The 68,434-nt window shown below is 59.7% G+C and overlaps 4 protein-coding genes across 5 annotated transcripts; 1 reads left to right on the top strand and 3 right to left on the bottom strand.

Annotated features, from left to right (window-relative positions):
* Positions 1 to 16,249: 16,249 nt before the first annotated feature.
* On the bottom strand, positions 16,250 to 39,128 carry SMUG1 (single-strand-selective monofunctional uracil-DNA glycosylase 1). The gene is made up of 5 exons (XM_071581771.1): positions 39,068 to 39,128; positions 38,613 to 38,939; positions 36,463 to 37,008; positions 34,960 to 35,269; positions 16,250 to 16,437 (listed from the first exon to the last, which is right to left on the bottom strand). The coding sequence occupies exons 2-5, from the start codon at positions 38,928 to 38,930 to the stop codon at positions 16,250 to 16,252; spliced, it is 1,362 nt and encodes a 453-aa protein (XP_071437872.1). The 5' UTR covers positions 38,931 to 38,939; positions 39,068 to 39,128.
* A 1,013-nt stretch (positions 39,129 to 40,141) lies between these two features.
* Positions 40,142 to 48,408, bottom strand: CBX5 (chromobox 5). 2 transcript variants are annotated; one of them, XM_071581808.1, is made up of 5 exons: positions 48,270 to 48,408; positions 44,751 to 44,906; positions 42,839 to 43,034; positions 42,186 to 42,283; positions 40,142 to 41,484 (listed from the first exon to the last, which is right to left on the bottom strand). In XM_071581808.1, exons 2-5 carry the CDS (start codon positions 44,885 to 44,887, stop codon positions 41,334 to 41,336), a joined length of 582 nt encoding a protein of 193 aa, XP_071437909.1. In that variant the 5' UTR covers positions 44,888 to 44,906; positions 48,270 to 48,408; the 3' UTR covers positions 40,142 to 41,333. The 2 variants fall into 2 exon arrangements, with proteins under 2 accessions (XP_071437909.1, XP_071437910.1); XM_071581809.1 differs by lacking the exon at positions 48,270 to 48,408 and adding an exon at positions 48,079 to 48,224.
* A 397-nt stretch (positions 48,409 to 48,805) lies between these two features.
* HNRNPA1 (heterogeneous nuclear ribonucleoprotein A1) lies at positions 48,806 to 58,322 on the top strand. Its single transcript, XM_071581793.1, has 10 exons — positions 48,806 to 48,907; positions 50,324 to 50,440; positions 52,600 to 52,746; positions 53,789 to 53,999; positions 54,712 to 54,804; positions 54,920 to 55,012; positions 55,778 to 55,951; positions 56,713 to 56,835; positions 57,484 to 57,543; positions 58,236 to 58,322. The coding sequence occupies exons 1-9, from the start codon at positions 48,893 to 48,895 to the stop codon at positions 57,534 to 57,536; spliced, it is 1,026 nt and encodes a 341-aa protein (XP_071437894.1). The 5' UTR covers positions 48,806 to 48,892; the 3' UTR covers positions 57,537 to 57,543; positions 58,236 to 58,322.
* Positions 58,217 to 65,414, bottom strand: NFE2 (nuclear factor, erythroid 2). The gene is made up of 6 exons (XM_071581770.1): positions 65,335 to 65,414; positions 63,341 to 63,378; positions 62,555 to 62,644; positions 60,416 to 61,738; positions 59,761 to 59,872; positions 58,217 to 58,527 (listed from the first exon to the last, which is right to left on the bottom strand). Exons 2-6 carry the CDS (start codon positions 63,353 to 63,355, stop codon positions 58,217 to 58,219), a joined length of 1,851 nt encoding a protein of 616 aa, XP_071437871.1. The 5' UTR covers positions 63,356 to 63,378; positions 65,335 to 65,414.
* Positions 65,415 to 68,434: the final 3,020 nt, after the last annotated feature.

Raw genomic sequence — 68,434 nt, 5'->3', positions numbered from 1 at the left:
TTTTTGCAGGTCTGGGGAGGGTTGAGGATGATCTGAGGCACTTCTGAGGAGGTCTGAGCAGGTTTGGGGATGGTTAGGGTTGATCTGAGGGGGGTTTGCAGGTCTGGGGAGGGTTGAGGATGATCTGAGGGGTTTTTAAGGAGGCCTGGGCAGGTTTGGGGATGGTTAGGGGAGATCTGAGGGTTTTTTCGGAGGTCTGGGGAGGGTTGAGGATGATCTGAGGGTTTTTTTGCAGGTCTGGGGAGGGTTGAGGATGATCTGAGGGGGGTTTGCAGGTCTGGGGAGGGTTGAGGATGATCTGAGGGGTTTTTAGGAGGTCTGGGGAGGGTTGAGGATGATCTGAGGGTTTTTTAGGTCTGGGGAGGGTTGAGGATGATCTGAGGGTTTTTGAGGAGGTCTGGGGAGGATTGAGGATGATCTGAGGGGTTTTTTGCAGGTCTGGGGAGGGTTGAGGATGATCTGAGGGGTTTTTCAGGAGATCTGGGGAGGGTTGAGGATGATCTGAGCGTTTTTGAGGAGGTCTAGGGAGGGTTGAGGATGATCTGAGGGTTTTTGAGGAGGTCTGGGGAGGGTTGAGGATGATCTGAGGGGTTTTTTGCAGGTCTGGGGAGGGTTGAGGATGATCTGAGGGGTTTTTGAGGAGGTCTGGGCAGGTTTGGGGCTCAGGCTGCAGCTCCAGCCCAGGTAACCATGGCAATGCAGGGCTGGAGCATCCCAAGCTCCGTCTCCTCGTTAGCAGGACCCGCCACGCTCCTGCCATGCAAACCATATTTATCTTGATTAGCCCAAGCTGCTCACCTGCCACATTCTGCTGCTGCTGCTGCACCAGAGGAGCAGCTCCGGGCTCTGCTTTTCTCCCCAGCCCTGGAAACAACTCCAGGGGGAGGAAATTCCTTCCCATCTCCCCCCCACCCCGAGCATCCCTGCACCCCGAGGTGACCCCCAGACCTCCTGGGAAGGGCCGTTCATGAGTGGATGCTCTTTCATTATGGATTTTATTTCTTTTGCCCCAGACCTAAAATGGGCCAACAATGGGAAAATTTGGGGTTCTGCACCACAGAGACACCGAGTTTTGATAAAACACCCACATTTCGGGGGGAAATAAAGCAGAAAAGACAATTTCTGGGAGGATTTCACTCCCGTGGAGACCTCAGACTATGGAGACGTCCAGTCTTCCCCCACCTTGGCTGCTGCCTCGGGGACTGTGGAGTGGAAAGGTGATTTTTTGGGGCCACTTGATCCCTCTGTCACCTGTTCCAGAAGAAGTGGAAGGAACAGGACCCACAGTTTGCTTTGATTATCTCCCTAATTGGCTTTGGGGGTGTCATGGGGTCCGGTGGGAGGGAGCAGAGACCTCCCGTTTGGGGATCAGGGTCCGGTGGGAGGGAGCAGAGCCTCCCTGGATTGGGGTTGGGGGTCGGGGTTTGGGGAGTGGAGGGGACAGAGACCTCCCATTTGGGGATCAGGGTCCGGTGGGAGGGCGCAGAGCCCCCCTGGATTGGGGTTGGGAGTTGGGGAGTGGGAGGGAACAGAGACCCCCCATTTGGGGGTCAGGGTTTGGGGGGTGCACAAAGCACCCCTGATTGGGGGCTCGAGGTTTGGGGGGGGGCAGAGAGCCCTAGTTGGGTGTTGGGGTTTGAAGCTGGGGAGTCAGAGACCCTGGGTGGGGTCGGGGTTTGGGCTGCTCAAAGTATTGCAGAGCCCAGGGGGACACTCAGAGTGTGTGTGATACCCGGGCACACCCCTGGGCACACACCTGGGCACACACCCGGGCACACCCCTGGGCACACACCCGGGCACACACCCGGGCACACACCCGGGCACACCCCTGGGCACACACCTGGGCACACACCTGGGCACGTGTGTTGCCCTTCACGTGTGTAACACTGGGGTGTGCCATACCTGGACGTGGGTGTGCCTCGGGCTTGTGACACCTTCACACACGTGTGTTTGCACATGGGAGTGCAACACCTGCGTGTGTCTGTGTGTGTTTTCACACCGGGGTGTGACACGTCTGTGCACGTGTGTTTGTGAGTACCAGGACACCTCCACACGCGTGTGTTCCCCAGAGGATGTGACAGCCCTTCACGTGTGTGTCACTGGGGTGTGATACCTGGGTGTGGGTGTGCCACGGTTGTGACACCTTCACACACACGTGTGTGTGTTAACATAGAGAACTGTGACACCTTCACACACGTGTGTTTGCACACAGGAGTGAGATATTTGTATGTACCTGTGTGTGTTTGCACATGTGATACCTCCACATGTGTGTGTGTTTGCAGAGAGAACCGTGACACCTTTACACGTGTGTGTTTCACAGGGATGTGACACCTTTACACACGTGTGTGCAATATCTGTGTGTATCTGTGTGTGTTTGCACACAGGGGTGTGACACCTTCATACAGGTGTTTGTGTGTTAACAGAGAGAACCCTGACACTTCCCACACGTGTGTTTCCCAGGATGTGACACTTCCCACACGTGTGTTTCCCAGGGATGGGACACTTTCCACACGTGTGTTTCCCAGACATGGGACACTTCCCACACGTGTGTTTCCCAGCCATGGGACACTTCCCACACGTGTGTTTCCCAGGATGTGACACTTCCCACACGTGTGTTTACCAGACATGTGACACTTCCCACACGTGTGTTTCCCAGGGATGGGACACTTCCCACACGTGTGTTTCCCAGGATGGGACACTTTCCACACGTGTGTTTCCCAGCCATGTGACACTTTCCACACGTGTGTTTCCCAGGGATGGGACACTTCCCACACGTGTGTTTCAAAGGATGTGACACTTTCCACACGTGTGTTTCCCAGGATGTGACACTTCCCACACGTGTGTTTCCCAGGATGTGACACTTCCCACACGTGTGTTTCCCAGGGATGGGACACTTCCCACACGTGTGTTTCCCAGGGATGGGACACTTCCCACACGTGTGTTTCCCAGGATGTGACACTTCCCACACGTGTGTTTCCCAGCCATGGGACACTTCCCACACGTGTGTTTCCCAGACATGTGACACTTTCCACACGTGTGTTTCCCAGCCATGGGACACTTTCCACACGTGTGTTTCCCAGGATGTGACACTTCCCACACGTGTGTTTCCCAGGATGGGACACTTCCCACACGTGTGTTTCCCAGGATGTGACACTTTGCACACGTGTGTTTCCCAGACATGGGACACTTTCCACACGTGTGTTTCCCAGGATGTGACACTTCCCACACGTGTGTTTCCCAGGATGTGACACTTTCCACACGTGTGTTTCCCAGGATGTGACACTTTCCACACGTGTGTTTCCCAGGGATGGGACACTTCCCACACGTGTGTTTCCCAGCCATGGGACACTTTCCACACGTGTGTTTCCCAGCCATGTGACACTTTCCACACGTGTGTTTCCCAGCCATGTGACACTTCCCACACGTGTGTTTCCCAGGATGTGACACTTTCCACACGTGTGTTTCCCAGGGATGGGACACTTCCCACACGTGTGTTTCCCAGGATGTGACACTTCCCACACGTGTGTTTCCCAGGGATGTGACACTTTCCACACGTGTGTTTCCCAGGATGTGACACTTCCCACACGTGTGTTTCCCAGGGATGTGACACTTTCCACACGTGTGTTTCCCAGGATGTGACACTTTCCACACGTGTGTTTCACAGGGATGTGACACTTCCCACACGTGTGTTTCACAGGATGTGACACTTTCCACACGTGTGTTTCCCAGGATGTGACACTTCCCACACGTGTGTTTCCCAGGGATGGGACACTTTCCACACGTGTGTTTCCCAGGGATGTGACACTTTCCACACGTGTGTTTCCCAGGGATGGGACACTTCCCACACGTGTGTTTCCCAGGGATGGGACACTTTCCACACGTGTGTTTCACGGGGATGTGACACTTCCCACACGTGTGTTTCCCAGCCATGTGACACTTTCCACACGTGTGTTTCCCAGACATGTGACACTTCCCACACGTGTGTTCCCAGGGATGTGACACTTCCCACACGTGTGTTTCCCAGGATGTGACACTTTCCACACGTGTGTTTCCCAGGGATGTGACACTTCCCACACGTGTGTTTCCCAGGATGTGACACTTTCCACACGTGTGTTTCCCAGCCATGGGACACTTTCCACACGTGTGTTTCCCAGGATGTGACACTTTCCACACGTGTGTTTCCCAGCCATGGGACACTTTCCACACGTGTGTTTCCCAGCCATGGGACACTTCCCACACGTGTGTTTCCCAGCCATGTGACACTTCCCACACGTGTGTTTCCCAGCCATGGGACACTTTCCACACGTGTGTTTCCCAGGATGTGACACTTCCCACACGTGTGTTTCCCAGGGATGGGACACTTCCCACACGTGTGTTTCCCAGGGATGGGACACTTTCCACACGTGTGTTTCCCAGGGATGGGACACTTTCCACACGTGTGTTTCCCAGGATGTGACACTTCCCACACGTGTGTTTCCCAGCCATGGGACACTTCCCACACGTGTGTTTCCCAGGGATGGGACACTTCCCACACGTGTGTTTCCCAGGATGTGACACTTCCCACACGTGTGTTTCACAGGATGTGACACTTCCCACACGTGTGTTTCTCAGGGATGTGACACTTCCCACACGTGTGTTTCACAGGATGTGACACTTCCCACACGTGTGTTTCCCAGGGATGGGACACTTCCCACACGTGTGTTTCCCAGGATGTGACACTTCCCACACGTGTGTTTCACAGGATGTGACACTTCCCACACGTGTGTTTCCCAGGGATGGGACACTTCCCACACGTGTGTTTCCCAGGGATGGGACACTTTCCACACGTGTGTTTCCCAGGGATGGGACACTTTCCACACGTGTGTTTCCCAGGATGTGACACTTCCCACACGTGTGTTTCCCAGCCATGGGACACTTCCCACACGTGTGTTTCACAGGATGTGACACTTTCCACACGTGTGTTTCCCAGGATGTGACACTTTCCACACGTGTGTTTCACAGGATGTGACACTTTCCACACGTGTGTTTGCACACGGGAGTGCAGTGTCTGTGTGTACCTGTGTGTGTTTGCACACAGGGGTGTGACACCTTCACACGTGTGTGTGTGTTTGGGGACACGCCTGTGCACACCTGGCACACGTGTGTGTGCCCATGTTACCTGCACACACACACACATGTCCGGTGCCCCCAGGTGTGGCACGGGGCAATGCCACATGCCTGGCACACACGTGCACACGCGTGTGGAGTGGTGTGGGTGACGCTGAACTGCCCCAGGTGCCCCCCGGGGGTTCCACCAGTGCCAGTCTGGGCTCGGGGAGGGCACGGAGGGGGCACAACCCCCGGGTTGAACCCCCGGGGAGGGCACCAAAGTGGGCAATGCTCCACCCTGGACCCTTCCTGTCCTCCAGAGTCCCAAACTGGAGTGATTTGCTGGGGAAAATAATCAAAGAAGCTGCGAGATTTTGCTTGGAGGAGACAATGAGGAGAATAATTATATTAATATATAGATTAAAAAATAAAATATATAATTTGTATTAATAAAATTTAATAATAACAAGAATCGTACCGAGTATTTATAAGGAAATTATAAGGGAAGAATAATAATATCAGTATTAGTAATAATAGTTATAATAGTAATAATAGTGATAACAGCAATAATAGCTAATAATAATATCAATAATAGTAGCAATAATCACGATAGGATGAATATTATCAATAATCATAGTCAATAATAATAATAATAATAAATAACAATGGCAATAATAGCTGCAATAAGATAATAAAACAGTGAAATCAAATAGAAAATTACAATAAAACGAAAGAAACGAAATAGTGAAATATTTAAAATAAAAAGGAATAAAAATTAGCAATATTAATATGTGGAAGGAAATAATAAAACAGTGAAAAAATAGAGTGATAGTGAAATAAATGATGGAAAGAGTACATGATAAATTAAATAATAATAACTAAACAAAACCGGAATTTAAATTAATAAATTAGATAATGGTAAAATAATAGATCAGTAAAATAACAAGATAAAATAATATAATAAAATAATATAATAAAATAATATGATAATAAAATAATATGAAAATAAAATAATATGATAATATAATAACATGAAAATAAAATAATATGATAATAAAATAAAATGTTAATAAAATAACATATCTAATAATATATAATAATTAAATTATACGTAATATTATAATATATAATAACCCCAATACCTAATAAAATAATACGCAGCCACAAAACAACACATAATAATCAAATAATCTCCCAGAATTAAAAGCGGGCCGAGGACAGGGGGGGTTCCTTTGGGGCACCCCCTGCCCTCGGGGCGGGCACGGCCCAGCCCGGCTCGGCCCGGCCCGGGATGACGTTGCGGGGCGCGGGGGGGTCCGAGCGGGGCCGAGGATATTTAAGGAGCTCGGGCGGTTCCTCTCTGAGTTCCGACATTCCCGGGCAGGGCAGGCGCTCCCAGGCCCAGCAGGGCTCATTAATCGCCGCTAATTCCGAATTATCCCCGCACTAAACGAGCGCAGCTCTGGCTTTGCCTCTCGGTGTTCGATGAATCTCAGAGCGCGCCTTGGAAGCGGCCCCGACCCCGCGTTCCCTCCTCGCTGGTTATTCCCTAAATCCCTGATTTTCTCCCTAAATATTGCCCGCAAAGGCACTTTGGGAGCACCCAAAGGGCACCGGGATCGGGGGGAGGCGCGTCCTGCACATCCCAAAAATGCCGCCTGGGCCGGGGATGCTCCGCGTGGGAAGCGCCGCAGCTTCCCCGGCCCTTTTAAACTAAATATTAACCAGGAGCGTCCCGGGCTTTGCTGCCAACCCCGGGCCCGACAGAGGGTAAAAAACGCCACTCCCCGCCTCTCCTCGGAGTGTTTTGGGTGAGTTTTGGGTTGGATTTTGTGCCTCGATGAAGAGCGAGGAGGTTTTGATTTATATATTCATCTCTCCGTTTGTTTATTTTTTATCGTTTTAAAAAAATCGTGGTGTGTGTATAGAAAATATTGAAATGCATATTGTGTTATATATTATATATTAGGTGAATATATAATATATATTATATTTAATTTATATTATTTATAATTTATTTATATTATATATTATATATTTATATTATATATTATATTATATATTATATAATATATTATATACTATATTATGTATAATATAGTATATAAAATATAATATATAAATATAATTATTATATATTATATAGTATATATTATATTAGACAATATATTATATAATATATAATATATAATTACTATATATTATATTATACAATATCTATCATATAATATATAATATACGATATATAATAGATAATAGATAGAATATATAATAGATATATAATAGAAATAATATATAATATGTCTATAATATAAAGAGATAAGATAGAAGATAAAAATCTAGATAAGATTTAAGGTATGAGATATACTCGGCAATACAATATATAGCAGATAATAAAATATATAAGAAACAAGACAATAAATAATAAACTAAAGAATAAATAGAATATAAACTGGATAAATCGATGTATTAGAGAGAATATAAAAGATAATAAAATATAATAAAAAAATAACATACCGAGGAATTCCTGCACATCCCGCTCCCAAAAACTACTTCCCGAAATTCCCCGAGAACCCAAACTCTACCCAGAAATTTCACTTTATCCCAGAAAAAAAACCCCAAACAATAACAGGTATAATAAAACCAAATAGAAACTTCACTGAGGTTTAAACTCCTCCTTTAGTTTGGGTTTTTTCCCCCTGTAGGAGATTTTCGGGCCTCGCGGAGCCCCAGAACCCCCGGCCACGAGCGCAGTTTTCACCTACCAGCCCGCAAAGCTGAAAATAAACAATTTTTAGCTCAGCAAACTCTTCCCAAATCTCTGCGATTTGCACCCAAACTCCGCCGTCTTCCCTCTGCTCCTGTGGCTCCAAAGGCGGCAGTTCCAGCGCCGAAAGTTTTCCCCCAAATTGCTCTTTTTTTTTTTGGCCGCATTTCGCATTTCTTTGCGAGTTTCTCTTTCTTCTAATTTCTTTTTTTTTTTCCCTTTTTTTTTTTTTTTAAGCTGGGATTTCTTCCGGGGGCAGCGGGAGCGGGACCCCCCTCACCGCCCACTCCTTGCGCTCTAAAAATACAGATAACAACAAGAAATTATTAAAAATCCCCCCCAGCGCTGCCCCCTCCGCGTGTCCCCCCACCCCGAGCCCTCCCCCTGCCCTTCCCCATCCTCATCCCGCGTGGAAAGAACCCCCAAATCCACCGGGAATTCTCTTCCCCATCCTCATCCCGCGTGGAAAGAACCCCCAAATCCACCGGGAATTCTCTTCCCCATCCTCATCCCGCGTGGAAAGAACCCCCAAATCCACCGGGAATTCTCTTCCCCATCCTCATCCCGCGTGGAAAGAACCCCCCAAATCCACCGGGAATTCTCTTCCCCATCCTCATCCCGCGTGGAAAGAACCCCCAAATCCACCGGGAATTCTCTTCCCCATCCTCATCCCGCGTGGAAAGAACCCCCAAATCCACCGGGAATTCTCTTCCCCACCCTCATCCTGCGTGGAAAGAACCCCCAAATCCACCGGGAATTCTCTTCCCCACCCTCCTCACCCAGCGCAGAAAATCTAAAAAAAAAACCAAAAAAACAAGAAAAAATTCAACCCGCGCGAGTTTTGCGCCTCGTGGGTGTTTTCAGGCTCCTCCAGGTGCAGGCGGGGAGCGGACTGGGGGGTTTGGGGCTTTTTTTCCGCCTTGTTTACAGCTCCAGAAGGCAAAGGAGCCATAAATCTTGGGGCACCCCCAGCCAGGGCCATTTGTATGCAGCGCTCGGAGCCGCTCCCGCCGCAGCCCATTAAGCGAGAGCGGCAGGGCCGGAGCTTCCGGTGCGCATTAACTTCCCGTTAAATTCTGCGGGAAAAGGGCACTGGAATTACCATAAACTGGATCCATCATATTGTTTGTCAGCTCGGATTAGCCCCGGGAAAAGGGGATGCGGGTGGGGGGACGCTCCCCGCCAGCCTCCCGTGTGCGCCCAGGCAGGGCTTTCATTTTAATTTTAATTTTTTCTGGGTTTTTTTCCCCCCCCGCCCACGTGCCCGAAGGATGTGCAGGATGAGGAGGTTTTGTGGAGGGGTTAAATAAAAATGACCCTGAGAGTGGAGAGGGGAATGGGGTGTTGGGGTGGGCCATGGGCAGGTACAGGCAGCCCTAGGGATGTGTCCTGTTCCTGGGGCTGTGTCCTGTCCCTGTGGCTTTGTCCTGTCCCTGGCAGTGAGTCCTGCCCGGTGGCTTTGTGCTGTCCCTATGGATGTGTCCTGTCCCTGGCAATGTGTCCTGACCCTCTGGATGTGTCCTGTCCCTCTGGATGTGTCCTGTCCCTATGGATGTGTCCTGTCCCTGGCAATGTGTCCTGTCCCTGGCGATGTGTCCTGACCCTTGGGATGTGTCCTGACCCTTGCGATGTGTCCTGACCCTTGGGATATGTCCTGTCCCTGTGGCTTTGTCCTGTCCCTGGCAATGTGTCCTGTCCCTGGCGATGTGTCCTGACGCTTGGGATGTGTCCTGACGCTTGGGATGTGTCCTGTCCCTATGGATGTGTCCTGTCCCTGGCAATGTGTCCTGTCCCTTGGGATGTGTCCTGACGCTTGGGATGTGTCCTGTCCCTCTGGATGTGTCCTGTCCCTATGGATGTGTCCTGTCCCTCTGGATGTGTCCTGTCCCTTGCAATGTGTCCTGTCCCTCTGGATGTGTCCTGTCCCTATGGATGTATTCATCCCTATGGATGTGTTCTGTCCCTTGCAATGTGTCCTGTTCCTATGGATGTGTCCTGTCCCCCTGGGTGTATCCATCTCCTCTGGATGTGTCCTGTCTCTCTGGGTGTATCCATCCCCTCTGGATGTGTCCTGTCCCCCTGGGTGTATCCATCTCCTCTGGATGTGTCCTGTCTCTCTGGGTGTATCCATCCCCTCTGGATGTGTCCTGTCCCCCTGGGTGTATCCACCCCCTCTGGGTGTATCCATCCCCTCTGGATGGCTCCTGCCCCTCTGGATGTGTCCAGCCCATATGGATGCAGTGCACACTCTCCACTCTTTCTTAATAGGCTTTTTATATATATTTTTCCCTCGCTCCCATTTTCTCTCTCCCATTAGCGGATCGATGGCTCCTCTCCCTCCCCCAGATCCATTACGGCAGCTATTTCCTTTCACTAATCAATGCTTTTTCTCCTCTATCTCCCCTTCCACCCTTTTCCTTCCTCCTCCCTCTGCAGTCTCCTCATCTTCACGCTCTTTTCCTTCACTGCCCCCTCCTCCTTTGCTGCTCAGCACCCCAAAAACCCCCAATCCTTCGATGGGGATAAAGACCCTTCATTCCACCCTAGGAAGGCACCAACATCCCGCTCCCTCCTCATCCTCACGCCCCTACGCTCTGGCAGCGCGGAGATAATGCGAATTTTTCAGATTTTTTTTTTTTTGCTTTAATATATTTTATTTTTTGGCCATTTCCCCCCTCTCCTTCTCTTCCTCCTTCGCCCGTGAAAGCGTTAAAGGCAGGAGCGCGGCACCCGCATCCAGCAGCAGCTTTTGTAGGGCTGATTTATGACTTCAATCTTGGTTCACCCAGAGTTCACGGGGATTTGCTGTTCCTGAGGGCTAAAAGATGGTCTCACTTGACAAGTGTGACTATTGGAAATGCCTCTCCCGCTCCCTCGCGCTCTCAACCGCTGCCTTTCCAGAGAGTAAAAGGTTTTCTAATTGAGAATGAGATTCGGGGGCTGCCCCCCTCCTCCCCTCTTTCCCTGCTTCGTTTTCAAGCCTCAGGTATCGACTGGAGGTGAAAAGGGGGAGCCGGAGGGGCTCAGCCCCCCAAAAATCCGCTGCTTTCCCCCGATGGGGAGACGGTCAGCGGCGGCTCCAGGGACGCGCCGGTCCCTCCCCAGCTCGAATTCCCCAGAGAAACACAAACAATCCCCCCCAGCTCGCCGCCCCCCAGATTCCTTTCCAGCCACCGCGGGTTTTAAACAAGTAAAATAGTTTATGGAAGGCATCGAGGTCTTAAACTCCCGCAGAAACATCGCCCATAAATTACCCGACGTGACTCGCTTCTCAAAGCTCCCGGCCCCGCATCTCCCACCGCCTCCTCCCGCTCCCCCCCCGCCGCCCCCTTCGCCCTTCCTCCCCCTCCCAGCGCCCTCCTCATCCTCCTCCCGCACCCCAAATCTCGGAGCTTGATTTTTTTTCTCCTGCGCTCAACGCACGGAGCATCCGCCCGCCCTCGGCTGTGAAATAACCCTTGTGGGAATGTTAATGAGATGCAAATTCGAGCGGCGGCTCATCGCTTTCTGGGCCAGCGCCCGCGCGCGTGTGTGTGCTGCGTGCTGTACACACGTGTGTGCTGTACACACGTGTGTGTGTGCTGGGTGTGTGTGCTGGGTGTGTGTGTTCATACGTGTGTGCTGTACACACGTGTGCGTGTGCTGGGTGTGTGTGCTGGGTGTGTGTGTTCATACGTGTGTGCTGTACACACGTGTGCGTGTGCTGGGTGTGTGTGCTGGGTGTGTGTTCATACGTGTGTGCTGTACACACGTGTGCGTGTGCTGGGTGTGTGTGCTGGGTGTGTGTGCTGGGTGTGTGTGTTCATACGTGTGTGCTGTACACACGTGTGCGTGTGTGTGCTGGGTGTGTGTGTTCATACGTGTGTGTGTGCTGTACACACGTGTGTGTGTGTGCTGGGTGCGTGTGTTCATACGTGTGTGTGTGCTCTACACACACGTGTGTGTGTGTGTTCATACGTGTGTGTGCTGTACACACGTGTGTGTGTGCTGGGCACGTGTGTTCATACATGTGTGTGTGTGCTGTACACACGTGTGTGTGTGTTGGGTGTGTGTTCATAAGTGTGTGTGCTGTACACACGTGTGTGTGTGTGTGTGTTGGGTGTGTGTTCATACGTGTGTGTGTGTGCTGTACACACGTGTGTGTGTGTGTGTGTTGGGTGTGTGTTGGGTGTGTGTTCATATGTGTGTGTGCTGTACACACGTGTGTGTGTGTGTGTGTTGGGTGTGTGTTCATACGTGTGTGTGTGTGCTGTACACACGTGTGTGTGTGTGTGTGTTGGGTGTGTGTTGGGTGTGTGTTCATATGTGTGTGTGCTGTACACACGTGTGTGTGTGCTGGGTGTGTGTTCACACGTGTGTGTGCTTGATGCGTGTGTTCATATATGTGTGTGCGTGTGTGCTCTGTGTGTGTGTGTGCGTGCCTGTGTGCCTGTGTGTGTGTGTGCACGTGCCTAATTAGCGCTCCGAGGTAACGAAGCAGCAGAACCGTGCAGGGTGTGGCCCCGCTCCTGCCTGGGCACCTCGTGCCCCGCACAGCTGGATCTGCCCCAGCCTCTGCCTATTCGTGTTTCTGTAGGTACCTGTAGGGTTGTCTGTAGCCCTGGGGCTCGCCAAAGGTACCCGGGGGTGTCCTGTGAGTGCTCAAAGCCCCCCCAGTGGGTGCTCAAAGCCCCCCCAGTGGGTGCCGCGGCCCCGTGTTGTGCTGTTGGCCTCTCCCTGCTGTAACACAAGGATGGGCTTTATGTGTGAGGTGGTGTCAGAGTGTTCTGATACACGTCAGGTTTGGGCAGAGCTCTGGAGGGGGAATTGGGTGAGAGCTTCGGGTGGGGTTGTAGGAACGTGGTGTGGGGCTGTTTGTCCCCATTTCCTCGTGTCTGTGGGGCTGTATCTCCATTTCCACGTGTCTGTGGGGCTGTAGGTTCCTGTTTCCATATGTCTGCAAATTCTATACATCCTCCTTTCCATGTCCCTGGAGTTCTCTATGGCCCCTTTTCCCCGTGTCTGTGGGGCTGTATCCCCATTTCCACGTGTTCCTGGAGCTGTGCATGTTGATTTTCACAGGTCTGAAGTTCCATACGCCCCCCTTTCCATGTCCCTGTCATTCTGCATGTCCCTGTTTCCATGTCTGCAGTTCCATAGGTCCCCCTTCCCGTGTCTCTGCAGTTCCACGGTCCCTGTTTCCATCCATGGATCTCTTTTCCCTGGCAAGCCTGGCCGTGCACTGGGGCTCGGGGGGTCCCTCAGCTGTGCCAGCTCAGGGGGCTGTGACCCCCCAAAGGCACCCGCAGGAGGGTCCCCAACTCTCCCCCTCAGGGGGGAAGGACCCCCCCAAAGGGAAATGTCGGGGCAGAGCAGGGGGTGCCCCGCAGAGACCCCCACACACACTCACAGCTTCCTCTGCCTCTTTCCCCCCACCCCGGGGTGGCTCAAGGTGACTCTTCCTCTTCCAGTTTGAGGGTTTCTTCTCCCAAAATCTGGTGGGCAGGAACACATCCCGATGGACACCTCGGGATAAGCTGCATCCCGACCCCTCCTGCTGTTCCGCGTTTCCCAGAGCTCTTCTCCCTTCCTTTCGGGAGCTCTGGGAATGTGGCACCGCTTTCCCAGCAGAGCCGCAGCTCCCAAGGACGCCTGGACCGGGAGAGAATCTCCGGCCGAGCGGCGCCTCCAGACCCCTCCCAAACCCCACCAGCCCCTGCCACCCACCTTTACCAAAACCTGCAATTACTGCTTCCATTCCAGTGCCTCACGCGGCTTTTTTACCCTCAATTAATTTCCTTAAAATGCCGATTCTTGTGGAAATGAGCTTTAGTCCCGCTCCCGCTGCAATTCCTCCGTCGCGACCTGGGCTGTGACAGACGTTGTGTTTTGCTGTCACTTGGGTTCCCTCCGTGTCCACGACGGAACGGGGGGACAGAGAGAGGGGATGTGGCTGGAAAGGATGTCAAAAGGAAGGAAGGAAAGATGGGAGGTGAGAGACACAGCCCTGGTCGGGATTTGGGATCCCTCAGGACCCTCCAGCCCTGCGTGGTCCCCAGGACTGAACCACAATCCCCGTGCCCGCGATGGGAGGGGTTGCGAGGATTTGGGAAGGCCGCGGGAATCGGGTGGGGAAAATTCCTCTCGATCTCTCATTAAAAACCTCCAGCGAGGGGTTTTCCTGCATTCATCCCTCTGCTCCGGCCGCTCTTGCTCCCTGAGGAGAAAACCAGGGAGAGACGCGGCCCAGAGGGTGTTGATGCCGCTCCCCACCTCTCTCCATCCCTTTGGGAGCGGTTTTGGGGTTCCCATCCCCGGCAGCGCCCCCCGGTCCTGCCCCGAGGATGGAGAATCGCGGCGAGGAGAGGCTGGAGGTGAAGGAAGCGAAACCTGCGGGATTTCGGTGTGTTCCAAACACGCTCCATCGGCTCTCAGGGCTTTTGTTCCGGACTGGGGGGGTCCCCTCGTACCAGTCCCCCCAAAACCCACCGTGCCCCAGCCCTGCCAGCACCTCCCCTTCTTCCTCCCCGGGGTTATTGTTTTCTAAGCAAATAGAGATGTAAATCCGCGGCTGCTCCCGAGCGGCTTCTCCCTGCAATTCTCGCAGCCATTTACACGTCCTCGTCGCACTTATTTATTTTTTATTAAAATAGTTTAAGCCCTCCCACTCCCCCCAAACCGGTCAGGAAAAAAAGCAACAACCCCAAGGCCCAGGGCGAGGAGGAGCGGACCCCTCGGGCTGCCGCCAGTAACGTGTGTTTTCTTTTTTGCAGGAGGCTTCAGGGCGAACACTGCGCTCTTGTTCTTCGGATCACTTTGCCATCTTGTGGCTCGGGGGAAGGAGGGGCCTCACCCTGCGCTCACCCCCATTAATCACCCCGACAGCCCTCGCTTGCCGAGGCCTCTCACCCTTTTCATCTCCCGCTTTGGGAGCAGCCGCGCAGCGCTGCCCGCTCAGGCCCCGCACAATGATGTCGCCGCTGTCGCCGCTGTCGCCGCCGCCGGGGCATCCCCTCCCCTCCCCTGCCCTCCCCTCCGCGGCGTCCCCTTCCCGGCACTCGGGTGGGGACCCTTCCCCCGTGCCAGGGATGCTGAGCCGACCCCCCCCCCGAGCTGTTTTATTACCCCTTCAAAACGAGTCAATCTATTGCAATCAGCTAATTAGTGTTTGGGGGGGACCTGAACCGCGAGGTGCGTTTGGAGGGACCCGCCATAAACAAAACCAAACAGGGAGGGGGGAAATGAGGAGAAAAAGCACAAATTTGCTCTGGTTGCGTTTTATCTCTCCCCTTTGGCGGCACGAACGGGATCGTTGGGGGGTTCTGGGTGCCCCAGTTGGGCAATTACACCCTCACCAGTGTGCCCAGAGCAGTGCAAGGTGGTTTGGCCCCAGAGCAGGAGGATTTTCCACCATAATTTGCTTTTAAACCCCTGCCCTGGTGCGGCAAGAGCTGCCCGGGCCGGAGCATCCCAACTCAGCGGCTCCAAATCCCGACAGCTGCTGGAAAATGGCTGCTGGGAGCGAATTCCAGCTCCATCCCGGGAATTAAATCACAGCTCGGCGCTAACTCGATTGCACCTCGTACGGCGGAAAGGTCAAAGGGACTCGCGTTCGTTCCTCAGAGCTGAGTGACAGCAACGAACCCTCCGGGGCGGCCTCTCTGAAGAGCCTGAGGAGAGGGAGGGTCTGCAGGGCATCATCTCAGTCCCAGCCCTACCACGGCCCTGGATTTGCCCCTTCCCTGGGCTGGATTTGCACCCTCGTGCCCAGCAGTGCAAATCCTGTGGCCACGGGAAGGGGCAGAAACACGGGAAGGGGCACACGTGTCCTTGGGGACAGGGACAGGGCAAAGGCCACGTGGCTTTGTGTGGATTGAGCAGGGCCAGGGGGTGCAGGAGTGTCCACCCCGAATCATCCCCCCCATCTCCTCTCCCAACCGCCCCCAAAGGCACCCAAAGGTGCGTGGGGTCACATCAGGGTGGGGCGGGATGGACCCCAATTTCCCCTTCCAGAGGGTGACTGAAACTGCCGGGGGGTGTCCAAAGCACATCCCCATTTCCAGCCCATGGAATATCCGTGGCGTGTTGTCCAAAATCCAGGAAAATGGCCCAAACACGTCCCCAGGTGTGAGGACCCGCATGGCCAGGGATGAACACACAGATGAGGGGCAGCTCCCCCGAGTTCACGTTTCCCTTCCTTATTAATTCAACTGGAAACACCTCAGGGAGAGTCTCGGCGCTGGGAATTCGGGAATCTCCGCGCTCCAACCCCCTCGTTCCTCTGTGCCGTCACACTCCATCCCTTTACCTGCCTTTCCCGACTCTGCCGCTCCAGCGAGCGAACAATGGGCTGTAAATAAACAACCCTGCGATTTTTAATTTTTTTTTTTTGCCCGTTTTTTTCTGGGCGCCGCATTAGCATTCGAGGCGCGGGGAGCGCGGCGTGACCTCTCCTTGCACCCGCACCGGGCGGAGCTGGCGCGGCGGCTGCGCCGGGGCTCGCCAGGCACATTCTAATTCGGCGATTACTGTCACAGGCTCGTTTGTCACCAGCTCCGGGGAGACTCGGCGGACGTCAGCCCCGCGATGCTCCTTATTGCTGCCTTAATCTTTACAGATTGAATTAAGATTGGGGCGACTTTATCAGCGGATGGAGCGGGGTGAAGGGTTACGAGCGGGTTCCATTTGTTCGCCGGCGCAGGGACGGAGGTTCCCACCCCTTGAAGAAAATCAAAATAACCCCCTCCCTAAAAGACGCCCAGCGACCCCCAAACTCCACCTATTACCCTGTAATCAAATCGCCTTTGAGATGCTCTTCGGAAGAAAGCAAGATGGATGGGGCAGCCTTTCCCCCAGCCCGCCGAGCAGGGGCGATTGCCCTCCATCCCGATATTAATTCTCCGATTAAATTAAATAACGCGAAGGGTTGTGCTGCTTTCATTAAGCGTCGTGGGCGAACGAGCTCCCTGCAGCCTCCCGTCCTCCGTGTGCTAATTAGCAACAGGCAGGAGCCACCCCCCCCCCCCCCCTCCCCTTTTTCCTTGATTATTAATCGTAAATAGACTTCGGGGGGCTTGAGATGGGGACGTGGGTGCACCCACTGCCAGCCCCTGCCCTGGGCTGGGACAGCCCTGCTGAGGAGTCAGGGAGGAAGAGGAGGGTGGGGGTCATCCCCTCCTCCTGCTCTTGAGGGGGGAAATAATCAGCATCCTGAGGAGATGAATGTGTCCTGCTGACGGGGTCGGGATTGCAATAACCCCCGCTTGGGGTAGAATCTCCTGATAAATCCCGGGTTGTGTCGCGGCCAGAGGGATGTTTTGGGATGCTGATGTAAAAAAAAAAAGTGGGAAATTTGATCCTGGCCTTGGCGGAGAAGGTTAATTCTCTTTGGGATATCAGTCCCTCGTCGTGGCTGGTCCAGGCTCCCTCTGGAGTCAGTGGAGAGAATCGGCACAAATCGGGTGATTACAGGAAAACAACCCCAAACAATCCAATCCCTCCGTGTTCGGGGACTTGGCCTAACTCTGTGCTAAGTCAAGCTGGAAGGGAAAGGCAAGGCTTAACCACAAGGGGAGGATTATCCCCACCATCCCCGTCCCTGCCCCTAAATCCCAACTGGGAGGGAGTGGCCCTGTCGGGCTCCATCCTTGGGAACCGCTGGTTGTTCCTCATCCCTCCACCTTTGCCGGGAAGAGACTCATTCAAACTCTGGAGCTCAGAGCCGAAACTCCTTCCTGAAAATCCTCCCTCAAACCCCTCCTTGCTGCTCGTTACCTTAATTAGTTTTGCTCACTGCATTTTCAAGCCCCCAGCGGCTCCTTCGAGGGCTGGGAGGGCTCAAGGATTATTGAGTTTCACGCTGAACTTCACGTGAAATGTGCTGGGGTTTAGGAGAGCTCAAGTATTTTCCACCCTTTTTCTCACCCTGGCAACTCCGGAGTTTTGGTTACATCACCACAGGGAGCATCTTCCTCCTGCTGATTTACCCCTCACGCCCCATTTTGGCTCATTTTTTTTAAAGCCTCCTGGCTTTGCGCATCAGCACCGGGGCTTTGCCGGAATATTTGGGATGCTCCCGCAGTATTCCCGGCTTTTCCCTTCAAACGACTCAATTTCCCTTGAAAATCCCTAATAAAAAGACAGGAAGAGGCATTTTCACCCCCAATTTGCTACGAAAACATCCCTGAGCTGGGGGATTTCAGCTCATTCCAAGGTTTAAGAATAGAACCTGCTTCGAGCTCGGCTCTTTGGGTTTAAAAGCCTGGACTTTGGCACTCAGCCCTTGCCTTTAATGGTCCTCAGCGCCTCGGGCTGACCTTTATTTTGCAAGGAGATGCTTCACGGCTCCGGGGGAGCTCCTCGGAGCCGCCTGGTCGGGGCTCTCGGCTCCCCGGGAAGATTCATGAGATCCATAAAACCTTCAGCTTTCTTTTCTAAACAAGGCTGTTGCTGGTCGCTCGCGGGGGAGAAGCTGCAGGAAGGGAGGGAGGGATGGAGGGAGCAGGAGGTGCATTTTTTCCGAGATGTTGAGTTGATTTTGTTGCTGTAAATAAAGGCCGTGGGTCAGGGGCAGAGGCTCAGCCACCCCCTGCCTGTGCCAGCAGCTCGTCACCCACGTGGGGACACGGAGGTGGCCTTGGAGAAGGTTCTGGGAGGGGAAACTCTGACCCTCCACCCCCTGTCCATCCACAGGGATGAGGTGGCCTTGGAGAAGGTTCTGGGAGGGAAAGCTCTGCCCTGACACCTCCTGGTTGTCCACAGGGATGAGGTGGCCTTGGAGGAGGTTCTGGTAGAGGATGCTCTGCCTCTCCATCCCCTGCCCATCCCACAGGGATTAGGTGGCCTTGGAGAAGGTTCTGGCAGAGGATGCTCTGCCTCTCCATCCCCTGCCCATCCCACAGGGATTAGGTGACCTTGGAGAAGGTTCTGGGAGGGGAAACTCTGCCCTGACACCTCCTGGTTGTCCACAGGGATGAGGTGGCCTTGGAGGAGGTTCTGGGAGGGGAAACTCTGACCCTCCACCCCCTGTCCATCCACAGGGATGAGGTGGCCTTGGAGAAGGTTCTGGGAGGGAAAGCTCTGCCCTGACACCTCCTGGTTGTCCACAGGGATGAGATGGCCTTGGAGAAGGTTCTGGGAGGGAAAGCTCTGCCCCTGACACCTCCTGCCCATCCACAGGGATGAGGTGACCCTGGAGAAGGTTCTGGGAGGGAAAGCTCTGCCCTGACACCTCCTGGTTGTCCACAGGGATGAGATGGCCTTGGAGGAGGTTCTGGTAGAGGATGCTCTGCCTCTCCATCCCCTGCCCATCCCACAGGGATTAGGTGGCCTTGGAGAAGGTTCTGGCAGAGGATGCTCTGCCTCTCCATCCCCTGCCCATCCCACAGGGATTAGGTGGCCTTGGAGAAGGTTCTGGCAGAGGATGCTCTGCCTCTCCATCCCCTGCCCATCCCACAGGGATTAGGTGACCTTGGAGAAGGTTCTGGGAGGGGAAACTCTGCCCTGGCACCTCCTGGTTGTCCACAGGGATGAGGTGGCCTTGGAGAAGGTTCTGGGAGGGGAAGCTCTGCCCTGACACCTCCTGCCCATCCACAGGGATGAGGTGACCCTGTAGAAGGTTCTGGGAGGGGAAACTCTGACTCTCCACCCCCTGACCATCCCACAGGGATTAGGTGGCCTTGGAGAAGGTTCTGGGAGGGAAAGCTCTGCCCTGGCACCTCCTGATTGTCCACAGGGATGAGGTGACCCTGGAGAAGGTTCTGGCAGGGGAAGCTCTGCCCCTGCTCCTCCTGCCCATCCACAGGGATGAGGTTCCATAGGATGAGTCCCAGAGCGTGGTTGTCCTTCACGTTCACCTTCCCAAGAGATGGATCTCCTTTTCCTCACCATGGAAGTCAAGTGGGAGATGTGGGACATCTCCCAGGGATTATTTCCACATGGAAAACAACCAGCCTGAGGGTGGGATGGGATTCCCCCCAGCGCTCTGCCCTGCGAGGGGCTGTCCCTCCTCTTCCCAACTGCAGCGGGGGAGGAGGGAGCGCTGGGAAGGGAGGAGCTGCATCCCGTAAGCTGCATTTCAAGGCAGGGAACTGGCCCTGCCCGGGGAGAGGCTCCTCAGGAGGGGCCGAGCTGAGAAACTCATCTTTGCTAATGAACCCGAGGGCGTCTCCGGTAAGAGGAGCCGAATCCCGCCCGGAACGCCGCGGGGGAAGGGCAGTAAATCACCTGCCAGTGACGGGGCAGCACTTCCATTTGCACCAAAGTGCACTTTGCATGCATTTTGCATGCTCTTTAAATGCACTTTAAATTAATGTGCCTTAAACTCGAAGCCTCAGTTAATTAAGATTCGCCTACCTGAGCCTTCCCTCGCAGGCACATTCCCCTTGCACAGCCCAACCCAACGCCCTCTGGAGCTGCAGAAGGACCTCCAGGTTGGCTTCACCTCGTGTCCCATCATCAAAAACACAGAGTTGGGTCCAAGTTCCTCCTTTTATCCCTGGGAATACACCCAGGAACCCACACCAGGGGAGGGGCAGGATGGGAGAGATGACCCACATCTCCTGCTCCATCTTCCTCCACTGGCCATGGAAGGAGCTGAGAAAACCTTCCCAGGCCAACATTTCACACTTAAATCAGCTGAGCTTTATGAAAGGAACTCTCCAACCGTCTCCAGGCCCTCCTTTGCTCCAAGGAGTGAAATGGAGCCTTGTGAGGCTCTGCAGGAGATCAGGGGGATGGAGAAGTTCCAGCAAACCCCCTGATGGGATGAGGATTTGCTGAGGTCATTTTTATCCAAGAAAGGAGAAGAACACCCAATCCTTTTACCCTGTAGCCAAGGCCACAGGATGCAAACTGTCCTTGCTGGCCCTGCTCTCATCTTGGGTTGGGAAAGGGTGATTTGATGACATGAATCACTCCTGTGGGGTTTGGGTAATGTTGATAATGTAAGAGCTGTGCCTAAATGAGGAGATTCACACCCAAACTCCTCCAGAGTCAACACAGAGAGACCAAACCCCTCAGGCCTTGAGGAAGGGGGAAAATCCAGGTGCTCACTGCAAACCCACCAGGATTGTCCCCAAAATAGGCCCAAAATGACTGGACAAAGATCACTCAGCTCAACCCAGTGCTGGTTGGTTGGCCAAGCAGGACAACTCCTGCCCTTCAACAAGGTGGCCCCATCCCAGGCTCAGCATCCCCTGGAAGGATGGGAGGGCTCAGATCTTGGAGCAGCTCCATCAGGGAGGAGCTGGGAGGCTGTAAATCCTCACTGAGCAGTGTTGGCAGAGCCCAACAGATCTGCAAGGGCACATCCATCAGCATTAATCCAAATCAACCCCTAAAGTGAATTAACTGGAGCACATGGAGCCCTTTTTCTGGACACTTATTCAGAATTACAGTTGGTTTAATTCAGTTTAGTTTAATTCACGGAGCTAAACCGAGTTAAGCCCAACTGCCTTTGGAAGGGGAAGGTCCAAACGTGGGTTCAACACAATTTAATCCATCCTGCTCTAAATTCACACCCTCAGCTGATGTGTTTGCCCCCAGGGAGGCAGCTTGGCAGGGAACCTGGAGGGAACAGTTGTGGGTCTGGGTGTAGTTTGGGCTTGGCTGAGGCTGCTCTGGGCAAGTCGGACTCACAGAGTCTGAGCTGGAAGGGACCCCCAAAGATCATCCAGTTCTTGCACAGGACCATGCCCAGAGTGCCACCCTGTGCCCCAGGGCATCATCCAAACCCTCCTGGAGCTGTGACAGCCTCGGGGCTGTGCCCACTGCCCTGGGGAGCCTGGTCAGTGCCCACCACCCTCTGGGGGAAGGACCTTTCCCTGAGATCCAACCTGACCCTGCCCTGGCACAGCTCCAGCCATTCCCTGTGCCCTGTCCCTGCCCTGACACAGCTCCAGCCATTCCCTGTGCCCTGGCACAGCTCCAGCCATTCCCTGTGCCCTGCCCCTGCCCTGGCACAGCTCCAGCCATTCCCTGTGCCCTGTCCCTGCCCTGGCACAGCCCCAGCCCTTCCCTGGGTGCTGTCCCTGCCCTGGCACAGCTCCAGCCATTCCCTGTGCCCTGTCCCTGCCCTGGCACAGCTCCAGCCATTCCCTGGGTGCTGTCCCTGCCCTGGCACAGCTCCAGCCATTCCCTGGGTGCTGTCCCTGGTGCCCACAGAGCAGAGATGTCAGTGATGTTGCTGCTCTCCAGGCAGAGCAACCTGGACAATCCCTTCTCAGAGCATCCCTTTGTCTCTGGTGGAACTGAGACCAACACACACTCCCTGCATGGAGGGAAGAGGGTCCTGTGGGTGGGAAATGGGATTCTGAGGGGCCTTTGGTCTGTCAGAGAGAGGCAAACTGGAAAGCAAATCCCCTGGGGAGAGGTTTGGAGGGGTTGGGTTGGTGGGACACCCACCCCTGGGCAGGGCAGAGCAGAGGAGGCAGCAGCCCTGGAGGGGTCCAAGGTATCTGCCCCCTCTCTGCTGGCACTGACCAACCCCCAGGGCCTTTCCAGAGGTCACACCCTGATTTCCTCAGGTTTCCTCAGCAGCCACCTGGTCCCGGTACCCCCAGGGACCCCCAGACATCCCACCAGGGCCATCACACGCTGGGTCGGGCTGGAGGGACAGGACTTTCCCAGTCTGGGTGACTCCTGCAGCCACCAAAACGTGGCCAAGGTGGGGGAATTTGGCCCACAGGAGGCCAGAGGCAGGATGGGACCCTGCAGGCCCCCAAGGAATGGGATCTGCTGCAGAGATCACGCTGGAATTCGGCTGTAAATGACCCATCAGGCCTGGCAGCAGGAGGGGAAATGCCTCCACCGAGGCTTTGAGGAGGTTTCTTGTCTTCTCCTTATTAATCACAGCAAAGAAAGCAGGTCCCTTCCCCTCCCATAAATCTTGTTGTGGCATCAGCCCCGTTTGCCCAACCCTGGGCTCACAGGCAGCCCCAGTGCTGCTCCCACCATGGGCAAACTGGGCAGGAGAAGGCTCTGGCAGTCCCAGTTCTGCTCCCATGATGGGCAAACTGGGCAGGAGAAGGCTCTGCCAGCCCCAGTTCTGCTCCCACCATGGGCAAACTGGGCAGGAGAAGGCTCTGGCAGTCCCAGTTCTGCTCCCATGATGGGCAAACTGGGCAGGAGAAGGTTCTGCCAGCCCCAGTTCTGCTCCCATGATGGGCAAACTGGGCAGGAGAAGGCTCTGGCAGTCCCAGTTCTGCTCCCATGATGGGCAAACTGGGCAGGAGAAGGTTCTGCCAGCCCCAGTTCTGCTCCCATGATGGGCAAACTGGGCAGGAGAAGGCTCTGGCAGTCCCAGTTCTGCTCCCACCATGGGCAAAGGGGGCAGGAGAAGGCTCTGGCAGTCCCAGTTCTGCTCCCATGATGGGCAAACTGGGCAGGAGAAGCCTCTGGCAGCCCCAGTTCTGCTCCCATGATGGGCAAACTGGGCAGGAGAAGGTTCTGCCAGCCCCAGTTCTGCTCCCATGATGGGCAAACTGGGCAGGAGAAGGCTCTGCCAGCCCCAGTTCTGCTCCCATGATGGGCAAACTGGGCAGGAGAAGCCTCTGGCAGCCCCAGTTCTGCTCCCATGATGGGCAAACTGGGCAGGAGAAGGCTCTGCCAGCCCCAGTTCTGCTCCCACCATGGGCAAACTGGGCAGGAGAAGGTTCTGCCAGCCCCAGTTCTGCTCCCACCATGGGCAAACTGGGCAGGAGAAGCCTCTGGCAGCCCCAGTTCTGCTCCCATGATGGGCAAACTGGGCAGGAGAAGCCTCTGCCAGCCCCAGTTCTGCTCCCATGATGGGCAAACTGGGCAGGAGAAGCCTCTGGCAGCTCCAGGATCCTGTGGGGGTTGAGCAGTGCTTAAAGTTAAGCAAACGTTTCCCTGCTCTGCTGAGCCCAGACATTTAAAGCCTGAGGTTTGCTTTAAATTCCTGGGATGAATTTCCAGCCGTCTCTGGAGGGTCTTTGCCTCTTCCATTTTAGAGCAAGTTTTGCTGTAGATGAGAAGAGGAGAAACTTTATCTTTCCAGGGGAAATTGAGGCTCCTCTCCTGCATCTAAAGCAGGACTTGGGGGCCTTTATCACAAAGAAGCCTCAAAATACTGAACTTGAGGGAATTATGAATGTTTTAATATTCACCTAAAAGCTAATTATGTCTTCACTAATTTGGACTGACCATCACCAGGTGCTCTGATGTTTTGGGGTGTGGGTGGGATGGTCCTGGGGCTGCTCCAGTTTCTCTGCTGCAGAGCTCAGAGGAAGGAAAAAAACCAGCAACCCCCCCACTCTTTTTGGTGACTTTCTGTGTTATAAGGAGGGGACTTTGCTGTGAGAACAACCCGAGGGGTTGGGATCTGTCCTGGGGGCAGGGCAGGGTTGGGGCCAGGCTGAAGTGGGGGCTCCTTCCCTTTGTCCTTAGTCCAACCACCACCTGGAGGTCCTTTTGGCTGCCAAAAGGTGGAATCAGCCACTCCCAGACCCCAAAGGCAGCAGAGGGAGTTTGGCACCTGCAGAGCCCAAGACCTTCCACCAGGGAACGGTGTCTGAGCCCTTGGAAGCTGAACTTCAGCTGGAGCCTTCTCACCTCCCTGGGACTGTGCAGGCGCCACCAGCTGCTCTCAGCTGGTCCCCAAACCTGCCTTGGTGGCCAAGGAGGAGACCTGGGAGCCTCCCCTGGGGTGGGGGCTCATCCTTGGGGTGTCATTGGAATGTTCCTTCCCAGCAGCAGCATCTCCCTTGTGAAGTCCAAGCCCCACCAGCCAAAGAGAGTTGACCAAACTCCACCCAACCCCAGCTTGTTTTCCCCCAGAATGGCCAAGCCAAGGACCAGGGTGGTCCCACCCCAGCAAGGGCTTGAGCAGACCCTCTTTGTGTCCCCCCTGAATGAGGCAGGACCAGCAATGTGGGGCCAGGGATGACCCCTTGGCTGAGGACTGGACTTTGGAGGAGGTTTGGAGATGTCCACACTCATCCTGGAGGTCCCCCAAGGCTCATCCCCTCCTTTCCACAGGACATTTCACATTCCAGAACTCCCTCCAACCACGATAACCCGGAGCCTCAGTGGAAATCCTGGCTGAGTTCAGGATTCCAGGGAAAAAAGGAGGGGAAAAGTCTCAAAGAACCCCAAAAAAAAAAAAAAAAGGAAAAGAAAAGAAAAGAAAAACCCTCCCTGACTTCCAGGGAGAGCAAGAAAGATTGGAAACAAGTAGAGAGCATCATGCAAAGCCTTGGACACCTTTAATTCCATTGGCAAAATTCCAACGTGGGGAGTTGAGCGCCGAAAATTCGCCGGTTAATAAGAGAAGTAAAAAAGTTGTTAATCAGCCACGTGACCCTCTAAAATAAAGGGAATAATTGAAAAGATCTCTAATTTCTCCACGAGATGCCTCCAACGCTCCCTTTATCATGGAGATGGACAGAATATAATTGGTGTGGTGAAAGCCATCCATCTTGGGAAGTGGGTTTTCCGTACAAGATACAACTATTACTGTCAGATTATGACACCATAATATCAAGATCAATGACATTTTAAATGCGCCCCAGTTATGGGCAATTGGTGACAATAAAAACAGTGACAAATTGATGAAACAAGCGCCAAATGATCTGGTGTCTAAAATAAACCATAAATAATCTTCTTTAAAAAAAAAAATTATAAAGAGAGGGAGGGGGAAACCGGAGGGATCTGCTGAACTCGGGGGGGTTTGGGGTGTCTCCAACAGATCCTTTTTGGGCAGGGGTGGGATGAGCTGATTTGCACAATGGAGGGACTTTCTGGGTTGATTTAAGGGTTGTTCTCGTGCAGTTTAATAATGTTCTCGTTAACATAATTGTTGCCATAAAAAAACAAGGATCTCTCCGTGCTCTGGAAGTCGCTCCCAGTGAAGAGTCAACGCTGGGAAGGCTGAGGGCATTTCATGCATATTTTGGCTCCGTTCCCTCCTGCAGTCCATGGCCCTTAAATAAAAGTGAGCTCAGCAGCAGTGGAAGTGTCTGGGTGGTTACGGAGCACTTGGCTGCATTCCTGGGATGGCAGGGACAGGAGGATTTCCTGGGAAAACCAGGGGGAAATCCTGCTTTTTCCCCTCTCCTGGGAGTTCCATCAGACTCCAGACTCCAACTGTTGGCACCTCCCTGGGTGGGGGGAAAAAGAGACCCCTGAGGACAAGCAGGGGAAGGGGGAATAGATCCTGTGGGAATGCACACGATGGGAATGGATCCTGGAGGAGCAAATCCTATAGGAATGGATCACCTAGGAAGAGATCCCATAAGAATGGATCCCAGGGAAGAGCATCCTGGAGGAGCAGCTCCCACTGAAAGGGATCCTTTAGGAACAGATCCAATGGGAATGTGTCCTGTAGGAGCAGATCCCACAGGAATGGATCCTCAGGGAGAAATGGATACCACGGGAAAGGCAGAGGCTTAAATTTAAACCTGGAGGTTTAAAGGGGTTTCCCTTGGCTGGAGGAAAGGCTGGAGATGTTTGGAGCAGGGAAGATTCATCCCCATCCAGGTCATTTGGGATCAAAAGGGAAGGGAAGGGAAGGGAAGGGAAGGGAAGGGAAGGGAAGGGAAGGGAAGGGAAGGGAAGGGAAGGGAAGGGAAGGGAAGGGAAGGGAAGGGAAGGGAAGGGAAGGGAAGGGAAGGGAAGGGAAGGGAAGGGAAGGGAAGGGAAGGGAAGGGAAGGGAAGGGAAGGGAAGGGAAGGGAAGGGAAGGGAAGGGAAGGGAAAGGGAGAATCTTTTAGGTCCTTCCAGCCCAAACCATTCTGTTCTTTTCTGTTCCATGAAATCCCAAGATTCATCCATGGGGATGATGCCTCAGGATGGAACAGGGGAGTGTCCAGGACTGTGAGAGCTGTGGAAGTTTCCCGGGAAACCTCCAAGAACCTTCTCCCCTCACCTCCCACCTCACCCACCGCCTTCCTGGAGGGCCCTGAAGAGCAGCCACTCCCTGTGGGACATCAGGGGGACAGGTGGGAATGGGCTCTGCTGCTCTGGGAAGAGTTTGGCTTAACTCTGTTCAAAGCAGAGCAGATCCAGTGGACAACAAAATAACGACATTAAGCTCTTGGAGAGTGTCCAAAGGAGGGCAGGGAAGGTGGGGAAGGGTCTGGAGGGGCACTGAGGGCACTGAAGGCATTTGGTGTGTGAGGCTGAGGGGAAACCACAGTGCAGGGAGGGGCAGAGGAGGGGCTGGCACTGAGCTCTGCCCTGTGGGCACCAGGGACAGCACCCAGGGAATGGCTGGAGCTGTGCCAGGGCAGGGACAGCACCCAGGGAATGGCTGGAGCTGTGCCAGGGCAGGGACAGCACCCAGGGAATGGCTGGAGCTGTGCCAGGGCAGGGTCAGGTTGGATCTCAGGGAAAGGTCCTTCCCCCAGAGGGTGGTGGGCACTGACCAGGCTCCCCAGGGCAGTGGGCACAGCCCTGACCCTGCCAGAGCTCCAGGAGGGTTTGGATGATCCTCTGGGGCACAGGGTGGCACTCTGGGCATGGTCCTGTGCAGGGCTGAGGGTTGGACTCCATAGTCCCTGTGGGTCCCTTCCAGCTCAGAATATCCTGTGATTCCATGGCCTGGATCTGAATCCCTCGGCTCTGGGAAGGTCCATCCCCCACTGGAATCTGCCCTGACCATCCCTCATGTCTGAGTGTGGGTGATCATTGAATTCCAGGTGAGGTCGGAGCCCCCAGGACCCAGATCCTCTAACCCTGAAACATCTGCCAGGGAGGGGAAGGTGCCCAACATCTGGAGGGGAAGGGACTCAACACCTGGAGGGGAAGGGACCCAACACCTGGAGGGGAAGGTGCCCAACACCTGGAGGGGAAGAGACCCAACATCTGGAGGGGAAGGGACCCAACACCTGGAGGGGAAGGGACCCAACACCTGGAGGGGAAGGCGCCCAACATCTGGAGGGGAAGGGACCCAACACCTGGAGGGGAAGGTGCCCAACACCTGGAGGGGAAGAGACCCAACATCTGGAGGGGAAGGGACCCAACACCTGGAGGGGAAGGGACCCAACCTGCAGGTTGATGGAGGACACAGTGAGTGACCCACAGTGACAGGAGGTCACTGCAGCCTCGGGGCAGTCTCGGGGCAATCAGGAGCTCCATCCATCGGCGTGGGCGTCGCTCCAGCCCCACTCGCTCCAGCAGCACAATCCCAGCCTGGGTGGTTTATGGCACCAGCTCTGGGGGAGCAGCAGCTCTGTCATATTTAGATTTCTAATTATATTTCTTGCTGCTCCAGTGGCTCTCCCTGAGAGCGATGAGGGGGATGGAGACACGCAGCAACCCAGTCGTGAGCCATAAAAGAGAGAGAGGACAAGGTATCAGCGCCTGGAAAAGAGCAAGATGTTCCAGGATGGCATTAATATGCCAGGAGTCACTCAGGGCACGGGTGGGTGAGCAGCCTGGGCTTTGGGGCTGCTCTGCAATTTGCAGGAGCCCAGTGGAGCGTTGGCCTGTGCAGGGGAACGTCCTTCCCTGCCCGGCACAGCCTGGATGCCACTGCCTGTCCTTGGGATTGCTCCTGGGGCACAGGGAGGAGGGGGCACCTGGGAGTCTCCTGGGTGGGAGTGGGAGGCTGGGAGTTGGGGGAGAGGGACCCCAATTCTCTCCATTCATGGAGAACCCCTGGGGCTTCTTGCAAGAGGATGGAGCTCAAGGGTTGATGAGATGGCAAGGGAAGGGTTGATGGCACCATGGGGAGGAGGGAGAATGGTGAATGGTGTCTTCTCCATCCCTCCCTCCATCCCTCCCTCCCTTCCTCAATCCATCTCTCTGTCCCTCCATTCCTCCATCCATCCCTCCATCCCTCCCTCCATCCATCCCTCCATCCATCCCTCCATCCATCTCTCTGTCCCTCCATTCCTCCATCCATCCCTCCATCCCTCCCTCCATCCATCCATCCCTCCATCCATCCCTCCATCCATCTCTCTATCTCTCCATCCCTCCATCCTTCCCTCCCTCCCTCCCTCTCTCTGTTCTTCCCTCCCTCCCCACCTCCCCCTGCCCACACACCATTCACGGCTCTCAGGGATCTGGAACTCTCCTCCCTCCCACCCGCAGCCCCCCCAGCCCTGTGGGGCCGGGAGCTGCTGTGGGGCAGTCCCAGCTCTGCCCTGGGCAGTGATTTCCTGCCGCTGCCACCTCCTGGCTCTTCCCATGTCTCTGCCTTGGCAAGGGCTGGGCACTCCCGGAGGGGAGAGGGACATAAATCCCGAGGTCAGAGCTAATTCCCATTAACGAGCGACGCCACTTGTAGGTGATTGCCGGGACCGGCCGCGCGGCGGCCGCAGATGGATGGACCCCCCTGGGCCGTAAATACAGCGAGAGATCCACAGGGAGCTGCTCCCGGGGCTGCCTCCGGGTGCCCGCGGCGTTCCCGCCTGGATGGGCCCGGGAGTCACAGACACCGACCCACAGACCCACAGAGACACCGACCCACAGAGACACTGACCCACCGACCCACAGAGACACAGAAACACCGACCCACGGAGACACCGACCCACAGAGACACTGACCCACCGACCCACAGAGACACAGAAACACCGACCCACGGAGACACAGAGACACTGAGACACCGACCCACAGAGACACAGAGACACTGACCCACAGAGACACCGACCCACAGAGACACTGAGACACTGACCCACAGAGACACCGACCCACCGACCCACAGAGACACTGACCCACAGAGACACCGACCCACCGACCCACAGAGACACTGACCCACAGAGACACTGACCCACCGACCCACAGAGACACAGAAACACCAACCCACGGAGACACAGAGACACCGACCCACAGAGACACAGAGACACAGAGACACAGAGACACTGAGACACCGACCCACAGAGACACAGAGACACCGACCCACAGAGACACCGACCCACTGACCCACAGAGATACAGAGACACCGACCCACAGAGACACTGACCCACAGAGACACCGACCCACAGAGACACTGACCCACCGACCCACAGAGACACCGACCCACAGAGACACAGACCCACTGACCCACAGAGACACCGACCCACAGACCCAAAGGATGTGCTGATGTGGAAGGGACCCACAGGGACCATCGAGTCCAACCCTCAGCCCTGCACAGGACCATGCCCAGAGTGCCACCCTGTGCCCTCCTGGAGCTCTGGCAGGGTCAGGGCTGTGCCCACTGCCCTGGGGAGCCTGGTCAGTGCCCACCACCCTCTGCGGGAAGGACCTTTCCCTGAGATCCAACCTGACCCTGCCCTGGCACAGCTCCAGCCATTCCCTGGGCCCTGTCCCTGCCCTGGCACAGCTCCAGCCATTCCCTGGGTGCTGTCCCTGCCCTGGCACAGCTCCAGCCATTCCCTGTGCCCTGTCCCTGCCCTGGCACAGCTCCAGCCATTCCCTGGGCCCTGTCCCTGCCCTGGCACAGCCCCAGCCATTCCCTGGGTGCTGTCCCTGCCCTGGCACAGCTCCAGCCATTCCCTGTGCCCTGTCCCTGCCCTGGCACAGCTCCAGCCATTCCCTGGGCCCTGTCCCTGCCCTGGCACAGCCCCAGCCATTCCCTGGGTGCTGTCCCTGCCCTGGCACAGCTCCAGCCATTCCCTGTGCCCTGTCCCTGCCCTGACACAGCTCCAGCCATTCCCTGGGTGCTGTCCCTGCCCTGGCACAGCCCCAGCCATTCCCTGGGTGCTGTCCCTGCCCTGGCACAGCTCCAGCCATTCCCTGTGCCCTGTCCCTGCCCTGGCACAGCCCCAGCCATTCCCTGTGCCCTGTCCCTGCCCTGGCACAGCTCCAGCCATTCCCTGTGCCCTGTCCCTGCCCTGGCACAGCTCCAGCCCTTTCCTGTGCCCTGTCCCTGCCCTGGCACAGCTCCAGCCCTTTCCTGGGTGCTGTCCCTGCCCTGGCACAGCCCCAGCCATTCCCTGGGCCCTGTCCCTGCCCTGGCACAGCTCCAACCCGGAAAGTCGTTACACTCATTTAACGCCCGGGAATTCATTACACTAATTAAGGCCCGGGAGCAGCAGCGCTGATGCTGCAGGGGGGACACTTGAAGGCTCATGAGCCGAGACGGGAGGGCCGAGCAGAGCCCGAGAGGGGCTCGGGGAGGGCCCGGCGGGGGAACCGCCCCTGGATGGGGCTGGTTTGGGGGCGATGGAGCCTCAAAGCCCCCAAAGATCCCCCTTGGGACGAGGGAGCACCTGGGGGGGGGGGGGGGGATGTTGTTCCATCCCAAAACTCATCAATTATGGGGGAAAATAACGATTTGCAAGAGATTTTTTTGGGGGGAGTGGGATGTATTTATTATGTGTAAAATATATAATATACTATATACATATAATGCATTTATTACATATAAACATTATATATTAGTTATATATTCTTCTATTGATATAGTTATTACATTATTATATAAAATAGATAATGTATATTATTATATAAAATAGATAACATATATCATTATATAAAATAGATAATAAATTATCTATATTTTATACTCCTATTATTAGTTTATACCTACTAAATACTGTATAATAAATATTAGATAATCTATTTTATCCATATTATAAACTCCTATTATTAATTTCTCTCTATATTACACACTATATCCTGCATAATAGATATTAGATAATTTATTTTATCCATATTATAAACTCCGGCTCGGAGCGAACCCCCCCCCCCCAACACCTCCCAAAAAACACCAACCCCTGAACCCAAAACTCCCAATCCACGGGGAGGGGGGGGAACCCAACAAACCCTTTTCCCATTTTTTCCCGTCTTTCCCCTCCCGGCCCGGCCCCATCTGCCCCCGGAGGGAACTGCAGGCGCCGCAGCCCTGGAAATATTAATCAAATCCCGGTTTTTTTGCAGTGTTTGGCTCGGCGGGACGCGAACAGATGGAAGGCGAGGGCGCCTTTCCCCGCCGGGGCGCGGGGGGAGCTGCAGCCTAATGAATTCCAGAGGCTTTTCCATGAAATCCAGAGCGGCAGCCGAGGGGGAAAAGGATTCCCTGGGGGGTGGGAGTGGGGAGGAGAAGCCTCGAGGATGAGCGAAGGGGGGGGTGTTTTCCCGGGAAAAATCGGTGGAAAGGAGGGAAAAAGGGAGAGGGAAGGAAAAGGGGGATTCGGGAAGTTGTTGGGAATTCCCACGGGTGGTTTTGGGGCAGCCCCGAAATTCAATGAACTCGGAGCTGATTGAATGGTAATAAACGGAAATGAAATATTTTAGTGCCAATGAACTCGTGGCTGCCCCTTATTAACAGGAATTGTGATGGATATTCCCGGGAAATGGGAATGCCAAGCTCGGGGTTACAGGAGGCAAATCCCGACCTTTATTTATTGATTTGATTTGGGTTTTTTTAGCTGAATTCTCACTTTTGCAACCCAAAATTGGGGCGGAGGCTCTTCCTGGGAGGGGCAAAAGGGGATCCTTGGGAAGTGTCCCATAAAAATCAGATTTTCTGGCAGCTCTGGGAGGGAGGAGAAGGGGGAAAAACCCCAAAATAGAGTTTTTCCAACTGTTTTCCAGAGGAGTGGGATGGGCTGAGGGGGAGGGAGAGGGAGGGGAGAAAAGAGGAGGAAAAGAAATGGAGAGGAAGGAAGAGGGAGAGGAAAAGTAGGAAGAAAAGGGGGAGAAAAGGGAAAATAAGGGGGAGGAAAAGGGGGAAAAAGGAAAAGGATAAAAGGAAAGAAAAGGAAAAAGTGAGAAAAGGAAGAGACGGGAGGAAAAAAGAGAAGGAAAGAACAGGAAAGTAAAAGGGAAGGGAAAGGGAAATGAGGGTAAAAAAGGAGAGATTAAAAGAAGGGAAAGAAAAAAGGTAAAAAAGGAAGAAAAAGAAAAGGACAGAAAGGAAGAAAAAGAGGGAGGAAATAAAATAAGGGGAAGAAAAGGGGCTCAAACCTCCAAATTCGCTCCCCAACCCCCAAATTTCCTCCCCAAATCCCCAAACTCCCTCCTCAAACCCCCAAATTTCCTCCCCAACCCCAAAATTTCCTTCTCAACCCCCAAATTTCCTTCCCAAACCCCCAAATTTCTCCCCAAACCCCCAAATTCCCTTCCCAAACCCCCAAATTTCTTTCCCAAACCCCCAAATTCCCTCCCCAAACCCCCAAATTTCCTCCCCAAACCCCCAAATTCCCTCCCCAAACCCCCAAATTCCCTCCCCAAACCCCAAATTCCCTCCCCAAACCCCCAAATTCTCTTCCCAAACCCCCAAATCCCCTCCCCCAGACCCATTCCCTCCTCTAGCCCCAAATTCCTTTCCCCAATTCCACGTTTCTCTTCCCAGCCCCAAATCCCTTCTTTCCCCCCCCCCAAAGGACATTTATTCCCCTCCAAAAAGGATTTTTCCCCCTAAAAGGGATTTTCCTCCTCAGAAGGACCTTTTTTTTCACCTAAAATGGCTTTTTTCCCCCCCCTCTCAAAGGGCCTTTTCCCTCTTTCTTTCCTCCTTCCTCCCCTCCTCCTGCTCTTCCTCATCCTCAGGGCCTTTCCTGGGCCAGGGACAATCCAAGATCACACAAAACAGGGAGTAAAAAAACAGGGACGTTTTTCCTGAGGGAAAAAAAAAAAGACATTTTTATTGTCTCTTTTACTGTACCAGTTTGTAGCTTTTTTTTTTTTTTATTTTTCCTCCCACCCAAGGGCTTTTATTTCCCAATTCCAGCTTTTTCCAGCCAGGAAAAGCAGCAAAATTATTTCTCCAAGACGCTTTTCAGATGTTTGTTTGTTTGTTTGTTTGTTTGTTTGTTTGTTTATTCCCCCTCCTTTTTATCTCCATTAGGAAATGAAAGGAGCAGCTGGAATGTCAGCACCAGAGAGGTGGGAATTGGGCCTGGAGAAGGGAAAGGAGGAGGGGAAAGAGCAATAAAAAAGAAAAGGATCCAATAAAGATTAATTATCTAATTAAGAGAGACATAAAATGGAGGGATAAATCAGACTCTTGGTCAAATCTGGGGAGGGGTCGTGGCTGGGATGGGGGAGGATCCCGGGAAGGGGGGGAATTGTGGCCTGATCCCACATCCCAGTCCCCACATCCCATTCCAGCACATCCCAGTCCCACATCCCAGTCCCCACGTCTCAGTTCCACCCATGCCAGTCCCCAATTCCAGCACATCCCAGTCCCCACATCCCATTCCAGCACATCCCAGTCCCACATTCCAGTTCCACCCATGCCAGTCCCCATTTCCAGCACATCCCAGTTCACACCCCAATTTCTACATCCCATTCCTGAAAATCCCAATCCCCACATCCCATTCCAGCACATCCCAGTTCCCACATCCCAGTCCTTCACATTCCAATCCTCACATCCCATTCCAGCACATCCCAGTCCCCACATCTCAGTCCCCACATCCCACTTCCCACATCCCAGTCCTTCACATTCCAATCCCCACATTCCATTCCAGCACATCCCAGTTCCCACACCCCAGTTCCTACATCCCCTTCCTGAAAATCCCAATCCCCATATCCCAATCCTGCACATCCCAATCCAGCCCATCCCAGTCCTCCCTTCCCATCCCAGGACATCCCAATCCTTCACATCCCATTCCAGCACATCTCAGTCCCCATATCCCAATTTCTACATCCCATTCCTGAAAATCCTGATCCCCATATCCCATTCCAGCCCATCCCAGTCCCCACATCCCAGTTCCCATATCCCATTCCAGCACAACCCAGTCCCCACATCCCAGTTCCCATATCCCATTCCAGCCCATCCCAGTCCCCACATCCCAGTTCCCATATCCCATTCCAGCACAACCCAGTCCCCACATCCCAGTTCCCATATCCCATTCCAGCACAACCCAGTCCCCACATCCCAGTTCCCATATCCCATTCCAGCCCATCCCAGTCCCCACATCCCAGTTCCCACACCCCATTCCAGCACATCCCAGTCCCGCAGCAAAGCCCCAGCTCTGGGGATGCTCTGGGGCAGTGCCCGGTCCAGGTCTGGGTCTGGATGTGGGTCTGGGGCCGGGTCTGGGTGCGGGGCCGGGTCTGGGTGTGGGTCTGGATGTGGGGCCAGGTTTGGGTGTGGGGCCAGGTCTGGGTGCGGGTCCGGGTCTGGGTGCGGGGCCGGGTCTGGGGTCGGATCTGGGTGCGGGGCCAGGTCTGGGTGCGGGTCCGGGTCTGAGTGCGGGGCCAGGTTTGGATGCGGGTCCGGGTCCGGATGCGGATCTGGGTGCGGGGCCGGGTCTGGGTGCAGGTTTGGGTGCGGAGCCGGGTCTGGATGCGGATCTGGGTGCGGGGCCGGATCTGGGTGCGGGTCCGGGTCTGGGTGCGGGGCCGTGTCTGGATGCGGATCTGGGTGCGGGGCCAGGTTTGGGTGCGGGTCCGGGTCCGGATCTGGATGCGGATCTGGGTGCGGGGCCGTGTCTGGGTGCGGATCTGGGTGCGGGTCCGGGTCTGGGTGCGGGGCCGGGTCTGGATGCGGATCTGGGTGCGGGGCCGTGTCTGGATGCGGATCTGAGTGCGGGGCCGGCCCGTCCCGCAGCTCTCTGTCTCTCTCTAGCGGCTCCTCCCCGCAGAGCCGCACCCGCCGCTCCCGCAACGCGCACGGGCAGCCCAGTGAGTCCCAGTACAGCCCAGTGAGTCCCAGTACAGCCCAGAAACACCCAGTACAGCCTCAGAGACACCCAGCAGAGCTCAGTGACACCAGCACAGTCCAATTCTTGCCTTTATTCCACACAAGCCACGGCCCCCTCCTCATTCCCACCTGGGGAATGCAGGGCAGGGACCCTGCCCCTCCTCCTAAAGGATTCCCCCAAACCCCGTCCCGGGGGGAGAAACTGAGGCAGGGACCCCCCAACCCCCCGTGCCCCAGTTCCCAAATCCCGTCCTGAGTGGGGAAACTGAGGCAGGGACTCCTCCCCTGCCTTGTAGTGGTGCCCTAAACCCCCTCCCGAGTGGGCAAATTGAGGCAGGGACCCCTCAGTCGTGTTATCCCCAGTGCCCACCCTGGCAAACTGCGGGCAGGACCCCTCCTGCCCCTCGGAGTGTCCCCCCAAAGCCCCTCCCAGCTGTGAAACCCCAACCCCCTCCCGGTGTCCCCCCCAAAGCCCCTCCCAACTGTGGAACCCCAACCCCAGCCCCCTCATCCCCCTCCCCGTGTCCCCCCAAAGCCCCTCCCAGCTGTGGAACCCCAACCCCCTCCCGGTGTCCCCCCAAACCCCCTCCCAGCTGTGGAACCCCATTCCCAGTCCCCTCCCCGTGTCCCCCCAGACCCTCCCCCAGCTGCCCACCCCCCGTCCCCTCCCCGTGTCCCCCCAAACCCCCTCCCAGCTGTGGAACCCCATTCCCAGCCCCCTCCCCGTGTCCCCCCAGACCCTCCCCCAGCTGCCCACCCCCCGTCCCCTCCCCGTGTCCCCCCAAACCCCCTCCCAGCTGTGGAACCCCATTCCCAGCCCCCTCCCCGTGTCCCCCCAGACCCTCCCCCAGCTGCCCACCCCCCGTCCCCTCCCCGTGTCCCCCCAAACCCCCTCCCAGCTGTGGAACCCCATTCCCAGCCCCCTCCCCGTGTCCCCCCAGACCCTCCCCCAGCTGCCCACCCCCCCGTCCCCTCCCCGTGTCCCCCCAAACCCCCTCCCAGCCATGAAACCCCCATTCCCAGCCCCCTCCCCGTGTCCCCCCAGACCCCCCCCCAGCTGCCCACCCCTCGCCCCCTCCTCTCCCCCCTCGCTGACCCCCAAGAGCCGCAGCACCCCCAGCTCGCCCAGCCTCGCCCTGGCCGCCCCTTCCCAGCCGCGGTTGGCGCGGGGGTTGCGGGGCGAGGGATGCGGGATCGCCCGCACCTCCACGTCCAGCCCCGCGCTGGCCAAAGCCCGGCGCGCCCTCAGCTCGGCCACTCGCCCCAGGGCCACCACGAGCCGCACCCCGAGCAGCGCCACCACCGCGGCCAGCGCGTCCCCGCACGGGCGGAGCAGCCGCTCCCGCTGCGGCCCCGCCAGCTCCGGGGGGGGCACGTTGCGGCCGCTGGGGGCGAGGAAGAGGAGGGGGCACAGGTTGTGCACGAAGCAGTGGCGGAAGAAGGTGCGGGGGTCCGGGCAGAGGGTCCGGATGAGCCCCCAAAAGCGGGCACCGCTCACCTCGGCCCGAGGGCAGCGCAAACCCAGCACGGGCCGCTTGGGATGCTCCAGGGGCGGCTTGCGGACCTCGCCCCGCACCCGCAGCCACTCCCGCACGTGCCACGCCTCGCCGAAGGGCACCTGCGGGTCATGGGGGGGGCGGGCATGGAGGGGGGGACCCGACTAGGGACCCCCACCCACCCCGGGCATCCCTCCTGGCAGCGGTTTGGGTACCAAGGGATGGATTGGAATCCCCCCCGGGCATCAGTTTGGGTACCAAGGGATGGATTGGAATCCCCCCCCTCCCCGGCATCGCTCCTGGCATCGGTTTGGGTACCAAGGGATGGATTGGAATCCCCCCCCCTCCCCGGCATCGCTCCTGGCATCGGTTTGGGTACCAAGGGATGGATTGGAATCCCCCCCCCCCCCCCCCGGCATCGCTCCTGGCATCGGTTTGGGTACCAAGGGATGGATTGGAATCCTCCCCGGGCATCAGTTTGGGTACTAAAGGATGGATTGGAATCCACCACCCCCCGCCCCAGGCACCCCCTGCAAACCACCCCTGTGCTTCAGCGTGCCCCACCTGAGACCCCCATGGGCTGGACTGGGACCCCCGGACACCCTGAAATCCCCCTGGACACCCTGAAAACCCCCCCGGACACCCTGAACCCCCCCCGACACCCTGAGACCCCCCCGGACACCCTGAACCCCCCCCCCCGACACCCTGAGACCCCCCCCGGACACCCTGAAATCCCCCTGGACACCCTGAAAACCCCCCCGGACACCCTGAGACCCCCCCCGGACACCCTGAGACCCCCTCAGACACCCTGAAACACCCCCGGACACCCTGAAACCCTCCCCGGACACCCTGAGACCCCCCCCGGACACCCTGAACCCCCCTGGACACACTGAGACCCCCTCAGACACCCTGAAACCCCCCCCGGACACTCTGAGACCCCCTCAGACACCCTGAAACACCCCCGGACACCCTGAGACCCCCCCCGGACACCCTGAACCCCCCTGGACACACTGAGACCCCCTCAGACACCCTGAAACCCTCCCCGGACACCCTGAGACCCCCCCCGGACACCCTGAAATCCCCCCGGACACCCTGAAACCCCCCCCGGACACCCTGAAACCCCCTCAGACACCCTGAAACCCCCCTGGACACCCTGAAACCCTCCCCGGACACCCTGAGACCCCACCCGGACAACCTGAGATCCCCCTGGACACCCTGAACCCCCCCCCCGGACACCCTGAGACCCCCCTGGACACTCTGAAACCCCCACGGACACCCTGAGACCCCCCAGACACCCTGAAACCCCCCTGAACACCCTGAAACCCCCCTCGGACACCCTGAAACCCCCCCAGTGCCCCAGTTCTTTTTCTCTGAGATCCCAAGGGATGGATTGGGACACTCAGACACCCTGAAAACCCTCCCAGTGCCTCAGTTTTCCTCCTTTGGGACCCCCTGGGATGGGTTGAGACTTCCTGAGACCCCCTGGGATGGGTTGAGACTTCCTGAGACCCCCTGGGATGGGTTGGGATTTCCTGGGACCCCCAGGGATGGGTTGGGGCTTCCTGAGACCCCCAGGGATGGGTTGGGACTTCCTGAGACCCCCAGGGATGGGTTGGGACCCTCTGGCCATGCCCCAGGCCTCAGTTTGCCTCCTCTGAGACTTGTCAGGCTGAGCCAAGCCCCCGAGCCCCCCACCCCGTGCCCCCCGTGCCCCCAGCCCACCCACCCCGGTCTGGGCCATGCCGAAGGGCCCCGGGTTCATGCCCAGGAACAGGACTCGTTTCGGGGAGCGCAGGAAGCGCCGCACGAAGTCGCCGTGGGGGTCCCCGGCGTAGTCCAGGGGGTCGTACACGTGGCTCACGGGGGGCCCGGGGGGCAGCAGCGCCCTCAGCCCCTCGCTCAGCGCCCGCTCCAGCGCCAGGAACCGCCCGGCCAGGCCTTCATCGGCCTCCTCCTCCTCGGCATCACCATCACCATCATCATCATCACCACCCTCCTCCTGCTGCTCCGAGCGCGCCCCGAGCTCGGGCCGCGGCCCCTCCATCGGTCCCTCCTGGGGACACGGCGGGGACAGCGTCACACGGGGGGGGGGGGGGACGGGGGACCCTCCCTGTCCTCCCGCACACCCCCGTGACGTCACTCGGGCTCGCGTGACGTCACCGCGGCCGCCCCGGGGCCCACCTGAGCGCGCGCCCCGCCGGTGTCACCGCCGCGCGCGGAGAGGCCACGCCCCGCGACCCCCAAACCCCGCCCACTGTCCCCCAAACCCCGCCCACTGCCCCCTCAAGCCCCGCCCATCGCCCCGCAGCCCATTCATAAATTGCGGGCGTGGCTCCGCCCCTCGCCCCGCCCCTTTCCCGGCGTGCCCCGCGCTCGGCCCTTTGTCTGCGGGTTTTTCCCGTGGTGCTTTGCGGCGGGTCCCCATCCCGGGGACGCGAACGCGCGTGGGACCCACGTGGGCGCACAGGGGGCGTGGTCTGCACAAGCCACGCCCCTTCTCCCCTGCGAGGGGCGGGGCCGGGCCGGGACTGGGCAGAGCGAGGGCGCCCCCTGGCGGCGCAGGGCCCAAACCGCCCCCCCCCCCCCCCCCCCAATGTCACCGCAGTGCCACCCCCCCCCGTGTCACCAACTACCCCCCGGCGGTGTCACCGAAGTGTCCCCAAACGCCCCCCGGGACCCCCCTGCTCCATCTAAAGGGCTTCCCCCCAGGGACCCCCCCCAACGGCCACCGCCGCTGTCCCCAAGTCACTGTCACAGACCCCCCCCCGGCCCGTGTCCCTCCCCTGTCCCCGTGTCCCTCCTTTCTGTCACTCTGTCCCCATGTCACCCGTTCCCCCCCCTTGTGTCCCCCCCATGTCTCGCTGTCCCCGCTTTGACCCCCCCGGCCCTGCAGCGCCGCGTCACCACCACCAGGTGGCCCCCGAGGGACCCCCGAGAGCAGCAGTGACACAGACGGGACCCTGCACTGGGCGAACTGGGCCAGACTGGGGACACTGGGGTGGCGGGAGGGGGTCACAAAGGGATTGGGGGGGGAGCTGGGGGGGGAGAAGTGGAATTTTGGAGGGTCTGGGAGGAGTCAGAGGGCCTGGGAAAGTTTAGGGGGGGTCACAAAAGGTTTGGGGGGGAGGTCTGAGGTGGGTTTGGGTGGTCAGAAAGGGATTTTGGGGGGGCTTAGGGGAGGACTTTGGGGGCTCCCAAACCATCCTGGGCCACACTGGGGGGTTCCCATTTGCCCCCCCCATCCAAAGCAGCAGCTCCTGAAAAGTGACCGTTTATTGGAAGCAAATACTGGGGGGGTGGAAAGAACACGGGGGGGACACGGGGGGGACAACACGGGGACACCCCAGGGGGTCCCCACCTAGAAACACTGACTTTAGAAAAACACCAAACCCCCCAACCCCATCCTGAGGGAAGGGGGTGCTGTAACAGTGGGGACCCCCCCCTTTAGCCCCCCCAGAGAGGAGGGACCCCCCTTTAGGGCAGCACCTCCCCTTGTCCCCAAGGAGGGGCTGTGGGGCAGGGGCCACACACAGAGCGGCCCTTGGGGACACACAGAGTGGCCCTTGGGGACAGAGCGGCCCTTGGGGACACACAGAGTGGCCCTTGGGGACAGAGCGGCCCTGGGGACACACAGAGTGGCCCTGGGGACACACAGAGTGGCCCTTGGGGACAGAGCGGCCCTGGGGACACACAGAGTGGCCCTTGGGGACACACAGAGCGGCCCTGGGGACACACAGAGTGGCCCTTGGGGACACAGCGGCCCTTGGGGACACACAGAGTGGCCCTTGGGGACAGAGCGGCCCTGGGGACACACAGTGGCCCTTGGGGACACACAGAGTGGCCCTGGGGACACACAGAGTGGCCCTGGGGACAGAGCGGCCCTTGGGGACACACAGAGTGGCCATGGGGACACACAGAGTGGCCCTTGGGACACACAGAGCGGCCCTTGGGGACACACAGAGTGGCCCTGGGGACACACAGAGCGGCCCTGGGGACACACAGAGTGGCCCTGGGGACAGAGCGGCCCTTGGGGACACACAGAGTGGCCCTTGGGACACACACAGTGGCCCTTGGGGACACACAGAGCGGCCCTGGGGACACACAGGGCGGCCCTGGGGACACACAGGGCGGCCCTGGGGACACACAGGGCGGCCCTGGGGACACTCAGGGCGGCCCTGGGGACACACAGAGTGGCCCTGGGGACAGAGCGGCCCTTGGGGACACACAGAGTGGCCCTGGGGACACACAGAGTGGCCCTGGGGACAGAGCGGCCCTTGGGGACACACAGAGTGGCCATGGGGACACACAGAGTGGCCCTTGGGACACACAGAGCGGCCCTTGGGGACACACAGAGTGGCCCTGGGGACACACAGAGCGGCCCTGGGGACACTCAGGGCGGCCCTGGGGACACTGGGGGGCTGTGGGGGGCTATGTACAGGGGGGGGGCTTAGCTGCGGGGGGGGTCCCGCTCCTTGGGCTCGGGCTCCTCGGGGTACGCGTGCCACGTCAGCCGCTCCTCGTAGAACGCGATGACGATCTGGGGACACTTGAGATTGGCCTCCTTTGCCAGCACCAGGTCGGCCTCGTCTGTGTCCTTCCTGGGGGGCACCAGGAGGAGGGAAATGGGGGGCACCGAGGGGAAGGGGGCACAGAGGGAAAGGGGGCACAGAGGGGAAGGGGGCACAGAGGGGAAGGGGGCACAGAGGGAAATGGGGGGCACCGAGGGAAAGGGGGCACAGAGGGGAAAGGGGCATAGAGGGGAAGGGGAAGGGGACAGAGGGAAAGGGGGAGGGACAGAGGGGAAGGGGGAGGGACAGAGGGGAAGGGGGAGGGACAGAGGGAAAGGGGGGGGGATAGAGGGAAAGAGGGCACAAAGGGAAAGGGGGCACAGAGGGAAGGTGGGGGGACAGAGGGAAAGGGGGGGGGACAGAGGGAGAGGGGGCACAAAGGGAAAGGGGGGGACAGAGATGGGGGCACAGAGAGAAATGGAGGGTCAGAGGTAAGTGGGGGGGGGTCAGAGGGAAAGGGGGCACAGAGGGAAATAGGGGGGACAGAGATGGGGGGGACAGAGATAAACGGGGGGGAGCAGAGATAAATGGAGGGGACAGAGATGGGGGGACAGAGATAAAGGGGGGGGGACACAGAGGGAAAGGGGGCACGGAGATAAAGAGGGGACAAAGATGGGGGGCACAGAGGTAATGGGGGAGGCACAGGCACAAAGTGGGGCTGGAAGGGGACACAGACACAAGGAGGGGGGTCAGGGGCACCCATGGGTGGGGGACATGCAGGGTGGCCTCACCACTTCATGAGGAACATGAGGTCCCCACAGGAGTCGGTGGCCCCGATGATCTTCTCGGGCTCCAGCCCCCGCTCGAACCCGCGGGCGATGTCGTTGCTCTGGGGTTTGGGGGGAATGGGGTGTTTGGGGGTACAGGGGGGGTTTGGGGGTGCGAGGGGGCAGGGAAGGGGGCACAGCCCCGCGTTGTAGTGGTTGGAGGTCACAGGGTTGGGGACATGCTGCCCAGTCTGGTGCCAGTCCCCAGTGTGGTGGCACAGCAGGAGTGTCCCCATCCCTGGGCAACTGTGTCCATCCCTGTCCCCATGTCCCCAGCCCTGTGTCCCCAGTCCCACGTCCCCAGCCCCACATCCCCATCCCTGTGTCCCCATTTGCTCCCCATGTCCCCAGCCTCATGTCCCCATCCCCATGTTCTCATCCCAGTCCCCAGCTCCATGTCCCCAGTCCCACATCCCCATCCCTGTGTCCCCAGGCCCACATCCCCAGCCCCATGTCCCCACCCCTGTGTCCCCACCCCTGTGTCCCCATCCCTGTGTCCCCAGGCCCACATCCCCAGCCCCATGTCCCCACCCCTGTGTCCCCATCCCCATGTCCCCACCCCTGTGTCCCCAGCCCCACGTCCCCATGCCCTCCCCCTGTCCCTGTCCCCTCCTCACCTCCCTCTTCTTCTTGGCCCTGCCGTCGTCGCTGCCGCTGCCGTTGCCGGGCAGCCCCTTCCTCTTGGCGCCCTCGGGGCGCTCCCGGGGCCGTGTCCCCGTGTCCCCGTCCCTCATCCTGCGGTCCTTGCGCAGGAACTGCGAGATCAGCTCGGGGCAGTCCAGGTTCTTCTCGGGCTCCCACGTGTTGTGTTCCCTGGCACAGTGCGGGGTCACCCGGGGGGCACCTTGTGGCACCCCAGAGTCCCCCCGGGGTCCCCGTGTCCCCCTGCCCTGGCACTGGGTCCCTGTCACACCCTGGGGTCACCCGGGGGGCACCTTGTGGCACCCCAGAGTCCCCCCGGGATCCCCGTGTCCCCCTGCCCTGGCACTGGGTCCCTGTCACACCCTGGGGTCAGCCGGGGGGCACCTTGTGGCACCCCAGAGTCCCCCCGGGGTCCCCCTGCCCTGGGATTGTGTCCCTGTCACACCCTGGGGTCACCTGGGGGGCACTGCCTCCGCCCCTCAAGTTCTGTGTCCCCTGTCCCCATGTCCCTGTCTTTTGTCCCCTGTCCCCACTGTCCCTGTCCCACACTGGGGTCCCTGCAGTGTCCCCACCCCTGTTCCCTGTCCCACATGTCCCCAATGTCACTCACTCAGCACTTGAGCAGGTACTCAGGCTGTTGCCCCCATCTTGGTGTCCCTGTCTCCAGGTGTGTCCCCAGTCCCAGGCGTGTCCCCAGGCATGTCCCCTGTCCCAGGTGTGTCCCCAGGCGTGTCCCCAGGTGTCACTCACTCGGAGAAGCCCTTCCACTTGAGCAGGTACTTGGCCCGGCTCCTCACCCCAGTGCTGTGTCCCCTGTCCTGGGTGTGTCCCCAGGCGTGTCCCCTGTCCCAGGTGTGTCCCCAGGCGTGTCCCCTGTCCCAGGCGTGTCCCCCTGTCCCAGGTGTGTCCCCAGGCGTGTCCCCTGTCCCCAGGTGTCACTCACTCAGAGAAGCTCTTCCACTTGAGCAGGTACTCGGCCTGGCCCCTCACCCCAGTGCTGTGTCCCCTGTCCCCAGGTGTGTCCCCAGTTGTCCCCCTGTCCCAGGCGTGTCCCCAGGTGTGTCCCCTGTCCCAGGTGTGTCCCCAGGCGTGTCCCCTGTCCCAGGTGTGTCCCCAGGTGTGTCCCCTGTCCCCAGGTGTGTCCCCAGATGTCACTCACTCAGAGAAGCCCTTCCACTTGAGCAGGTACTCGGCCTGGCCCCTCACCCCCAGTGCTGTGTCCCCTGTCCCAGGTGTGTCCCCAGGCGTGTCCCCAGGTGTGTCCCCAGTCCCAGGTGTGTCCCCAGACGTGTCCCCTGTCCCAGGGGTGTCCCCAGGTGTGTCCCCAGATGTCACTCACTCAGAGAAGCCCTTCCACTTGAGCAGGTACTCAGCCTGGCCCCTCACTCCCAGTGCTGTGTCCCCTGTCCCCAGGTGTGTCCCCTGTCCCGGGTGTGTCCCCAGGCGTGTCCCCTGTCCCAGGTGTGTCCCCAGGCGTGTCCCCTGTCCCAGGCGTGTCCCCCTGTCCCAGGTGTGTCCCCAGGCATGTCCCCTGTCCCCAGGTGTGTCCCCAGGTGTCACTCACTCAGAGAAGCCCTTCCACTTGAGCAGGTACTCGGCCTGGCCCCTCACCCCAGTGCTGTGTCCCCTGTCCCGGGTGTGTCCCCAGGCGTGTCCCCTGTCCCAGGTGTGTCCCCAGGTGTCACTCACTCAGAGAAGCCCTTCCACTTGAGCAGGTACTCAGCCTGGCCCCTCACCCCCAGTGCTGTGTCCCCTGTCCCGGGTGTGTCCCCAGGTGTGTCCCCTGTCCTGGGTGTGTCCCCAGGTGTGTCCCCTGTCCCAGGTGTGTCCCCAGGCGTGTCCCCTGTCCCAGGGGTGTCCCCAGGTGTGTCCCCAGGTGTCACTCACTCAGAGAAGCCCTTCCACTTGAGCAGGTACTCGGCCTGGCCCCTCACCACGCGCCGATCCAGCACCTTTTCCACCACATATTCCTCCTCGTCTCCCGAGGACGAGCTGTCGGCTGCCCGCCGGCTCCTCCTGCCCATAGCGCAGCGCCCGCGGCTCCTGCGGGCACGGACCCTCAGGGGGGCACGGGACCCCCGGGGGGGCACGGGGACCCTCAGGGGGGCACGGGATCCCCAAATGGGGCACGGACCCTCAGGGGGGCACAGACCCTCAGGGGGGCACAGGGACCCCCAAACGGGGCACGGACCCTCAGGGGGGCACGGGACCCCCGGGGGGGCACGGGGACCCCAAACGGGCACCTGGGACCCCAAATGGGGCACCTGGAACCCCAAATGGGCACCTGGGACCCCAAAATGGGCACCTGGAACCCCAAATGGGGCACCTGAGACCCCCAAATGAGCACCTGGGACCCCAAATGGGCACCTGGGAGCCCAAATGGGGCACCTGGAACCCCAAATGGGGCACCTGAGACCCCCAAATGGGCACCTGGGACCCCAATAGGGCATCTGGGACCCCAAAATGGGCACCTGGAACCCCAAATGGGGCACCTGAGACCTCTAAATGGGCACCTGGGACCCCAAATGGGCACCTGGGACCCCCAAATGGGGCACAGGACCCTCGGGGGGGCACCTGAGACCCCCCAAACGGGAAACCCGGGACCCCAAATGGGCACATGGGACCCCCAAATGGGCACCTGGGACCCCCAATAGGGCATTTGAGACCCCTAAATGGGCACCTGGGACCCCAAATGGGCACCTGGGACCCCCAAACAGGCACCTGGGACCCCAAACGGGCACATGGGACCCCCAAATGGGGCACAGAACCCTCGGGTGGGCACCTGAGACCCCCAAATGGGAAACCCGGGACCCCAAACGGGCACATGGGACCCCCAAATGGGCACCTGGGACCCCAAATGGGCACCTGGGACCCCAAACGGGCACATGGGACCCCCAAATGGGGCACAGGATCCTCGGGGGGGCGCACCTGAGACCCCCAAATGGGCACCTGGGACCCCAAAAGGGCACTTGGGACCCCCAAATGGGCACTTGGAACACCAAATGGGCACTTGGGACCCCCAAACGGGCACTTGGGACCCCCAAAAAGGCACCTGGGACCCCTAAATGGGCACCTGGGACCCCAAATGGGCACTTGGGACCCCAAATGGGTGAGGGAATTCCTGAGGGAATTGGAATTAACAGGTCTGGAAAGGGGGAATTTGGGATAAACCCCCTAAAAAAGGAGGGTTTGGGAACAGGGAAATGGCAAAAATGGGGAGAGGGAAAGGGAATTTGGGATAAAAAGCCAAAATTCCAGGAGAATTAGGCAGGAAAATACACAATTTGGGCTAAAACCCCCCAAAAATGAGGATTTAGGTACAAAGAAATGGAATTTGGGATAAAAGCCCAAAAAGTGGGGAGGGATTTGGGGACACAAAAATGGGATTTGGGTTAAAAGCTTAAAAATGGGAGGGGAAAAAAAGGGGTTAAAATAAAACGGGTTTTAAGGCAAAAAGTCCCAGTTTGGGTGTTCCCAAATCTTGGATTTGGGTCGTTTCTTTTTTTTTAAAAAAAAAATTCAGCCTTAAAAAACAGGATGGAGCCCAAAATTCCTCATTCTCCACATTCCTGGGGCATCTCCCGAGGGATTCCAGGCAGGAATTCCCAGCAACGGATTTGGGCGGGAACGGGAAGTTTGGGGAGGAAAAAAGGGGCAGTTTGGGGTAAAAAAGGGGATTTTGGGGTAAAAAAGGGGCAGTTTGGGGTTAAAAGGGGCAATTTCGGGTAAAAAAGGGGCAGTTTGGGCTAAAAAAGGGGCATTTTGGGGTAAAAAAGGGGCAGTTTGGGCTAAAAAAGGGGCAGTTTGGGCTAAAAAAGGGGCAGTTTGGGGGAAAAAAGGGGCATTTGGGGGTAAAAAAGGGGCATTTGGGGGTAAAAAAGGGGCAGTTTGGGGTAAAAAAGGGGCATTTTGGGGTAAAAAAGGGGCAGTTTCGGGTAAAAAAGGGGCATTTTGGGGTAAAAAAGGGGCATTTGGGGGTAAAAAAGGGGATTTTGGGGTAAAAAAGGGGCAGTTTGGGGTTAAAAAGGGGCATTTGTGGGTAAAAAAGGGGCAGTTTGGGCTAAAAAAGGGGCATTTGGGGGTAAAAAAGGGGCATTTGTGGGTAAAAAAGGGGCAGTTTGGGGTAAAAAAGGGGCAGTTTGAGGTTAAAAAAAGGGGCAGTTTGGGGTAAAAAAAGGTGAATTTCGGGTGAAAAAGGGGCAGGTTTGGGTGTGAAAAGGGCAGTTTTGGGTTTAAAAAAATGCAGATTTTGAGTGAAAAAGAGGCGGGTTTGGGTGGAAAAAGGCGGATTTTGGATAGAAACCCGCGGATTTGGGTTGGAAAAGGAGGATTTTGGTTGGAAAAAGGAGGATTTTGGTTGAAAAAAATGCGGATTTTGGCTGGAAAAAGGCGGATTTTGGTTGGAAAAAGGCGGATTTTGGTTGAAAAAGGGGGATTTGGGGTGGAAAAAGGCGGATTTTGGTTGGAAAAAGGCGGATTTTGGCGGAAAAGGCGGGATTTGGGCAGGGCCCCTCCCGGCCCGGGAATCCTGAGGGAACAAAGAGAAGGAGCCGCCGCGAGGCCGAAGCGCCGCTCGGAGGCCAAACCCGGCGGCTCTGAGGGAAAACCCGCCGGTTTCGGGGAAAAAGAGGCTGTTCTGAGGCCAAAAAATCAGTTTTAAGGCAAAAAGAAAAAAAAATCAGTTTTGCAAAAAAAAATTAAATCAGTTTTGAGGCAAAACCCGCCGGTTTGGGGTAAGAACGCGGCGTTTTGAGGGGAACTGGAGGCGTTTTGAGGGGAATTGGTGGCGTTTTGGGGCGAAAAGCGGCGCTTTAAGGGGTTTAAGATTTGAGGGGTCCGGGGGGGGCCCTGAGGGGAGTCCCGGCCCGGGGGCGGGGCCAAGAGCGCGCCCCCGCACGCCATTGGCCAGCGCCGCCGCGCGCGCCGCCGCTGATTGGCCGAGCGCCCTGCCGCTCGCCACCGCCCCGCCCCGCGGCCATTGGCCGGCGCGGCCGCCACTCCGCGAGTCGCCCCGCCCCTTCGCCGCCGCTATTGGTCAACACAGCCGTCACTCCGAGCGCGGCTCCGCCCCCACCCAGACCTTATTGGCTGGCGCGGCCGTCACTCCGAGAGCCGCCGCGCCGCCATTGGCCGCCGCGCCTGCCCATCACCGCGCCAGGCCCCGCCTCCGCGCTACCGCCCATTCATCCGCCGCCGCCGCGGCCGCCGCCGGTACCTGCGCTGGGAGCGGCTCCGGCGCCGGCCCGTCCGCCGCGGTCTGGCCGCCCCTGCCAGGAGCCGCCGCCGCTCCGCGCTCCGCCCGCCAAAACCGCCCGCAGCGCGCAGGCGCCGCCGGCCTCGCTCCCGCGCATGCGCCCGCCCCCCTCCTCCTCCCCTCAACTCCCCGCGGGCGCTGCGCAGGCGCACCTTGAGGCGGGCGGGCGGCCGGCCCGTGCTCGCCGCCGCCGGGGCCCCGCGGCCTCCCCGCCGCCGCCGCCGCCGCCGCTGCTGCTCCCGCCGCGCTCTCCGCGCCGCGCTGGGCCCGCCGCCGGCCCGCGCTGGAGCGACAGCCCCGCCGGCCAATCAGCGCGGCCCGCCCGCGCGCCGAGCCAATCAGCGCGGTCCGGGGGGCGGGCCCTTCTCGGATCCAACCAATGGGAGCGCCACCCAGAGGAGTCTCCGGGCCGGAGCGGGAAAAGCAGAGCGGGGCGTGGTGGAAGTGCCGTCACCCAATCAGCGCGCAGCGAGGGCGGGACTGGGTTGAGCTCAACCAACCAGCGCGCGGGGTGCGGGCGGGGCGCGGCGCTGCGGCCAATAGGAACGAGGCGGTGAGAGGCGTCGTCCAATGGGAGCGGGTGCGGGGGCGCGGCGCGGCCAATGGCGCGGCGCGGGGGGCGTGTCCGGCGGCGGGGGCGGCGGGTGAGGCGGCGGCGCGCGCAGCGCTCGGCCCCTTTCCCGTGTCGGCCCTCGCAGAGGGAGCATCGCCCGCCGCCGCCGCCCGCCCGCCCGCCCCGCCCCGCCCGCCCCGCGCCGCCGCCGCCGCCGCCGCCATGGCCAAGGCCGAGGTCAGACTCTGCGCCCCCTTTTCCCGCCGCTCCCCCCGCGCCGTTCCCGGGATGGATCAACCCCCCCCCCCCCCCCTTCCCCTCAGCGGCGCCGCGCGGGCCCCGCGGGTTCGCACCGCGCATGCGCGCGCCGGGCCGGCCCCCGCCGCGCTGCCACTGCGCAGGCGCCGTGGGGTGGGGTGGGGGGGTCTTGGGGGGGGGGGATGGAGAAGGGAAAAGGGGGAGGGTCACCCCCCAAACCCACACGAAGAGAGACCCCCCCCACCGCTCCATCATCGCCGTGAGACACCGAGCGCTCCTCCCGCGCCCGCCCGCGGGCCACGTGCGCGTTCTTTGTGTCGAGAGGGATTGCGGGGGGGTCCCAAAAATCAAGGGCTGGGGAGGGGGGGCTACAGAAAGGGGGGTTTGGTGGGAGGTTTGAGGGGGTGTCGGGGTCCTGAAATAGGGGTTGGGGAAGGCTGGAGGTGATGGGCTCTAAAATAGGGGTGGGGGTCCAAAAGGAGGGGCTTGGGGGGTGAAGGGACTTGAGAGCCTGGGGGGTCCCGAAATTAAGGGGTGGGGGATTCAAGGGGGGTTTGGGCCCCAAAATCGGGGCTGGGGGTCCTGTTGGGATCAGGGCAGGCCCCCAGGGATGGGGCTGGGGGGTTCAAGGGGTTGTGGGACCCAAAAATAGAGTTTGGGGGCTCCAAAAATAGGGTCTGGGGGACTAAAGGCTTGGGGGGCTTCAGAAATAGGCACTGGGGGTGCTCTGGGGCCTGGAGGGGCCTTGAATTGGGCCTGGGGGACTTGGGGGTTTGGGCAGCCCCAAAAATGGGGGCTGGGGAGACTCAGGGGCCTGGTGGGTCCCAAAAATAAAGGAGTCTTGAGGGGTCCCTTTGAGGCCAAGGTGGCCCCCAGGGGTGGGGGTTGAGTGGACTCAGGAGCCTGGTAGAGCCCAAAAATAGGGAGGCTCCAAAAAGAGGGGCTGGTGGGCCCCAAAAATGGGGTCTGAGGGAGACATGAGGATTCTTGTGAGTCCAAGGTGCCCCTCCAGGGTCTGCAGGAACTTGGGGGTCTCTCTGGGACCAGGGATGGGGCTGGGGGGGCTCAGGGGCTGGGGGCCTCCCAGGCAGGAAGTCTGTGTATACTCAGGGACCTGGTTGGCCCCAAAAATAGGGATTGGGGGGCTCCAAGAACAGGGGCTGGGGGGATCTGGGGTACCTTAGGGAGAAGGTGCCCCCCCAGATGGGACTTGGGATGTGGTGGGCCCCAAAATGGGGAATGAGGAGGCACTTTGGGGTGTCAGGACCTTCCTGGAGCATTGGGGGTCCCAGGGATCCCAGGTCAGAGGTTTGGGGGGGTTGGAGTGTCTCCAGTTGGGGTTCAGAGGGGTCCAGCCCCCCCATTGACCCCCTGGCTCCCCAAACCCACCCCCAGTCCCCGAAGGAGCCGGAGCAGCTCCGGAAGCTTTTCATCGGCGGCCTCAGCTTTGAAACCACAGATGAGAGTCTGCGCAGCCACTTCGAGCAGTGGGGGACCCTGACCGACTGTGTGGTGAGACCCTCGGGCCCCTGAGACCCCCCCTGAGGCCCCCCTGAGAGCCCCAGACCCACCTGGGGCACCGAAACCCACCCTGAGACCCCCAGACCTGCCATGGACACCCAAACCCACCCTGAGACCCACCCTGAGAGCCCCAGACCCACCTGGGGCACTGAAACCCACCCTGAGAGCCCCAGACCCACCTGGGGCACCCAAACCCACCCTGAGACCCCAGACCCACCCTGAGACCCCAAACACACCCTGACCGACTGTGTGGTGAGACCCTCGGGCCCCTGAGACCCCCCAGACCCATCTGGGGCACCCAGACCCACCCTGAGACCCCAAACACACCCTGACCGACTGTGTGGTGAGACCCTCGGGCCCCTGAGACCCCCCAGACCCATCTGGGGCACCCAAACCCACCCTGAGACCCCCCAGACCCACCCTGAGACCCCCCCAGACCCACCTGGGGCACCGAAACCCACCCTGAGACCCCCCCAGACCTACCAGGGACACCCTGACCGACTGTGTGGTGAGACCCTGGGGCACCCAAACCCACCCTGAGACCCCCCCAGACCCACCCTGAGAGCCCCAGACCCACCTGGGACACCCAAACCCACCCTGAGACCCCCAGACCTGCCATGGACACCCAAACCCACCCTGAGACCCCCCCAGACCCACCTGGGGCACCGAAACCCACCCTGAGACCCCCCCCAGACCCACCCTGAGAGCCCCAGACCCAACTGGGACACCCAAACCCACCCTGAGACCCCCCCCCAGACCCGCCCTGAGACCCCAAACCCACCCTGAGACCCCCAGACCTACCAGGGACACCCTGACCGACTGTGTGGTGAGACCCTCGAGCCCCTGAGACCCCCCCAGACCCACCTGGGACACCCAAAACCACCCTGAGACCCCCAGACCTACCACGGACACTCAAACCCACCCTGAGACCCCGAAACACACCTGGGACACCCAGACCCACCCTGAGACCCCCCCAAAACCCACCCTGAGACTCCAAACACACTCTGAGACCCCCAGACCCACCTGGGACACCCAAACCCACCCACAGACCCCCAAACCTCCCCAGGACCCTGTGATTGAGTGTGTGGTGAGACCCCAAACCACATCCTGGGGTGCCCCAACCTCATCCAGACCACAGTCACAGCCCTGGGACCCCCAGATTCCCCTTGGACCTGCAATCTCCTCCCCTTTAGCTGTGTGTGACTCCCTTCACTGCCCTGTAAATGTTCCCTCCCCTGTTCCTTCTGGCTGTTTCCCCTCATCTCTGTCTGTGTGTGTGTCTGTGTCTCCTCACCTGCATTACCTGTCCAGGTCCCCTCTCCTGTCCCCTCTCCCTTGGCTGTGTCTTCCCTCACCTGGACACATCTTCTCTCCTGTGTCCCTGTCCATATTCCCTCACCTGTGTCTTGTTTCTTGTCCCTTCCCTGTCCCCTCATCTGTGTCCATATGCCTTGTACATGTCCCGTCTTCCTATGCCCTCCCCTGTCCCCTCCCCTGTGCCCCCTGCTGTCCCCTGCCCTGTGTCCCTCCCCTGTGCCCCTGTCCCTGACGTGCTGTGCCCCTGGCTGTCCCCTGCCTCTGTCCCCTGTCCCCTCCCCTGTGCCCCCTGCTGTCACCTGTCCTGTGTCCCTCCCCTGTGCCCCTGTCCCCTGCCCCTATCTCTGATGTGCTGTGTCCCTGTCCCCTGCTCCTGTCCCGTGTCCCTCTCCTGTCCCCTGCCCCTATTCCTGATGTGCCCCTGTCCCCTGCTGTTCCCTATTTCTGACGTGCTGTGCCCCTGTCCCTGTCCCCTGCTGCCCCTGGCCCTGTCCCTGATGTGCCATACCTCCGTCCCTGTCCCTGTCCCCTGTCCCCTGCTGTTCCCTATCCCTGACGTGCCGTACCCCTGTCCCTGTCCCCTGTCCCTGTCCCCTGCTGTCCCTGACGTGCCGTACCCCTGTCCCCTGTCCCTGTCCCCTGCTGTCCCTGACGTGCTGTGCCCCTGTCCCTGTCCCCTGTCCCTGTCCCCTGCTGTCCCTGACGTGCCGTACCCCTGTCCCCTGTCCCTGTCCCCTGCTGTCCCTGACGTGCTGTGCCCCTGTCCCTGTCCCCTGCCCCTGTTGTGCCCTGTCCCTGTCCCCTGGTGTCCCTGACGTGCCGTGCCCCCCCAGGTGATGCGGGACCCCAACACGAAGCGCTCGCGGGGCTTTGGCTTCGTCACCTACTCGTCGGTGGAGGAGGTCGATGCGGCCATGAACGCGCGGCCACACAAGGTGGACGGGAGGGTGGTGGAGCCCAAGAGGGCCGTGTCCAGAGAGGTGAGTGAGGGGCTGGGGGGGCTTAGCTGTGTCCAGAGAGGTGAGTGAGGGGCTGGGGGGGCTTAGCTGTGTCCAGAGAGGTGAGTGAGGGGCTGGGCTGTGTCCAGAGAGGTGAGTGAGGGGCTGGAGGGGCTGGGCTGTGTCCAGAGAGGTGAGTGAGGGGCTGGGCCGTGTCCAGAGAGGTGAGTGAGGGGCTGGAGGGGCTGGGCTGTGTCCAGAGAGGTGAGTGAGGGGCTGGGGGGGCTGGGCCGTGTCCAGAGAGGTGAGTGAGGGGCTGGGGGGGCTTAGCTGTGTCCAGAGAGGTGAGTGAGGGGCTGGAGGGGCTGGGCTGTGTCCAGAGAGGTGAGTGAGGGGCTGGGACCCCTGACTGGGGGCTTGGGGTGAGGGGGGAGTGTGGGACCCCCATGGAGGGGACACTGAGATGTACAGGGAACTGGGGGCTTCTGGTGGGGGGAAAGGCTGGGACTTCTTGGGGATCAAACTTCACTGCAGGGAAAGGGTCTGAGAGCTGGGGGGCCCTTGAACCCCAGTGGGGGGGACACTGGGAGCTCAGGTGGGGGCAGGCCTGGAGAATGGGGTCTGGGGTCACCACAATCCTGGGGTCACCTCCCTGAGCTTAATTAAACCCTGGGGACACCTCCCTGAGCTCCACTAAACCCTGGAGACACCTCCCTGAGCTTCATTAAACCCTGGGGACACCTCCTTGGGCTCCATTAAACCCTGGGGACACCTCCTTGGGCTCCATTAAACCCTGGGGACACCTCCTTGGGCTCCATTAAACCCTGGGGACACCTCCTTGGGCTCCATTAAACCCTGGGAACCCCTCCCTGAGCTCCATTAAACTCTGGGGACACCTCCCTGAGCTCTATTAAACCCTGGGGACACCTCCTTGGGCTCCCCAAAACCCTGGGGACACCTCCCTGGGCTCCCCTAAGCCCCAGTGCCCTCCATGTCCTGGGATGTCCTCAGTGGTGCCGGGTCAGACCCAGCACTCCCGGAGCCTTTTCCCACCTGTCCCATTCCATGATTTCCCCCATGCCAGGACTCACAGCGACCAGGTGCCCACCTGACAGTGAAGAAGATCTTCGTGGGGGGCATCAAGGAGGACACAGAGGAGCATCACCTGCGGGACTATTTTGGGCAGTACGGCAAGATCGAGGTCATCGAGATCATGACCGACCGCGGCAGCGGCAAAAAACGCGGCTTCGCCTTCGTCACCTTCGACGACCACGACTCGGTGGACAAGATTGTCAGTGAGTCCTGGGGGGGTCTGTGCACCCCCCTGTGCCACACCCTGGGGGGCCAAGGAGGGGACAGGGTGGAGATAAGGATGGCACAGGAGTGGGAGGGAGCAGGGACAGGAAGGAATGAGATGGAGACAGGGACAGGATGAAGGGAACAGAAGGGACAGGATGGGAACAGGAAGGGACAAGACAGGGGCAGGATGGGGAGAAAACAGCCAGGGAAGGGACAGGATGGGAACAGGAATGGGCAAGACAGGGGCAGGATGGGGAGAAGGATGGAGGGGAGAAAATAGCCAGGGAAAGGACAGGAATGGACAAGACACAGGGGCAGGATGGGGAGGAGGATGGAGGGGAGAAAACAGCCAGGGAAGGGACAGGATGGGAACAGGAATGGGCAAGACAGGGGCAGGATGAGGAGAAGGATGGAGGGCAGAAAACAGCCAGGGAAGGGACAGGATGGGAACAGGAAGGGGCAGGCTGGGGAGATGGAGGGGACAGGGACAAGATGGGGAGAAGGATTGAGGGGTGGAGCAGTCAAGGTAGGAACAGGATTGGGTTGAGAACATGCGACAGATGGAGTGAGGTGAGGGACACACAGGCACTGGGACAGGATGGGAAATGGAGGGGGCAGGATGGAACGGCCATGGAGGGCCAGGGTGGACTCTGGAGAGCAGCCCAGAGCTGGAGCTCCCCCTGAGCCCTCACTGTGCCCCCCCCACAGTCCAGAAGTACCACACGGTGAACGGGCACAACTGCGAGGTGCGCAAGGCGCTGTCCAAGCAGGAGATGGCGAGTGCCTCTGCCAGCCAGCGAGGTGAGCCCCCCGCCCGCGCCCCGGCCTGGCCCCCAGCCCCAACTGTGGCTGCACGCGCTGCCTGTGCTGTGCCTAAAGGCTGTGCCCCCCCCCCCGCCGCCCCCTCCCCTCTTAGGCCGCAGCGGCTCCGGGAACTTCGGCGGTGGCCGCGGAGGTGGATTCGGCGGGAACGACAACTTCAACCGCGGCGGCAACTTCGGTGGCCGTGGTGAGTGAGGGGGGACCCTCCCGACACCAACTGGGACCTGCTGAGAGCCACTGGGGGCAATTAGGACCCATGGGGACCCATTGGGATCTACCAGGATCCACTGGGACTTAAAAGGCCCACTGGGAGCTACTGGGACCCCCTGGGAACCACTAGAACCTACTGGGGCTCACCAGGCCCTACTAGAACCTGGTGGGACCCACTGGGACATAGAGGGACCCACCAGGATCCACTGGGACTTGCTGAGTCCCACTGGGAGCTATTGAGACCCCCTGGGAACCACCAAAACCCACTGGGACATGGGGGGACCCATTGGGATCTACTAGGACTTACTGAGTCCCACTGGGAGCTACTGAGACCCACTGAGACATGGAGGGACCCACTGGGATCTACTGGGACCCATTGGGGCCCACTGGGCTCTGTGGGGACCCACCAGGATCTACTGGGACTCATGGAGACCCACTGGGCTCTGTAGGGATCCACTGGGATCTACTGGGACTTACTGAGTCCCACTGGGAGCTACTGAGACCCAGTGAGACCCACTGAGACATAAAGGGACCCACTGGGATCTACTGGGACCCATTGGGCCCCACTGGGCTCTGTGGGAACCCACTGGGATCTACTGGGACTTACTGAGTCCCACTGGGAGCTACTGAGACATAGAGGGACCCACTGGGATCTACTGGGACCCATCAGCCCTTGGGATCCCCCAGGACCCCCTGGGTGGGCTCTCCTGGGCCCCCCTGACCCCCGTCCCCCCACGTGCAGGTTACGGGGGCGGCGGCGGCCCCGGCTACTCGGGGGGTAACCGCGGCTACGGCGGCAGCGGCTCCTACGACGGCTACAACAACGGCGGTGGCTTCGGCGGCGGCAGCGGCGGGCGGAGACCGGCCCGGGGGCCAGCGCTGGCCGTGCGCAACGGGCTGGGCGAGGCGGGCTCAGGTGGGACCCCCTGGCACTGCCGGGGCACCCCCAGGGGCTGGGGGGCACCGCCGGTTAGAGCTGCACCCGGTTCAGCCTCTCCCAGGCCTCGGGGCTCCCAGTTAAACCACCCCAGAACTCCTGGTTAAACCCCTCCCACCCCTCTGGGCTCCCAGTTAAACCACCCCAGAACTCCTGGTTAAACCCCTCCCAGGCCTCGGGGCTCCCAGTTAAGCCACTCCTGGTTAAACCCCTCGCACCCCTCGGGGCTCCCAGTTAAACCACTCCTGGTTAAACCCCTCCCACCCCTCGGGGCTCCCAGTTAAGCCACTCCTGGTTAAACCTCTCCCACCCCTCGGGGCTCCCAGTTAAGCCACTCCTGGTTAAACCCCTCGCACCCCTCTGGGCTCCCACTTAAACCATTCCTGCTTAAACCCCTCCCAAGCCTCTGGGCTCCCAGTTAAACCACTCCAGAGCTCCCAGTTACACCTCACCCAGGCCTCTGGGCTCCCAGTTGAACCACTCCTGGTTAAACCCCTCCCACCCCTCTGGGCTCCCAGTTAAGCCACTCCTGGTTAAACCCCTCCCATCCCTCTGGGCTCCCAGTTAAACCACTCCTGTTAAACCTCTCCCAGGCCTTGGGCCACCCCCAGCCCTTGGTAGCCCTGATCTCCTGTGTCTCCCCCAACACTCTGGGTGCCCCCCTACTCAGCCAATCCCTGGGGTGCCCCCCATTCCTCCCCATCCCTGGGGTGCCCCCCTGACCCTGTTTCCCCCTCCAGGCAGCAATTTTGGGGGCGGGGGCAGCTACAACGACTTCGGCAGCTACAACAACCAGGCCTCCAGTTTCGGGCCCATGAAGGGCGGCAGCTTCGGGGGGCGCAGCTCGGGGCCCTACGGGGGCGGTGAGTGGGGGGCTCTCACATACCCTGGGGGGTCAGGAGGGGCTCTACAGGGGCACTGAGTGGGTGGGAGGGACCCTAAAATACCCTGGAGGGGCAGCTCGGGGCCCTACGGGGGCGGTGAGTGGGGGGCTCTCACATACCCTGGGGGGTCAGGAGGGGCTCTACAGGGGCACTGAGTGGGTGGGAGGGACCCTCAAATACCCTGGAGGGGCAGCTCGGGGCCCTACGGGGGCGGTGAGTGGGGGGCTCTCACATACCCTGGGGGGCAGTGAGTGGGGGGGACCCTCAAATACCTTGGGGGAATCTGGAGGGGCATCTCAGGGCCCTGCAGGGGTGGTGATGGGGAATACAGACCCCAAAAATCACCTCAGGGGACCTCACAATGTCCTGGGGGGGCTGGGGTGGGGGTGGGGGGCAGCTTTGGGAGGGTCCCTATTGGGTGATGGAATGGGGGGAGCCCAAAAATATCCTGGAGGGTCCCCAGAATGTCCTGGGTGGGACCCTGAAGTGTCCTGGGGGGGCAGCTTTGGGGGGTTCAGCCTGGAGGGGGCAGCTCTGGGCCCTACAGGGATGGTGAGTCCTGAGAGGGGAGCCCAAAGTGTCCCCAAATGTCTGGAGGTCCCTGAATTGTCCTCCTTTGGTCCCCAGGTGGCTACGGCAGCTCCAGTGGCGGCAGCTACGGAGGAGGGAGGAGGTTTTAATGGCCAGGTGAGGGGAAAAGGGGGGAAAAGGGAAAAGGGGAAAGGGGGGAGAAAAAAGGGGAAAGGAAATTAAATGGTTGGGGAGGAAATTAACAGGTTAAAAAAAAAGGTTGGAAGAAAATAGTGAGAGAAAAGTGGGGCAAAAGTGGGAAAACGTTTGGGGAAATGTCAGGGAAAATGGAAAAAAAAATGTGGGGGCAATAAAGGTTGGAAAATGATGGGGGAAAGATTAATAAATGGGCCAGTTTGTGACCTAAATATGGGACAAAGGTTGGAGAAAAGGGAAAAGATCAGGCAAAAAGACTGGAGAAAAGATTTGGGATGAGATGGAGGAAAAATGAGAAGAGATTTCAAGTTGGAAGAGTATTGAGAAAATGAAGTGGAAAAAAAACGGGGAGGAAAGATTAAAAATGGGAAAAAGATGAGGAAAGAAAAAGATTGAGAAAAGTATTTGAAAGAAAGATTAGGAAAAAGGAGAAAAGGACTGAAAAGTGATGAAGAAAAAAGAGAAAAGATGGAAAGGTTGGAAAAAGATTGAAGGAAAAGATGAAAACTAGGAGAAAAATGGGAAAACAGGCAGAGGTTGGAGAAAAGGGCTGGAAAACAGGAAAAGGGCTGGAAAACTGGGAAAGGGTCGGGAAGGGCTGGGAAAGGACCTTTCCCGGGCGAGGGAAGCACTTCTAACTCTGCCGTTTCCAGGCCGGCGCTCCCTGATCCTCCCGTGTCGTCCCCAGGACCCGGAGCCGGGCGGGAGCGGGGCCGGGGCTGGAGCCGGAGCTGGAGCCCCCCGGGACCGCCCCTGGAGCCCCCCGGGACCGCCCCTGGAGCCCCCCGGGACCGCCCCTGGAGCCCCCCGGGCCGCCCCCGGGACCGCCCCGGCCCCCGCCCCCGGGGCTGGCCGTGGTCGCCGTGTCCAGGTCCCCGTAGTTCCGTGCGGAGCCTCCCGCACCGCCGGGGTCGCTCCCGGCCGTGTCCCGCCGTGTGTCCTGTACTGCCCACCCCCAGACCCCCCACCCTGGACGCTCAATAAATGTCTCTCTTGGTTTTTTTTTTTTAAATTATTATTTTTTAATATTTTTTAAAGGCTTTTTTTTTTTTTCTCTTCTGGGCGCTCATCTCCCCATCTGCACCACCCTCCTCCCCATTGGGTACCTCAGCTGTCAATCACAGCCTGGCTCCTCCCCGTGTCCCCAAAGTGTCCCCATGGCTTTGCCCGCCCCCCCCCCTCCCCACTAATTCCCACCTTCCCTTTTGTAGGAGCCGCCGGCACCGGGATTGGAGCCCGCGGAGGTGAGCGGGGGGGACACGGGGGGGCCATGGGGACACCCAGGGCAGGGTCACCCCCCCCAGAACTGTCCCACCCCCCCAGCGCCCGCGGGACCCCCCGGTGCCCTCAATAAAAGGGTATTTTTGTACCTGTGTCCCGTGTGTGGGGACAGGGAGGGGGACACGGACAGGATGGGGACAAGGATGGAGGGGACAGGATGGGGACAAGGATGGAGGGGACAGGATGGGGTGGGGACTTGGGACAGGTGGGACTGAGGGACACAGTGGCACTGGGATAGGATGGGAAATAGTGGAGATGGAGGAGACAGGGATGGAGCTGGGGACAAGGGTGGAGCAGCCATGGAGGGGACAGAGGGGACGGGGACACTGAGGAACAGCACAGGGATGGAGGGGACAGGGGGGACACTGAGGAACAGCACAGGGACAGGGAGACACAAGAACAGCACAGGGATGGAGGGGACAGGGGGGACACTGAGGAACAGCACAGGGACAGGAGGGGACAGGGGGGACACTGAGGAACAGCACAGGGACGGGGGACACTGAGGAACAGCGGAGGGGACAGGAGGACACTGAGGAACAGCACAGGGACAGGGGGACACAAGAACAGCACAGGGATGGAGGGGACAGGGGGGACACTGAGGAACAGCACAGGGACAGGAGGGGACAGGGGGGACACTGAGGAACAGCACAGGGACAGGAGGGGACAGGGGGGACACTGAGGAACAGCACAGGGACAGGAGGGGACACTGAGGAACAGCACAGGGACAGGGGGGACACTGAGGAACAGCACAGGGATAGGAGGGGACAGGGGGGACACTGAGGAACAGCACAGGGACAGGAGGGGACAGGCTGGAGCCAAAGCAGGAGGGAGCAGGTTGGGTGAGGCTGCCTTGGGTGGGGCGCCTGGTCTGGGAACCCGAGGGGGGCCATGTGTCACCTGGAGGTGACAGGGACAGGTGATGGGCAGGTGAGGGGTTGATGGTGCCCTGGGGTGACCAGGATGTGTCACTGGGGTGAGGGAGGTGACAAAGTGGGGACACCTCCTTGACCTGGGGGGACAGAGGGAGATGGATATGACAGGAATGTGTCACCCCAGGGTGACATGAGAGGACAGACACAAGAGGTTTCAGAGCAGGTTTATTGTGTTTGCAGGGGTGGCAGTGACAGTGTCCCCAGAGTGTCCCCACAGCCAGGGCAGGGCTGGGGGGTGCAGGGGGGGCTCCCAAGGGTGTCCTGGGGGTCTGTGGAGGGGGGGGGGGTGTCACCCAAGGCCCCTGTCACTCCCCTGGCCCAGGGGCCACATCCTCGAGTGTCCCCAGCACCTGCTGTGTGACCCTTCCCAAGTCCCTTTGTGTGTCCCCATCCCTGTCCCTCACTGCCCCCAACACCTGGGAGGTGACACTGCCCAGGTCCCTGTGTGTGTCCCTGTCCCCAAGTGTCCCCAGCACATCATGTGTGACCCAGGCCAGCTCCCTGTTTGGGGTCTGGTCACTGAGTGTCCCCAGGTCCCTGTGTGTGTCCCCATCCCCAAGTGCTCCCAGCACCTGGGAGGTGACACCGTGTGTGTCCCTGTCCCCGAGTGCCCCCAGCACCTGGGAGGTGACACCGTGTGTGTCCCTGTCCTCGAGTGCCCCCAACACCTGGGAGGTGACACCGTGTGTGTCCCTGCCCTCGAGTGCCCCCAACACCTGGGGGGTGACACCGTGTGTGTCCCTGTCCTCGAGTGCCCCCAACACCTGGGAGGTGACACCGTGTGTGTCCCTGTCCCCAAGTGCCCCCAACACCTGGGGGGTGACACTGCCCAGCTCCTCATGTGGGTCCCCATCCCCAAACACCCCCATGACCCTCTGAGTGCCCCGTGGGGTCCCCTCCCTGTCCCCAAGCGCCGCTGTCCCCGCGGGGGTGACACTGTTGGTGTCCCCGTTGCTCAGAGCGCCCATGACCTCCCGCGTGACCCTCTCCAGCTGCCCGCGGAGGGTGCCCAGTGCCCGCTGTGCGTGTCCCCGTGCCCGCAGCAGCCGCTCCCGCTCCCTGCCCAGCCGGCACAGCTCTGCCCTCAGTCCGGCGATGGCCTCGAGCCGGCGCCGCCGGCACCGCTGGGCCGCCACCTTGTTCCTGCCGCGGCGCCGGATGTCCCGGCACAGCGCCAGCTGCGCGCCCGACGCCCGTGCCCGCGCCAGGATGGCCTTCAGGTCCTCCACGGGCAGTGACACGATGGCCTCGGGCGCCAGGGGCAGCGCCAGCGCCAGGGCACGGCGGCGGTCACGGCTGCCGGGGATGGCGGTGGCACCGGTGACGGTGATGGCACCGGTGATGCCGCCGTTGGCACCGTGGTCGGTGCCACCGTGATGGTGCCGCAGGTTCATGGTGGGCTCAGGCACCAAGGGCGGTGCCAGGGACAGTGTCTGGTGCCAGTTGTGGCCACTGGTGACACCGGTACTGCTGTTGTCACCGGTGCCACCGTCACTGGTGTCACTGCCGTGGCGGTGCTGCAGGTTCATGGTGGCCTCGGGCGCCAAGGGCAGTGCCAGGGACAGCGGGTGGTGCTGGTTGTGGCCACCAGTGAGAGCACTGTCACCATTGCCACCAATGCCATGGCGGGGGGCACTGTTGTCACCGTTGTCACCACTTGTGCCACCGTGGTGGTGCTGCAGGTTCACCAAGGCCTCGGGTGCCACGGGCAGTGCCAGGGACAGTTCCTGGCGCTGGTCACGGCCACCAGTGCCACCTCTGGTGTCCCCATTGTCACTGCTGTGGTGCTGCTGCAGCACTGGAGGGAAGGGGGGTGGGAAAGGAGGGGTGGGGAAAGGGGAAGGAAAAGGAGGGGAGAAATGGGGGGCACAGGGGGGGAAAGGGGGAGTGGGGACAGGGTAAAAAGGGGGGTCCCCTGGGGGGTCCGATGGCACATCCAGGCCCTGGGGGGAGAAAGGGGAGTCAGGGGGGGCACAGTGGGGGGCTCTGGGGGCAAAGGGAGTACAGGGGGGGCTTCTCACAGGGCAGGGGGTACAATGGGGGCTCTCAGGGGGCAGTGAGGGTGGGGAGGGGGCTCTGCCAGCACAGTGGGGGGTACAATGGGGGGCTCTCAGGGGGCAGCGAGTGTGGGGAGGGGGCTCTGCCAGCACAGTGGGGGGTACAATGGGGGGCTCTCAGGGGGCAGCGAGTGTGGGGAGGGGGCTCTGCCAGCACAGTGGGGGGTACAATGGGGGGCTCTCAGGGGGCAGCGAGTGTGGGGAGGGGGCTCTGCCAGCACAATGGGGGGTACAATGGGGGTTCTCAGGGGGCAGTGAGGGTGGGGAGGGGGCTCTGCCAGCACAGTGGGGGCTCTCAGGGGGCAGTGAGTGTGGGGAGGGGGCTCTGCCAGCACAGTGGGGGCTCTCGGGGCAGTGAGGGTGGGGAGGGGGCTCTGCCAGCACAGTGGGGGCTCTCAGGGGGCAGTGAGGGTGGGGAGGGGGCTCTGCCAGCACAGTGGGGGGTACAATGGGGGCTCTCAGGGGGCAGTGAGTGTGGGGAGGGGGCTCTGCCAGCACAGTGGGGGGTACAATGGGGGGCTCCCAGGAGGAAGGGGGTGCAGAGGGAGGGGTCTGAGGGGGGTGGGTGCACTGGGGGGATATTGGGGGCTCATGGAGGGGGCACAGGCTGGGCAATGGCCTATACAGGTGTGGGGCGTGGCCTTGGGAGGGTGTGACGGGGGCGTGGCCAACATGGGCGTGGCCAATATGGGCGTGGCTCACCTGCAGCTCAGTGAGGGACAGGATCTCCTGCCACGTGACCTCCACCTCGACCGGGGGCGGGGCCAAAGCCGGGCCACGCCTCCCCAGCACCTGCAGGAGCCTCTGATTGGTGAGGGTGGGGCCTGGCCCCGCCCCTTTGCACCCCCCGGGTCCTGCAGCCACGCCCCTAAACCCCCCTGATCCTCCACGCCCCCAGACCCCTCTGGGACCCCCCAGACCCCCCCCAATGCCCCCCCAGACGCCTCTGGGACTCCCAAATCAACCCCAATATCCAGACCCCCCCTGGGATCCCCCGAAACCCAACCAAATACCCCTCCCAGACCCTTCTGGGACCCCTCAAATCCCCCCAATACCCCCCAGACCCCTCTGGGACCCCCCAAATCCCCCCAATACCCCCCAGACCCCTCTGGGACCCCCCAAATCCACTCCAATACCCCTCCCCAGACCCCTCTGGGACCCCCCAAATCCACCCCAATACCCCTCCAGACCCCTCTGGGACTCCCCAAATCAACCCCAATACCCCTCCAGACCCCTTTGGGACCCTCCAAATCCATCCCAACACCCCCCATCCTTCCCTTTGCCCCTAAAACACCACCCGAGACCCCCCCAAACCTGCTTATCCCCAAGACCCTCCCCAGCCCCACTGTACCCCCCCCATGACCCCCTTACCCACCAGGGCCCCCCAGATCCCGCAATTCCCACTGCCCAAACCCCCCCGTGCCACTCCAGTGCCCCAGTTACCCCTCCCCAGACCCCCCAGGCCCCCCCAGGACCCCCCCCTCTCACCTCGGGGTCCCCCATGGCCGGAGCTGCAGCGTCTCCTCCTGCAGCCCCAAAATCGGGGGGTTATCGCCCACCCTGGGGTGGGGGACACCCACTGACCCACCCAGGTTGTTGAGGGGGGCACCCCCACCACCCCCAACTTCTCATTTGGGGGGTGTCTGGGTGTCCCCACCCTTGGGTGCCCCCCCCGGGGTGGGTCAGGGCGTGTCTCACCCCCCTTGGAGCCCCTCCCAGTCATTGCCCAATTGCAGGGACGTTGCACAAGCAGCGACCGACGGGTCCCACCCGTGACTGGACGGGGGGGACACCCCCTGTCACACCCTGTCACCCCCTGTCACACCCCGGGTCACCCCTGGTGTCACCCCCTGTCACAGCCCTGGGTCACCCCTGGTGTCACCCCCTGTCACACCCCAGGTCACCCACAGTGTCACCCCCTGTCTCTCCCCATCATCCCCCCCGTGTCACCCCCAATGTCACCTCCCCATCACCCCCCGTGTCACCCCCCCAGCATCACATCCTGCCACCCCCCTCTGTGTCACCCCTTGTCACCTCCCCATCCCAGTGTGACCCCCCCATGTCACAGCCTGTCACCCCTACCTGCCGTCACATCACACCCTGTCCCTCGGCGCTGTCACCTCCTGTCACCTCCCCCTCGCCCCCTGTCACCCCTCAGGTCACCCCGTGTCCCCCTCTGTGGTGACGGTGGCAGGGGAGGGAAGTTGTCCCCTCTGTCCCCCCCTGTGTCCCCCCCCATGTCCCCCCCCTCCCTCCCCCGCGGCCGTTGGGGCCGTTTCCGCCTGTTCCGTCCCAGGGCCCGGCACTGACAGCGGGAAAGGGGGAGCGGGACGGGGGGGGACACACGTGTGAGAGCACACACGTGTCAGAGCACACACATGTGAGAGCACACACGTGTCAGAGCACACACATGAACACACGTGTGAGAGCACACACATGTCAGAGCACACACGTGTGAGAGCACACACGTGTCAGAGCACACACGTGTCAGAGCACACACATGAACACACACGTGTCAGAGCACACACGTGTCAGAGCACACACATGTGAGAGCACACACGTGTGAGAGCACACACGTGTCAGAGCACACACATGAACACACACGTGTCAGAGCACACACATGTGAGAGCACACACGTGTCAGAGCACACACGTGTCAGAGCACACACGTGTCAGAGCACACACATGAACACACACGTGTCAGAGCACACACGTGTCAGAGCACACACACGTGAGAGCACACACGTGTCAGAGCACACACATGAACACACACGTGTCAGAGCACACACGTGTCACAGCACACACGTGAGAGCTCACACATGTCACAGCACACACATGAACACACATGTGAGAGAGCTCACACATGTCAGAGCACACACATGAACACACACACGTGTGCCCCAGTCTCGGGGTCCCTGGGCACACACTTGGGCACTGGTACAAGTCCCAAACACACCAACACACGGGCACACGTGTGCTCTGACACAACCCTGGGCGCACACACGCATGTTCACACACACATGTTCACACACACACACGTGTTCACACACACACATATGTTCACACACACGTGTTCACACACAATGTTCACACACACACATGTTCACACACACACGTGTGCTCTGGCACCCAGACCAGGCATGTTCCTGCCTCCAGTCCCCGGGCACACGTGTGTGCACCGATGCCCACACACGTGCTCTGGCACACGGGCACACACGTCCTCTCTGCTTGCACACGTGTGTGCCAACAGCCCCATCCCTGGGCACCGACACGGGCACCAACACATGGACACACCTGGCACACGTGTGTGCCCCTCCTGCTCACACGTGTGAGTCAATCCCCCCCCCGGGGCACACACCTGGCACACACGTGTGCCCTCCCCGGGCACACACCCCCCCTCCCATCCCTGTCACCCCCTCTGTGCCACCCCCGTCCCTGTCACACACCTGTGCCCTCCCTGCCACCCCCCGTGCCAGGACAAACCTGCTCCGGTGTGGGGACAGGGACAGGGACAGGGACAGGGACAGGGACAGGGACAGGGACAGGGACAGGGACAGGCCCCACAGTGCCACCCCCAGCGTGGGCTGTGCCCGCCCTGGGGACACCCCGGGGACAACGAGGGGGGGGGACAGGAACCGGAGGGGGGGACACGGGAGGGGACGTGGGGACAGAGTTGGGGACAGAGTTGGGGACAGAGTTGGGGACATGGGGAGGGGATGGGGGGGACCCAGCTGGGGACAGGGGGACACAAAGGGGGCCATGGGGACATTGGAGGGGCACGGGGCGCGTGGGGACACAAACAGGGACAGGGATGGGGACAGGGACACGGGGCCACCGTGGGGGGACAGGGCAGGGCCACGCCGGGTGCCCCCCTGTGTCACCCCTGTCCCCTCCCCGCCCGGAAGCCACCGGCGGTTTCCCAACGCGGGGACAGGGGGGGGCACCCCCCGCCAGCGCTATCAGGGGGACACAGGGCATCCGGGTGGCACTGCCACCTCCCCCGGGGGCACTGTCACCTCCCCCGGGTGGCACTGCCACCTCCCCCGGGTGGCACTGTCACCTCCCCCAGGGGCACTGCCACCTCCCCAGGGGCACTGTCACCTCCCCCGGGGCACTGTCACCTCCCCCAGGGGCACTGCCACCTCCCCCGGGTGGCACTGTCACCTCCCGCAGGGGCACTGCCACCTCCCCCGGGGCACTGCCACCTCCCCAGGGGGCACTGTCACCTCCCCCGGGTGGCACTGTCACCTCCCCCGGGGCACTGCCACCTCCCCAGGGGCACTGTCACCTCCCCCGGGTGGCACTGTCACCTCCCCCAGGGGCACTGCCACCTCCCCCGGGTGGCACTGTCACCTCCCCCAGGAGCACTGCCACCTCCCCCGGGTGGCACTGTCACCTCCCCCCAGGAGCACTGCCACCTCCCCCGGGTGGCACTGTCACCTCCCCAGGGGCACTGTCACCTCCCCCAGGGGCATTGCGACATTCCACGGGTGGCACTGCCACCTCCCCCCGCTGGCATTGTCACCTTCCCGTGTCACTGCCCGGTCCTGGTGTGTTCCCCCTCCCAGCACCCCCCAATGTCCCCAATCCCCCCAATGTCCCCCCCAATGTCCTCCGATGTCCCCTCAAAGTCCCCCAATGTCCCCCAATGTGTCCTCAGTGTCCCCTCAAAGTCCTCCCAATGTCCCCAATCCCCCCAATGTCCCCCCCAATGTCCCCAGTGTCCCCCCCAATGTCCCCCCAATGTCCCCAATCCCCCCAATGTCCCCCCCCAATGTCCCCCCAATGTCCCCCCAATGTCCCCCCAAATGTCCCCAATCCCCCCCAATGTCCCCCCAATGTCCCCAATGTCCCCCCAATGTCCCCCAATGTCCCCCCAATGTCCCCCCAATGTCCCCAATCCCCCCCATGTCCCCCCAATGTCCCCCAATGTCCCCCCCCAATGTCCCCAATGTCCCCCCAATGTCCCCCAATGTCCCCCCAATGTCCCCAATCCCCCCAATGTCCCCCCAATGTCCCCCCAATGTCCCCAATCCCCCCAATGTCCCCCCCAATGTCCCCAGTGTCCCCCCAATGTCCCCCCCGAATGTCCCCCCAATGTCCCCCCAATGTCCCCCCAATGTCCCCCCCATGTCCCCCCCCAATGTCCCCCAATGTCCCCCCAATGTTCCCCAATGTCCCCCCAATGTCCCCCCCAATGTCCCCCCAATGTCCCCCCAAGTCCCCCCAATGTCCCCCCCAATGTCCCCAATCCCCCCAATGTCCCCCCAATGTCCCCCCCAATGTCCCCCCCAATTTCTCCAATCCCCCCAATGTCCCCCCAATGTCCCCCCCCATGTCCCCCCCAATGTCCCCAATCCCCCCCATGTCCCCCCCAATGTCCCCCAATCCCCCCCAATGTCCCCCAATGTCCCCAAAGGCCCCTCCAGGCCCCGCCCACAGGGGGCGTGGCTAATAGAAGAGGCGTGGCCACTGCAGCGAAATGACCGACCTCTTCCGGTCACGTGCTCGAGGGTACAGCCAATCACAACGCGGCTCCTGCAAAGGGGTGATGTCAGCGCTTCCCCGGTCGCCATGGCGACTACACCGCCCCCTCCACTTCCGGGGCGGGGCGATGCGCGGACTGACGGGTCTTTTCTCCAATCAGCGACCGTTGAGGGAAGGGCGGGAAAGCGAGGCCCGCCCACCGCGCGGAAGCGCGTCGTGATTGGTGCAGTGTGGTCCGTAATGGACCAATCATAGCGGAGAGGCGGTGCCAATGCGCGTGATTGGCAGGCGAGCAGCCAATGAGCGGAGGGCGCCCTTCCGGCTCCACGTCGGCAGCGGCGAGAGCAAAATGGAGGCGCTGGTGCTGGTACGGGAGGGACGGGGGGGACGGGACGGGGCAAGGGGCGAGCGGGGGGACGGGGCAGGAACCGGCCCGTGCAATGCTGGGCCAGTGCCAGGGCAGCGGTGGGGAGGGGGAAACCAGGGGGGGCAATGGGGGAAATGGGGGAGAAAGGGGGTGGGAAAGGGGAGGGGGCGAGGGGAGGGGAGGGGAGGGGAGGGGAGGGGGCGAGGGGGAGGGGAGGGGAGGGGAGGGGGGAAGGCAGGGGAGGGGAGGGAGGGGAGGGAGGGGGTGAGTGGGGCAGGGCAGGGGAGGGCACCGGGGGTTGATGGAGGAGCAAAGGGGGCACCACTGGGGGCAGAATGGCGGGGAACGGGGGCAGAAAAGGGAGGGGAAAGGGGTTGGAGCGGGGGGGGGACAGTGAGGGGGATGGGGGGCACTGGGGAGCACTGGGGGGCATCAGTGGGGGGATAATGGGGGGGACAACGGGGGGCGAAACTTGGGGGATGGCACTGAGGGGGCACTGGATCTGGGGTGGCCCTGGGTGACAGTGGGTGGCCCTGGGTGACAGTGGGTGGCTCTGGGTGGCCCTGGGTGGCCTTGGGTGGCCCTGGGTGGCTCTGGGTGACAGTGGATGGCCCTGGGTGGCAGTGGGTGAGAGTCGTGGCCCTGGGTGACAGTGGATGGCCCTGCGTGGCTCTGGGTGGCCCTGGGTGGCTCTGGGTGACAGTGGATGGCTCTGAGTGTCCCTGGTGT

This window comes from Pithys albifrons, unplaced genomic scaffold, assembly GCF_047495875.1.
Source record: "Pithys albifrons albifrons isolate INPA30051 unplaced genomic scaffold, PitAlb_v1 scaffold_42, whole genome shotgun sequence".
In the NCBI taxonomy this organism is placed as follows: Eukaryota; Metazoa; Chordata; class Aves; order Passeriformes; family Thamnophilidae; genus Pithys; species Pithys albifrons.
Note: the sequence above shows the minus strand (reverse complement) of the source record. Positions and strands in the feature narration are given on the sequence as shown.

Coding starts and splice junctions, on each gene's coding strand:
- NFE2 (XM_071581770.1), bottom strand. Junction 61,739..62,554: donor TGTCCCTCACTGAGCTGCAG/GTGAGCCACGCC, acceptor TTCTCCCCCCAG/GGCCTGGATGTGCCATCGGA. Junction 59,873..60,415: donor CACACGGTGTCACCTCCCAG/GTGCTGGGGGCA, acceptor CTGTCCCCCCAG/GTCAAGGAGGTGTCCCCACT.
- HNRNPA1 (XM_071581793.1), top strand. Junction 52,747..53,788: donor AGAGGGCCGTGTCCAGAGAG/GTGAGTGAGGGG, acceptor CCCCCATGCCAG/GACTCACAGCGACCAGGTGC. Junction 55,013..55,777: donor CGGCAACTTCGGTGGCCGTG/GTGAGTGAGGGG, acceptor CCCCACGTGCAG/GTTACGGGGGCGGCGGCGGC.
- CBX5 (XM_071581808.1), bottom strand. CDS start 44,887: ATGGGCAGGAGGAGCCGGCGGGCAGCCGACAGCTCGTCCTCGGGAGAC. Junction 42,284..42,838: donor GGGCCAAGAAGAAGAGGGAG/GTGAGGAGGGGA, acceptor CCCAAACCCCAG/AGCAACGACATCGCCCGCGG. Junction 41,485..42,185: donor CTCATGTTCCTCATGAAGTG/GTGAGGCCACCC, acceptor GGTGCCCCCCAG/GAAGGACACAGACGAGGCCG.
- SMUG1 (XM_071581771.1), bottom strand. CDS start 38,930: ATGGAGGGGCCGCGGCCCGAGCTCGGGGCGCGCTCGGAGCAGCAGGAG. Junction 35,270..36,462: donor GCGAGGGGGGAGAGGAGGGG/GCGAGGGGTGGG, acceptor CCCCGCACTCAG/ATCCGCATCCAGACACGGCC. Junction 16,438..34,959: donor CCGCATCCGGACCCGGACCC/GCATCCAAACCT, acceptor GTAAAGATTAAG/GCAGCAATAAGGAGCATCGC.